The following is a 72,089-nucleotide window of genomic DNA, read 5'->3' as shown; positions in this document are numbered from 1 at the left end:
TTCATCATTTGTTATGCTTTGCAAGGTTGTTTTAACCCCTTGCTAGTATTTTATCAATGTCTACATCCCAATAACTTCATTTTGTTTTTATTATTGAGTATATGAAGATAAAAATAATAAGAGATCAATCATGTTTACCTTCCTCTATTTGAAGCAATGAATCATCTGTCTAGATCAAGAACACAACTAGCATCCATCTGGAGACACAGCAAAAGTTATAACTCTATGGTTCTTCAGTGCTGCTACCCTATTCCACCCAGCATTTTAGGCAACATGCATCTCAAGGCTAAAAGAACCAAATGTCAGGGCTGGTGTTGGAAGCAGCAGCTAAATGCTGCCTGATATGCCTGAATCCCATATCAACAATGCCTGGAATCCAGTGAGTTCCAGCTCCACTCCCCATTCCAGCTACCTGTTAATTTACACTCAGGGAGGCAACAGGTGATGGCTCAAGTAGTAGGGTCTCTATCATCAATGAGGGAGACCAGACTGAGCTCCTGGTTCCTGGGTTAAGCCTGGCCCCTTTCTGGCTGTTACTGGCATTTGACAAGTGAACCAGCAGATGGAAATCTTCATCTGTCTCTGTCTCTGTGCCTTTCAAAAAATAAAAATAAATTTTGTAAAAAAAAAAAGAGAATCAAATTTCAATTTTAAAAAGGTGGCAAATCATAGAAAGAATGGAATTCACAGCAATCAGAATTTCAGAGTTTTCAATACAGTAGACCGGATAGCTATAGTCACATTGATAAAGGATATAGCTGACCTAAAAACACTGGTTTTTGTATTCTAATCAGTCAAATTTATCTATCCATAAAGCATTTGTTTTGGAAAATAATTTAGCAGATTTGTCATACAATTTACAGATTGTCTTAGAAATTTGATTTACCCATTTTACCAATATCATAATGATATCTAGGACTATATTACACAATGACTCTCTCCTCCCTATTTTCCCTTTGTGGAACCATGAGACAGAACAGAATATGATCCTTTTTTTTTTTTTTTTTTGGTTATATGTCCACAGTAATGGAAGGAAGTTGCTGTAGTTTGAAGACGGAATGGTTTGTCTTCACACATTCATGCAGGAGTTTTATCCTCAAAGCCATATGTTAGTGATTTGAGGATGGAAACTTCATCCAGCTATGGTGTTTAGAGGTAGACCTTTGGAATGTGATTATAATTGGGTAAAGTCAGCAAAATATAATCCCCATGATTGGATCCTGGTGGTTTTGCAAGAAGGAGAAAGAGCAAAAACTGTCCTCTCCCTGTCATTTTTTAAAATACTTTTATTTATGTAATGTGAACAAATTTCATGAAGTACACATATACAGATTTAAGAGTATGATGATACTGTCAACCTTCCCTCCCTCCTCCTTCCTTCCTTTTTTCTTTAATTTTTACATGACATACTTTCAGTTTATTTAATAGTCACAAGCTTAACCCTCCACCAAATAAAGAATTCAGATAAAGTAGTAAGTGGAAAAACCACTGTTACTCAACAGCATAGACAACAGCTGTAAACAATCAAATCTCAAAATGTCAGCTTCACTGATACATCACATTTTTGTGCTCTGTGTATTAATTGCCACTGACCCAGTGACCCCATTACCTGTCCCTTGCCATGTGATGCCCTGTGTCGCCTCAGAATCTGCCAGGAAGAAGCGATCACCAGATGAGGGTCCTCAACATTGCACCGTCAGAATCATGAGCCAAAATAATTTGCCCTTCTTTATAAGAAGTCTGCCTCAGGTGGTTCATTACACTAATGCAAAACTTACTGATTCAGAAGTCTTCATGCAGGTATAACAGGAATCAACTACTGTAGAGTCAAGATCCCACATCTCAAGGCGACTGATTTAACATACAAAAAGAATTCTCAGGTGGCATGAGAAAGTTGTTTCCTAATGAACAACTTTGAACTTCATATCATTTCAAATCACAAGGTATTTAAGAAAAAAAAAGCATGAGTTTCTTCTGTGGTTTTCAGGACAAAAAAAAATCCTATATATATATATATTTTTTTTTGACAGGCATAGTGGACAGTGAGAGAGAGAGACAGAGAGAAAGGTCTTCCTTTGCCGTTGGTTCACCCTCCAATGGCCGCCACGGCTGGCGCGCTGCGGCTGGCACACCGCGCTGATCCGAAGGCAGGAGCCAGGTGCTTCTCCTGGTCTCCCATGGGGTGCAGGGCCCAAGCACTTGGGCCATCCTCCACTGCACTCCCTGGCCACAGCAGAGAGCTGGCCTGGAAGAGGGGCAACCAGGACAGAATCCGGCGCCCCAACCGGGACTAGAACCCGGTGTGCCAGCACCAGTAGGTGGAGGATTAGCCTATTGAGCCACGGCACAGGCCAAAAAATCCAATTTTGATTTTTGCTCTTCTCATTTCTCCTTTAAGATACCAGCTGACATTTTATCAGAAATATCAGCCTCTGGGAGGTCAAAGATGCAAATTTGTCAAATTCCATGAGTGCATGAAAAGTCATGTTTATCTCTGCAGTGGTCCAGAGAATATATAAGCAAAGTATGAGATAATGATAAGTTCAGTACTTCTTAGAGTTGGATCAATTATCATTTAATTGGTCAAAAGAAGTGTTACCATTTATGTTAAGCAAAAAAAGAGTACTATAGAATCAGCCCCTAATATGACATACCATACTTTATTTCCAGGTATACCTTTCATCTCTCAGTTCAGCACCATCCAATGCTTTATCTATTTAGATGACAGTTACTTGGGTTAAAGCCAAATATATTCAACTACATTTCATGAACTATTTCTAAGCCCTAGGATATTGTATGCATCGACACAAATAAGTCCATTGCTCTTAAAGGATTATATTCAAGATAAAGGAAGAAAATCATATAACTAAGTAAATAAACAAGAGCTATAAGAACATAAATCAGGACAAAATAATATGAAGACACAGTTTGAGAGTGGCTGCCTCAGAGTGATCACAGACAGTTTCTCTGCCATGAGTTAACCCTGTGAATATCTGAGAAAAGACAGTCCAGACATAAGGCACAAGTGCAAAAAGTATTGAAATAAGAGCAAATTTACCTGCGGAAGTAACACAAAAGAGGGCCAGAGAAGCTGAAGTTCAGCAAGGTAAGTAAAAAATGAATTTGAAAATGGAATGAGCAGCCAGATCATGTAAAATAAGCAAGTAGTTTTGTAAAAAATATTTGTATATTTATAAGCCGGCACCGCAGCTCACTAGGCTAATCCTCCGCCTTGCGGCGCCGGGACACCGGTTCTAGTACCGGTTGGGGCGCCAGATTCTGTCCTGGTTGCCCCTCTTCCAGGCCAGCTCTCTGCTGTGGCCAGGGAGTGCAGTGGAGGATGGCCCAAGTGCTTGGGCCCTGCACCCCATGGGAGACCAGGAGAAGCACCTGGCTCCTGCCTTCGGATCAGCGCGGTGTGCCAGCCGCAGCGCGCCAGCCGTGGCGGCCATTGGAGGGTGAACCAACGGCAAAGGAAGACCTATCTCTCTGTCTCTCTCTCTCACTGTCCACTCTGCCTGTCAAAAAATTTTTTTAAAAAAATTTGTACATTTATTATTTGAAAGGCAGAGCAAAGATAGAGAGAAAAAGAGAGAGAGACATCTTCCACCCACTTGTTCACTCCCCAATTAGCTGCAATAGCCAGATTTGGGCCAGGCCAAAACCAGGTGCTAGGAACTCCATCCTGACTTCCCCCCAAGGGTGTCCAGAGCCCAAGTACTTGGACCATCTTCCACTGTCTTCCCATGCACATTAGCATGAAGCTGGATTGGAAACTGAGTACCCAGGAGTGGAATCAGTCTTCTGATTTTGGATGCCAGCATCACAAGTGGATGCTAAACCCTAAACAAGCCAATTTTTATTTGATTCTAAGGGTCAGGGAAAAAAGTTGCAGGGTGATCTGATTTAGGTGTATCATTATCTCTGTTTGCAGTGTAGACTAGGGATCTGGTACTAGAGCAAAAACAGGAAGATTAAGAACTACAATATTCTTCAAGGCAAAAAAAAAAAAAGAATGGTCACTTTGAGTATGTAGTAATAAAAGAGGAAAGATAGTGAAATGTTCAAGATATACTTTGAAAATATAGTCCATAGAACTCACTAACAGATTAAGTGTTGGAGGGACAGAGAATCGGAATTTAAAGATGAGGATCTTGGCTCTATCTCACTTCAGTAAAAGGTGAAAGGTATGACATTTACCAAAATGTAGAAAAAATGAGGGATAGAGTTGGAAATAAGTTAACTGCAGGTACATTAACTTTGAGATGAGTTTGAAATATCCAAAGCAGATGTCTTAGGAATAAGGCATGGTGGATTTTCAGGTCTGGCCCTTACATCACTGTTTCAAGGCGCCATACAGTACCTTCTTGGGCAAATCAGTCCCTGTCCTAACTTGAAAATGTTTGTCACAAACTCAACAACCCCTCACATTTTCCTCTCTTTTATTTTCTCACTCCATACTGGAAACCTTCCCATCTTTATTCCCTAAGAGTGAGAATGCCCAGTACACTGGAATCTACTTCAGCATGGATTTGGAACTTAAAATTATGTTTTATTTGGGCCTAAGCACATATACCCTACCAAAAAGTATCCACTCCTACTCTGTTATATCAGTAGTGGCTGCTGGTGACTTACTTTGCATCAGACCACTTTCTCTTATGCACAAACTTTGACAGCTACTTCCAAATCACACCGATACCCACTCCATCTCTAGTTTTGCTGCGTGATTTTACTCAAGTATTTGATTCCACTTCAAAGTCATCACTACAAAGGAAAGCAGTAAATAAATACTCCTTGATTGTTTCTAAGTCATGGAGTAATTTATGAAACAAATTTATTGGCTGCAGTGATAAAGTGTAATTTCTAAAGTCCTCCGGAATATTCATAAAAGAGAACATTAAAGAGGGAAAAGAGCCCATACTAATTAAAACTGAAATACATAAAAGCTATCATCTGTAACATTTTGGTTTCATTTCTCTGATAAAAATATTGAGCAAAATAAGTTCTCTTTAATGATATTTCTGAGTTTTATACCACTCTGAATATTTTTAATGTAAAACATGCAAATTTCTACCTATGCACAGGAAGTAGGATACAAGAGGCAATAACTTTCTATATGTGTCTTTTTTTTTTTTTTTTTTTGACAGGCAGAGTTAGTGAGAGAGAGAAAGACAGAGAGAAAGGTCTTCATTCCATTGGTTCACTCCCCAAATGGCCGCTCCTGCCAGAGCCACGCCAATCTGAAGCCAGGAGCCAGGTGCTTCCTGCTGGTCTCCCATATGGGCGCAGGGGCCCAAGCACCTGGGCCATGCTATACTGCCTTCCCAGGCCACAGCAGAGAGCTGGACTGGAAGAGGAGCAACCGGGACTAGAACCCAGCACTCATATGGGATGCCAGTGCCACAGGTGGAGGATTAACCAAGTGAGCCACGGCACCAGCCCCTATATGTGTCTTAATTATTGTTTCCTATCTTATATATCTAATAAGCAGATCCACAAATGCCTTTGCTGGTTATTATTTGTAATGGTTATTATTCCTAAGAGTGCAGGATGCTCAGTTATTTAAACAAATATATCATGTATTCATTATTTTTCTTTAATGGTGATTATGAAGTAGGTAGAATTTTTAAGCAAAATATTGATTTCATATGTGTTAACTGATTCAATCTAAGAAATACATAATAAACCTACAGTAACAAAATAATTTATAATTAACCTAACCACTTGATTCTGATAAGAATCTGAACAGTATCAGGCTGGCGCCGCGGCTCACTAGGCTAATCCTCTGCCTTGCGGCGCCGGCACACCGGGTTCTAGTCCCGGTCCGGTCGGGGCGCTGGATTCTGTCCCGGTTGCCCCTCTTCCAGGCCAGCTCTCTGCTGTGGCCAGGGAGTGCAGTGGAGGATGGCCCAAGTGCTTGGGCCCTGCATCCCATGGGAGACCAGGATAAGTACCTGGCTCCTGCCATCGGATCAGCGTGGTGCGCGGGCCGCGGCGGCCATTGGAGGGTGAACCAACGGCAAAGGAAGACCTTTCTCTCTGTCTCTCTCTCTCACTGTCCACTCTGCCTGTCAAAAAAAAAAAAAAAAAAGAATCTAAACAGTATCAATATTAAAGTATTGAGATATTCACATAATCATGCAAATTTTATTTCAATGCCAAATAAGAAACAAATGGTTGTTTGGATACTTTATTTTTTAACCAAATGTTTGGCTCTCTGTTAAAATATTACCACTTTGAAACTCTCCAAAGAACAAGAATGTTATCTTAGCATAAAGTATGTATGCAAAAAAGAATGAAAGCTATGTTTTAAGAGTAACTAAGTGCAGCAAATTTATTTAAATATTTCAGTTTCATCTGTCATTTTTGCTTTTCATTTGCCACCACTTTTAATTTTGCTTTATTTATTTGAGAAGCAGAGAAAGAGAGAGAGAATTATAAAGAGACAAACAGACCAAGAAAGAGCTCCCATCTACTGATTCACTCCCTCAAATGCCCACACTGGTAGGGTAGGCCAAACTAAAGCTGAAAGCTAGAAATTCAGTCCAGGTCTTCCAAGTGAATGGCAGAGATCCAGCTACTCAAGACAGCAAGACTGACTCCCATGGTTTGCATTAGAAAGAAACTGGAGGCAGGAGCCAGAGCTCGTGCTCAGACACTCTGAGCTGGGATGTGGGCATGCTAACCAAAATCCCAACTATCTAGACTAAAAATCAGCTCATCATCATTTCTGCAGCCTTTTTTTTTTTTTATGTGTTTTTTTTTTTTTTTTTTTTTTTTAACAGGCATAGTGGACAGTGAGAGAGAGAGACAGAGAGAAAGGTCTTCCTTTTGCTGTTGGTTCACCCTCCAATGGCCGAGCGGCTGGCGCACAGCGCTGATCCGATGGCAGGAGCCAGGTACTTATCCTGGTCTCCCATGGGATGCAGGGCCCAAGCACTTGGGCCATCCTCCACTGCACTCCCTGGCCACAGCAGAGAGCTGGCCTGGAAGAGGGGCAACCGGGACAGAATCCGGCGCCTCGACTGGGACTAGAACCTGGTGTGCCAGCGCCACAAGGCAGAGGATTAGCCTAGCGAGCCGCAGCGCCGGCTTCTGCAGCCTTTCTATTAAAGGATATATAGAGTACTGGCACCAAAACATGTTTTTCTTATAACACAATTCTGAAAAAAATATGTCAAGAAATACTGTCTCTAACAGAGTGATTTCATCCACACAAAAACATTCAAGAAACTCAAATAGTCTCCAAAAATCATGATGTATCAACCAGCTTTATAGTTAAAGTAGAAGAGTCTCACATATTGAATATTGAAGTAAAAAGTCTCAAAAAATATACTGAAAGCACAAGATTTTCTGATTTCTTAGAATATGCAGTTGAAATTGGGTTTGCCCAAGCTGTTTCATTCACAATATTTGTATTTTGAAGGGGCATTCAGTGCAGTGGTTAGGTTGCTTTTTGCTATGCCCACACTCCATATCAGAGCACCTGGTACATATCCAGGCCCCTCCAATCTAGCTTCCTGATAGTACACATCCTGGGAGGCAGTAGATGATGGCTCAATTAGTCAGGTCCTTTCCACCCATATGGAAGACCCTGGATTGAGTTCCAGGATCTTGACTTCAGCCTGTTCCAACCTGGGATGTTGTCAACATTTATGGAGTGAGTGAGTAGACAGAAGATTTCTTTCTCTTTTTCTTTCTCTCTCTCTCTCTGGGTTTGAAAAAAAAATGAAAATAAATTTTAAAAAAACTTTCAAGATCATGTCTGAAAAGAGAAATTTCAAATGTTTTATTTGTAATTCTTATAAATTTCAAGTTTCTGAAATATTACTTTTTGCATCTTTGTAAGCAATTACAAGTCCATACATTCTTTCTGTATATTTTTCTCCAATAATATCCCCCAAATCTACTTTTATGATGCTATTGTTTATGATACACTAAGATTTTTTTAATTATTAAATTGGGGATCATAGAAAGTAATCACACATGCATCAAATAAGTGGAATAATTATAATTAATGATCTCTGACTAGTCTATCAGTAAGCACTCACTCACAGAAACCCACAACATTCACAATAAATTCAAAAATACTTATTCCAGAGATTCTGAAATGGAAATGGAAAATATCTCATGTTGGCAATGCTAATTTTATTTGAATTAAATTCATTATGCCTGGGGTGGACCTTATGGTGCAGGAGGTTAAGCTACTGCTTGGGTTGCTTGATTCCCATATTCAAGTGCCTGAGAGCCAATCCCAGCTCTGTTTCTGACTTAGCTTTGTAGATTTAAAAGTAGTGAAATTGGCTCCCTTCAGAGTCTATTGCTAGTTTTGTAGTTTAAATTACTGCAGAAAAAAATAAAATACTCCTGATAAATATTTAGCAGGATTCTAGTTGGGATTAAGAAAAATTATGTAATTACATAGAGAGGAAATTATTTTTACATGAAAATTAGATTTTCACCAATCGAAGGAATTGTTAGTAAAGGCAAAGGATGTAATCAGGAGATAATTTAAATAGAAATTTCCCTACTTGACATCAACAGAATGTTCTAAAAAGATTGTGGTACCCACCTCCAGAATTTTGTGATTTTTATCTTCAATTGGGCAGCTTTTCCACCCTGATTTCACTAGGTAATGTGTTACGAATTAAAAAGAAGTCAAAATGCTGAGGTCCACATAAACCAAAGAAGTAAAAGGCATCAAAAATGTTCAAATATTTATCTTTGTTTTCTATTTCTTGCACTAGTTCTTTAATAATAAATTCTCCTGCCCTTTTCCGTGAGATATGCCAAGCCATTATATTCAAACAATGCTACATTTTAGTAATATGCTTCTTGGCACACTGCCAGATAGGAATGACAAGTTCTAATTTTTAGACAATCTAGACAATTTATTAGAGCTTAAGCAGGAATACAAAAATAAAACAGACAGCTCAAGCACACCTGAAATCCAGCATGTACATTTGTAGGTTTCTTATTAATTCCAAGAGATGTGTTTGATTAAACACATAAACAGACATAACACCACTGTCAATAGTTAGCTGAATACATTTCTGCTTTCAAAGTGAATTAGAAATGCACACTAAATTGAATTTAATCAAGTGCCTCTCAAGGACAAGGAAACATTTTTCTACCAAGGGCCATTTGGACATTCAGAACATCATTAACAGGCCATATATAAATGTCAACTTAAAAGTTAGCCTGCTATTTTTCTATACATATTCTTATTGTTTGCTTTGGATTTACTTTGTACTTCTACTAGGAGATTTTCTGCCTTCACATTCTTTCATTATGATGACTATTGTTCTGTTTCTGTGTGTCACAACCTTAGGAATCATTTATAAGGCTGGGTAAGTGATGACAAAATCTTTCAGTTTCTGTTTGTTTTGGAAGGTCTGTATTTCCCTTCATTGATAAATGAGAGCTTTGCTGGGTACAGTATTCTGGGTTGACTCTTTTAGGACTTGGGCTATGTCTCTCCATTCTCTCCTACCTTGTAGGGTATCTGATGAATCAGCCTTGAATCTAATTGGAGATCCTCTGAAGATAATCTGGTGTTTCTCTCATGCACATTTTTAGAATTTTTTATTCATGTTTTACTGTTGAAATTTGACTATGATGTATCATGGTGAAGATCTTTTCTGATCATGTCTGATTATGTCAAATAAATAAATAAAAATGTTTAAAAAAAGAAAATATGGTATATATAAACACTATGGAATACTACTCAGCCATAAAAAATAAAATCCTGTCTTTTGCAGCAAAATGGATGTAAATGGAAACCATTATGCTTCATGAAATAAGTCAATGTCAAAAAGACAAATACCGGCCGGCGCCGCGGCTCACTAGGCTAATCCTCCACCTAGCGGCGCCGGCACAGCGGGTTCTAGTCCCGGTTGGGGCACTGGATTCTGTCCCGGTTGCCCCTCTTCCAGGCCAGCTCTCTGCTGTGGCCAGGGAGTGCAGCGGAGGATGGCCCAGGTGCTTGGGCCCTGCACCCCATCGGAGACCAGGAAAAGCACCTGGCTCCTGGCTCCTGCCATCGGATCAGCGCGGTGCGCCGGCCGCAGCGCGCTGGCCGCGGCGGCCATTGGAGGGTGAACCAACGGCAAAGGAAGACCTTTCTCTCTGTCTCTCTCTCTCACTGTCCACTCTGCCTGTCAAAAAAAAAAAAATAAATAAAAAAAATAAAAAAAATTAAAAAAAAATTAAAAAAAAAAAAGACAAATACCATATGTTTTCTTTGATATGTGACAGTTAATATAGAATGCAAATAAAGTATAGGAAAGAAATGGTCACTTTGGGATATGATTGTCATTTTTAAGTTGTATATATACTCCAATGAACTGTGGTTTTCCTACTTTTTCTTGTTGGATGTTATGATTAGTGGTGAATTAAGCCTGTGAATATAGTATGGATGAAAAGCATGTCTTTGCAAAAACTGATGAAGAAGAAGAAGGGAGGGAGGAGGATCAGGGCCAGCAGGGGAGTGAGGGAAGTGTGGTTGCCTTCCTGGAACTGTAACTAAGGAATACATAAAATTTGTTCCTTTTATATTAACAAAAAACCTTTTTTTAAAGATTTATTTATTTATTTGAAAGTCAGAATTACACACAGAGAGAGGAGAGGCAGAGAGAGAGAGTGAGAGAGAGAGGTCTTCCATTCAATGGTTCCAAATGATCACAATGGCTGGAGCTGCGCTGATCCAAAGCCAGGAACCAGGAGCTTCTCCAGGGTCTCCCATGTGGGTGCAGGAGCCCAAGCACTTGGCCCTCTTCTACTGCTTTCCCAAGCCATAGCAGAGAGTTGGATCAGAAGTGGAGTGGCCAGGTCTCGAACCGGCACCCATATGAGATGCCAGCACTTCAGGCCAGGATGTTACCATAGCGCCAGCCCCAATAAAATTTTTTTTTAAAAAAAGTTAGCTTGCTATAGATTTGTTGAATTTTGAGTCCTGCCTGTGCCTTGGCAGGGCCAGATCACATGATTCCCCAGGGCTGGTATGGCTCACAGGCTGGACATTCTTCACCCCTGATAGATGCCACGTAACTGTCGATCATCTCTTCACTGGAGAAACTTCACCCACTGAAAACCATAAACTCCTGAATATAAATCTAATGGAAATGACACGATCACATTAAAAAGATTTGTGATTCTTTTCCTTCTTCTTCACTCTTATAAATTCATGTCCTGAGAAAGAAAAGAAAGGAGTCTTCTTTCATTCATATAATCGTGTAAATAAAATATGCACAAAATAGTAAAAGACAGATCATACTGACATACTAGGAGGTATGAAGAATACCACATACCAGAAGTACATAGATTTCCAACATTCAACAGAAAATTAGTAATTCTCAGAATGGACTCATGTTTCCCAATTAAATCTCCTCAATATATAAAAACAGCCATTTGGACAATCTAATTCTTGATTTTCAGAGCTCACTGAAAAACTTCACTTTTGTTACAGGTTTTCCACTTCAAATAATCCTGTTGAATATCAATAAATATTTTGTAAAATATTTCTTAATTTGCTAAAGATGTTATATTTATATTATTCTTCCACTAGGGGAAATAATGAGTAATTATAATCTGTTTATTGCCCAAAAGAATAGTTCCCAGAAATGAAATCGTGGTTAAGTTTTGCTGTGTACCATTTCAAACACAAATTGCCTGCTTCAGATTAAGACTTGGCTCCACATATAAGAAAATTTCCTGTTTTGAATTGTGTTAAGACACAACATATGGAAAAAATAGAGCACTTGTAAAACTTGGTAAAACAATTTAGAAAATGAGGTGGTATAAAATACTGTAACCACAACTTATAAGTTATGTTTCCTCTAATACTCACTAAGGATATAGTTAGAATCAGACATTCTGTAGCACACTTCTTTTACAACTTTACCAAAATGTCTGCACCAAAGCTGACCATATATCCTCACACTTTTCACCCTTGTTTTGAAATAGTCTAAGGAAAATATGCACATATGTTATTTTATTTGAGGTTGAAATACATATACTTATTCTAAGAGATGCCTAGTTGATGAAGCATTTCATTTTTCTGAAACTTAGTGGAACTATTTCCTAGTGAGCAATGAAGCCACTAACAAAATATTAGTAAATGGAGAATTACATTTGTTTTTTGTTTTTTTAGATTTATTTATTTATTTGAAAGTCAGAGTTACACAGAGTGAGTAGGAGAAGCAGAAAGAGAGATTTTCCATCTGCTGGTTCACTCCCCAATTGGCTGCAACTGCTGGAGCTTCACCAATCCGAACCCAGGAGCCAGGCCTGCTTTCCCAGGCCATAGCAGAGAGCTGGATTGGAAGTGGAAAGAGAACTTTAAAATATGGTGATACAAGCTACTTTCACTCAACATTATTATGGCAGGCTCTGTGTAAGCACATGTAAAGCACTACCTGATTTAACCCTTATGGTATCATTAAACAATTTTCCAAATAATACAATTGAAGGGGACAGTCTCTGATGCTAGTCATTCCAGGGATCTTCTTGTGTTTCTTTTGAACAACTCCTGGTTTAAAAAGAGATTCATATAAGAGTACATATTTTACATCTGCATTAAAATAATAATTTGATAAAATTTCTGTTATGTTAGATATTACCACCTTAGGTACATTTTTTTCAGAAATATTTTCTTGAAGATACCACTAAATGGGATTATGCAAATCAGTCATTGATTAGCTCTTAAAATATGTTTCAATCCATGCATTTTTTTAACACTTGAAATTCAATGTTTTCATTCTCCTTCTAACACATATCATTCTATTGGTTTACTTCCATGGTGTGATTTTATGAATACATTTATGTTTTATTTCTATTTTTATTTATTTTCATCTACTTAGAGAGAGAGATAGAAATGAGAGAGATTGAGAGAGAGCAAGCTTCCATCCACTGGTTCACTCCCCCAGATGCCTGCAACAACCAAGGTTGGTACTAGCCAAAGCCAGGAGCCTGGGATTCCATATGGTTCTCCCACTGGGCGGCTGCCTCCAAGGGTGCACATTAGCAGGAACATGATTGGAAGCAGAGGCAGAGGTGGAGCCAAGACTCATCTCAGGCACTGTCACACAGGATGTGGGCATGCCAAGCAGGCTCTTAATACCATAACACTCAAACTGCGGTTAATTTCTTTGACATTGTTATTTGGTAACAAGAATTATTAGTCTGTTTTATGGTGTTATAAGAAAATATTTGGTAATTTATAAACAACAGAAATTTATTTGACTCATAGTCTGGACGCTGGGAAGTCCAGGCCGAGGTGACGCAGCTGCCGGATAACATGGAGGAAGGCATCACACGGGAGAAAGCATCTGAGAGTGCAAAGGGTGGGGCCAAACTCACTCCTTATAAGGATGCCATCCCTAAGATAATGAGCTGGTGTAGGCCAGGTTATCCTAATTTGCATTCCAGGTCCTTACTCCAACAGAGACTAGAATTCAAAGTGGAGACATCTATATATATAAATGTATATGTACATTTATATGTATGTATAAAACAAGTATGAACTGGATTTATTTGACTGTAAGGGAATAAATGTACATTCATGGGTTATTGTGGGTCACTCCATGCAGAGAAACACTCATAATGAGTAGGCCAGAGGGTTGCCGATGAAAAGGGGGAAGAGTAAAAAAAGCAATGTTTCCAAATATGGTCCTTGCTTTAAAGAGACCTCTTTCCAGTCCTCAGCCTCAGTAGAGGGTGACACCTTTTCAGACACAGAAATGAAGTGGGGTCTTAGAATGCATCCTGATCCCAGAAGAAGCAAGTGCATCCTGGGAATGTGGGCATATCAAGCCAATAGTTAACAAGAAAAATATTACATTGCAGGGCTGCAAGCATTCCAGCTCACCTAGAACTTAACTAGCTGAGTAGTTACACCATATGGAATCCACTCCCATAATCAAGGCATTAATTCATGTGTGAAATCAAAAGCTCATGAAATAAATACCTTTTAAAGTGCTTATCTCTCAATACTGCTCCACTGTGAATGAAATTTCTAAGATGAAATTTGGGGGGACACATTCAAATCATAACAAAAACAATGAAATCTTCAAATCCTCATAAACAAATATAGATGTTCCTCAAAACGGGGCTATATCACAATGAGCACATCAATTGGAAATAGTACAAGTCAAAATTGCATTTCACACCTCTAACCTCTTAAACATCATAGCCTAACCTAGCCTGCCTTAAATGTACTCAGAACACTTTCACTAGCCTATACTTGGCCAAAGCCATTTATACATGAAGCCTAATTTCTAATAGCATATGAACTATATCATATAACTTATTAAATACAGTGCACTGTACAATGTTATTTGTTGAGCAGAAGCTGCAGCTCACTGCCACCATCCAGCAACACAAGAGAATATCATACCATATACCACCAGGCAAGAAAAGGTCAAAATTCAGAATCTGAAGTACGGTGCCTACTGAGTATGTATGATTTCATTCACTCATACATTGAATCTAAGAGAGCACTTGCATTAACATTTCTAAAGCTCAGTACATAAAATAAGTGCATATAAACTAAAAACATAAAATGTAACACATGCTGAATTTTAAACTCTAATACAAACCCAATCTCATATATGCATGATTGTAAGTATGTGTATGTAAAGCATGAAGCTTTGTTTGACTTAGGAGTATATAAGAAGAACAGATATCAAGTACTTGCTTTAATTTTATTATTAGAGGAGGCTTCAAAGAACTCTTAAAGAAGTAGAATTAAAGGATAATGCACAATTTCCATGAACACTTCAAGTCCCCTTCATTTACACAGATTGATTATACATCATAAAATACATACTACTGTAGTAACACTCAGGTATGTGTTTTAAAGAAAGAATATTTGAAAAAATAGCACCATTCACAGAATTTCTTCAAAGTGAGAAATCATAACAGTTATTGATTGAATTAGGATTGTAGCTCAGTTGTAAATGCAATAGCCAAATGAAAAAATAGTCTTCACAGATAACCCTGAACCTGTTTAACTTGTGAACAGAACTATAGGTATTGACTAAGTCTCCAAGAAACAGGGGTCAATATTGAGAGAAATTATGACTTTCAACATCAATATTGAAAAAGAAAATATTTTAAGTGAATGCAAAAGTTTGATAATATTGATAAAAATTATATATTCAGATATATTTTCTTTAGGTGGGCAGGCATTCTGATACAGTGAATTAAGCCAGTGCTGCTTAGGACATCTGCATCCTGTATGAAGAGTGCCTGCTATCTGTATGCTTCAACTTTCTATCCAGCTTCCCATTAATGCACTTGGGAGAAAGCAGAAGATGGCCAATGACTTGGGAGACTCAAATGGAGTTCCAGGCCCTGGCTTTGGCCTAGCCAAGCTCCAGCTATTGCAGGCATTTGGGGAGTAAGCCTCTCTCTCAGTATCCTCCAAATAAATAAATAAACTTCATAAAAAGGAAAACTGAAATTTGTGATGCCATTGTTATTGCACTAGGTGCATTATGGAGATATTTTTATTAAAATTGTGAGTAAGGCCGGCTCCGTGGCTCACTAGGCTAATCCTCCGCCTGCAGCGCTGGCACTCCAGGTTCTAGTCCTGATTGGGGCCCCAGATTCTGTCCCGGTTGCTCCTCTTCCAGTCCAGCTTTCTGCTGTGGCCCAGGAAGGCAGTGGAGGATGGCCCAAGTGCGTGGGCCCTGCACCCGCATGGGAGACCAGGAGAAGCACCAAGTTCCTGGCCTTGAATCAGCGCAGTGCACCAGCCACAGTGAGCCAGCCGCAGCAGCCATTGGGGAGTGAACCAGTGGAAAAGGAAGACCTTTCTCTCTGTCTCTCTCTCTCATTGTCCACTCTGCCTGTACAAAAAAAATAAATAAATAATAATAAAGTGAGTAAAACTTAAAACTTTTGCAAAATATTTCATGGATATACATGAGTCATTCTTGCAAAACAAATCAGATATCAGGCTATATAATAATAAGTCTCTTAAAATTGGGGATTCACAGATAAGATGCACATACTCCTATTTAATTTCAATTTACATGTATACTCGTAATTTCAGATACATATGTCTTACAAGATACATATTCATCTATTTTAATATACATATATATGTAAGATATATGTATATATATGAAACTAAATGAATCTTGCAACAAATGTGTGCACAAATCTTATAATTTTTCATATATATTAATATACCTTCATTTAGACATGAAAAATACAAACATCTTTATATCAGCAAGGAGACTCTCCACCAACCAGATTTTTTTATTACTTCTTAGATTTCAATGGGTAGACCTTAAGAGAATTATAAAATCATAGCACAAAAATTTATGTATGCTACATAAGGTATTTTTAATGAGTGAATCTATTGCTTTCCTAAAGGTTATGACAAATTATTCAAGTAGAAGAAACTTACATCTGAGTTTTGATAGTGCACACATACTATGGTTGTAGCTAGTTTATAATCCACATTTTTCACATGACTATCTTAAAGTTATTTAACATCTATGAATCTCAATTTTCTAATCTATAAAATAAATATAATAGCATGACCTGCTCAGAGGTACATTTATCATGAAGTTAATGATGTTCAGAGCTCTCACAGTATGGGCAGGTTACCAGGTGTTTTATAAAATTTACAAACTTGTACATTCTTGTGGATAAAGATACTCCCCCAAACTGTGTAATTTGGTACCCATCAAGATTGGACTCGTGTCTTGTTCACCTGAGTGATCATGCTGATGATTAAACTAGATAATTCATGTAAATCTTTAGCACTATGTGTATAACACACAAAAAAACTTAATTAGTGCTTATTATCCTTAATGTATCACAGACAACTTTCTTGTGTTTATTTTACCTATTGCTACATACAATTGATTTTGAGTGAGTAGAGTTTATGGACTAACTTAATATATTAAGTCGTCCCAGGAGATTTAGAAAAGGAAAGAGTATGAAAGAGATTGACTTAAGTATAAGAATTACAAGTATTCATACATGTTTAAGAAGGAATTATCTTTTAGGATTTAATCGAGATCATGTTTGCCTTGTGCTGAAGAAAATTCAAGACATTTATTCAGAGAAAAATGTGATACCATGTAGAGAAAATCGCCTCAGTGAAACCTCACACACTTGTCAGTTGGCTATTAAAAGAAAAAATGAGTAAATGGTTGAGCTCACCAGAATTACCCAAGTCTTATCACATCTGTGCAGAATCATCTAAGTATTCAAAGATTTAGACATGTACACAAAAACAGCCACGCAAATATCTGAGTCACGGTTTTGCAGTTTGGAACACGTACTTATTGTATATTCATGATGTAAACCATACTTATATACCTATTTTACAATTCATAATATAAATTATATCATACTTTTAAATCACATACCTATAAATAGCAAATATGAACTATTTCTCTAAAGTTGATTAATCACACAAAGAATCACAGTGAATATTATTGACTTATGATTAACTCTGCCATTTGGCTTTTCTGCTGTTTTCATCAAATGGAGATTTATATAATATATATGTGTGTATGAGCTAGTTATGAATAAAATTCACCACCAAAATATGACTTGCATTTCAAATAATAATAATTTGAATATAATCTTCATTGAATCAATGAGTTAAAATAGGAATTTATTTTATGCTTCAAGACAGAACTAGTTTAAAATTAATATGATAGACTTGAATCTAATAAGAACCTAAATCTTAAAACATTAAGCCCTCAAGAATGTTAATTTATATACATATATCAAATTGCTTTTTGAACAGTTTCAATGTTATAAGTATGCACGCATAATGTAATTTAATGTTTACAGATTTATTTTCAACTACTTGAAAAGCTGAGCGGGAGAGAGAGAGAGACAGAGACAGAGTTCTTCTCTTCACTGACTTACTCCCCAAATGCCCAAAAAAGTTAGGATTCGAAGCCAGAAACTCAAAACTTCCTCAGTCCTCCACATGGGTGTCAGGGGACTAAGCATTTGAGTCATCATCTGCTGCTGTCCAGGGTACATAGCAGGAACTGGATAGGAAGTGAAGTGGCTGGGTTTCCAACCAGTACACCTACATGGGATTCAAGCATTGCAAGGGATGGTTTAACCTGCTGCAACACAATACCTGCTCCATTTATAATGTACAGTCCTGTTCTGAGAATAATGTTTGTCTTGCCTTTCCTGAGTCAATCGAGAAATGTTTAATGAATTAGCAGAGTAAGAAGGTCAAATTATTTGTTTCTGTTCTGCTCAACAGGAATAGAAAAGTCAGTAAATTCTTTCCAGATAGTTGAGTTGAATGGCCAAAATCACAATGCCATTTCCTGCTTCATGCTGTTTCCATTTGGTAAGACAGCATTGGTCACCATGTTCTTAGTATTGCTTTTCAGGGATGTCATTCGCACTGCGGAAGAGCTGAGTAGGTAGCTGGTTGATCTTTCTGGAAAGGACTTCCTCCCACAACAGAGCTGGCTATTGAAATGCTTCCTGAAGCTTTCACTGAGTAGATAAAGAGCAAATGGATTGACACAAGAATTGCAAAAACTTAGAACCCTGGCAACCAAGGTGACAATCATGTGTCCTAGAGATGGGTCAATCTCCTTATAGTTGAAAGATCTATACATGTAGAGGATATGATTTGGGAACCAACAGAAGGCAAAGCATCCCACAAAGACCAGCACAATCTTAGCCAGGCGTTTCCGTGTTTCCATCTGCAATATAAGGAAATAGTCCCATTGGTTAAAATGAAAATGGACCCAGCCACATTTAAACTTATAATGTCACAAAAGGAGTAAAAGTCATAGCATAAACAATGTATCTGAAATATGTGAATTATTTATTTTCTTTCTCAAAGTGATGATGTTAATAGTTTGAAAAACCCATTTTGATCACGATGCTATTTTCATTTAACAATATATTATAGCTTATACAATATTAGAAGAGAAATTATTAATAAATGGCTATGTATTCGTGTGAAAACTGTAATCTTCAAAAATGAACTTATTTTGAGCTCTTTTCCTTTTGCTTAGTCTCTTTGTGTTGATATTAAAAATAACTCATTTCTATTTGTATTAAATACATTAAATTAATAGGGTGGAAGAAATGCAAGCTTAGCTACTTTTCAAAACACAAGGTAGTTTACACTTTATTATTTTTGGCTTTATTTGAGAGGCAGAACAAGAGAGACAGAGAAAAAACATCTCTCATTTACTGGTTCATTCCCCAAATGCCCACAACAGCTGAGTCTGGACTGGGGCTGAGGCCTAGAATTTGGAACGCCATCCAGATCTCCCATATGCGTGGCAGAACACAAATACTTGAATCATCACTGCTGCCTCCAAGGATCCACAATGATAGGAAGCTGGAATCAGGAGCTGGAACCAGGAATCAAACCCAGGCACTCTCATGTGAGAGATATTTTAAATAAGGAAAATAGATTCATTGAAACAGACTGACATTTTTAATTCCTACTTCATAAAAAAAGAATTTGAGATTTAAACTCTTGATTCAAGTGAAAGCACCTGATATAAGTGCAAAATCAAACAAACATTATTATCTTAGGTCACCTTTACAAATAAAAATGCATTTTCTTGTTTAATAAAATGTGACACTGTGTTTACTTTTTTATAAGGTTTTCATAAATGTGATAAATAGAAAAAATTCAAATACTGGATATAGCATTTTAATCTAAAAATAATTTCCTAACATCCATAGTCCAAGGTTTAATTCATGCTTATCTAACTTGCTTAAATATTTAAATAGAGAAATGGAAACATTAAGTCATAATTCACCAAAAAACACTAATGGTAGGCATCATGATATTTTCTGATCTAATACTCTTGTCCATCAATTAGAATTTCCAGAAACCAATGAAAAGTTTAGGATTGGAACAAAGCTGATGTCGATGAGTAACAGAGATTGGTGATGAGGAAGCAAAAGAAGGTGCAAATAAAGAGGAGTACAATTCAAGACACAAATGAGAGAGCACTTCAGAAAGTTCATGAAAAACTAGAATTAAAAGGGTTTAATTTTGGTGCATTTTCCATGACCTTCGTGAAGTACTGTCACATGGTACTACAGATATTTTCCAATGCCGTCGGCTATGCATCCTGGAAGTTCTAAGGAGGTCAAATGTGAACTGCTTATTTCTAAGCAGTGTCCTCTCTAAACAGTGGAGCATGGATGCAAGAATGTCACAGCTATCTGCACATGGAGACTCTAGTGCATAGGCAGGCTGTTGACATTGAGATTACCTCTTGGCAAATATTAAGATCCACTGGCCCAGTAGGGAGGAGACTCACCAAGACAAAGAGAACCAAGGCCATTTTTTCAAAAAGTGGGGTAGAGTTTGTGTGCGCGAGAGAAACTCAACCTTAGATATCAAAAGCCAAAACTTGCATTCCCAAAATTGAGATACAAATTGAATCAAAGGACCCCAAATAAAGAACAGTTTATGTACAGCAAAAAGCACAGTGAGCCCAGGGCATGGATATTTTGTTTCAGGGGCATCAGATATTTAAATAATAAATCTACTAATTTACCTATCAATACTTTCAATAGCTGATTAATTTTTAAGTATTTAAAGCAGATGTTGATCTTCGATGTCCATGGGCATTCAAAAGGTTACTTTCCATGCAGGAAACATTTACCCACTTCTACTGTTGCTAAAGTATACAGGACCCCCACCAATTACCCCATCTATGTCTCAGAAAATATTAATAGTCTGAGATTCCATTTGTTTGCCATCAAATTGAGAACAGGCACCCATGACCTCCCTGTACCTACAGAACATTTTAGAAGTTCTGCTCTAGGTGTACACAAACGTATAACCAGAAACTTCCCACAAGAACATTATTTCTGTATGTTTGTGGATTAACACAATGAGTTTTCACCTGAAATCATTACTGCATATTTTTAGGGAACAAAAAAGATATACAGCGTATGCTGTATTTTTATGCTGGTAAAATTTGAGAATCCCTAATCCCAAATGTCCCAGATCCCAAAATGTCCCAAAATCCAAAATCATTTTGAATTTTCAGATTTTCAGAATAAGGTAAAGTCTGTGCAAATATTCTCAAATCTGAAAAACTAATAAGTTTAAAACTCTTCTGGTCCCAAGCACTTTGAATAATGATATTAAATTTATAAGTAATCTCTGGATCATACTCATTCTCTTTCTGCTGTTCTCACTTTTTCCTGACCCTCTCACTCTGGCATCCAACCCAAGTCTCATTCCCAGGTTCCAGGGTCAGTGTCACACAGCCCTTTCCTGATAGATCCTTCTTTACAAATTATTTAGTGGCCTAATGACAGAAATGTATACTGACTAGGTTAAATTGTTTTGGCTTACTATGTTCTTTGCATAAACTTTTGCACAAAAAGAGAGGCCTTCAAAGGCATTAATTTCTAATGATGAGATTCCTGGTCTTGTCACAAACCCAGTTGGGGCTTTGAGGGGCTATGGCATAACCATATACTAGAGATCCCCCCAAAACACTTCTAGTTAAGGCTAGTGTAGTGCAGGTGCAACTCTTCTAATGAAATCCAGTATTGAGAGCCCATGAAACAGAACATTGACCGATACACCCACAGCACACATACCTACTAACCTTACCTGCTTTTTGGTATGTTCATTGTATTCTCCAGGAAGATTATGTGCACTTTTAATTAAGGTCTTTGCAATGTGATAATAATAAACACTAATAATAGTAAGTGGTATGAGAAAATAGACCAAGAAAATGAGCACTGAATGAATCTTTGGATGTAATTCGTCTGTCTGAGGGTAGGGTATACACGCTGTGAAACTGCTGTTATCCAAGCTACTGATGCGCACCACTTCTGAAAACACAGCTTCAGGTACTGCCAACAACACAGAGACCACCCAGATGCCCACGACTTTCACACAGGTCCACAGCAGCGCCCCTGATGTCTGCATATCCATAGGGTTTACAATGGCTCTGTACCTGGGAAAGCAAATATGTCTCAAGTTACTCTGTGAAAAGGAGGGAAGGGTTGGGGAGTAGACATCTTACTTGATGACAGAAGTATTAATACCCCGTTAGTCCCTGGTTGTCTTAAGGTCCCCATGTCTGTGTACAAGCAAGTAATTTCACTGCATAGAACACAGGAAGATAGAAGCAAATAATTTAAAATGACATCTCCCAAATTGTGATCATTTGCTTAATTCTTTCACAAGTACTTTCAAAGTTACGCATACTATCATCCTTCACTGAATATCATTAATTATCTAATATTTTAAGTGTTTTATTTTCAAAAAGTTATTATTACTGTAATTTTTATAAATGCACAATAATCTTCTATAGCTTTTGCTATAGAGACCTGCCACTGTTTTTCCTAAGGACATGAATAAGTTAGAGAAAAATAGAGACTGAAAATTTTTGTCTATAAATATGAAGACTGAAAGAATAGCAAGTCAAACAATATCCTATTCTCTCTCTCTTTCTCTCTCTCTCTTTCCCTTCCTCCCCTTTTTCTCTCTCCCCTTCTCATCTTGTTGCTGGTGACATTTCCAGCCCCTCCAGGGGAAGGAGAGTTCACAAAGTGGAACACCACATGTGAAACATGAAACGCATAGAAATTAAGGAAGAATAACAGCAAAAAGCCTAAATGCCAACTTAAAAAAATAACACATATCATGACATTTATCCATGTCCTACATGGTGATACTCAATAGGTAGGTATTTCCTTCCCTGTATACTTTGTAATTACATGTAATGAAGAGATTGAAAATACTATTAATTCATAACTAAAATGAACTATTTTATGTTATTTAATCAGATTAATGTGTCTTTTAATCAGAAAACAGAGGTTACTGTAAATAAATGTAAAAGTCCCTATTTCAATTCATGTTCCACTCCTGAACCAAAACAAATCTCATATCATTACCTCCATACTTCTAAGGAATATAATTCTATCACTGTTCCACTGTTTCTCAAATTAACTATATTGCCTGACATCCTTTCATGGTAATTGAAAATATTTCTCTCTTAGATATCTTCTACTCTTCCATTCTAAATGTCCTGATTTAGTAATCAATATAGTTTTTATATAGTTAAATACATAATTACTGTGACTAGAATAGTGAGTAGTGTTTTATGATGATGCTTTATGGTGATGCACTTTTTGTACACATCTCTGATTTCCCTAGAGTTAACTCTTGTTCATTTTTTATTTTACATAATTTCCATGTATCTGACTTTAACTTTTTAAAAGTTCTTATACTACTTTCCTGCATGGTATTTTCTACTTCTTTAATTTTAATGTGTATTTTTTACTTTTTTTAAGATTTATTTTATTTATTTGAAAGACAGAGTTACAGAGAGAGGTAGAAACAGAGAGAGAATTCTTCCATCCACTGGTTCAGCCCCAGATGGCCGCAACGGCCAGAGCTGTGCCGATCCAAAGCCAGGAGCAGGAGCTTCATCTGGGTCTCCCAATTGGTGCAGGGGCCCAAGGACTTTGGCCATCTTCTACTGCTTTCCAGGCCTTAGTAGAGAGCTGGATTGGAAGAAGAGCAGCCAGGACACAAACTGGCACTCATATGGGATGCCGGCACTTCAGGCCAGGGCTTTAACCTGCTGCACCACAGCACCAGCCCCAATGTGTCTTTTTTCTTAGTATTTTTCATATCTATGAAGCATATCTCCACCTCTTTCTTCGTTTACCTTCTAATATGTTCTGTGCTTTAGTGTCCATCTCTTTCTGAATGCTTAATTTCTGCTACCATATTTTCTTTTTCTTAAAATTCTTTGTTTTTAAAGCTTTCATCTTTCATAGTATACCATTCCTATTATATGTTTATAGTCTTGTCGTATTACTTATGAAATTAATACAGAAAAAAATGAATCATCTCTTGCTGACATGGTTCAGGGTTTTATTTGTGTAGCGCCTTTGGCCTTGTTTGTCTTCCCAAAAGTTAATATTGATTGACAATTCATATTTAATAGCAAAGTACCAAAAACTACTAAATTATTTTTATGTAGATAAGAGTGTAGAGAAGTGATTACTACAAATAGATTGTGCTCTTTTTAGTTTATCAAGAAACTCAAAAGCTAGTCACTTCTCTACCCCGTATCTGAACGCATACTATTGGAGAGGCTCTGTCTCAGCAGATTGGGGCTGCTGTAATAAAACGCCACAGTCCAGGTGACTCACAAACAACACAAGCTTAGTGATCACAGTTCTGGAGACTTGGCAGTCCAAGATCAAGGTGCTGGCAGAGTCAGTGTTCGGTGAGCGACTCCTTACTGGCACAAAGACAATGCCTTGTCACTACTTCCTCATAGTGCTTCCACTATGGGTCTCTCAGTCTCTTTTATAAGGACTTTTATCTCATCTATAGGACCCCTCTCTCATGACCTAATCAACTTCAAAGGCTCCACCTCTTAAAACCGTCACCTTCGGGGTTAGGGTTCCAACTTATGAATTCTGAGGATGTATAAGCATCCAGGATGTATCAGGCACTATGATCATAAAGGATGTTCAGAAACTTGAAATAGAAATTAAAGCCATAAAACTCTCATTACAATAAGATTTCTAGCCCAGAAAGAGCCTTCCTGATTTAGGGAAAGCAACACAGTGGGAGTGCAGGGCAGGATAGGGCAGGTTTTTTGTTTGTTTGTTTTTTGTTTTTTTTTTTTGTTTTTTTTTTTTTTTTTACAGGCAGAGTTAGACAGTGAGAGAGAGAGAGACAGAGAGAAAGGTCTTCCTTCCATTGGTTCACCCCCCAAATGGCCATTACGGCCAGCGCACTGCGCCAATCCGAATCCAGGAGCCAGGTGCTTCCCCCTGGTCTCCCATGGGGTGCAGGGCCCAAGCACTTGGGCCATCCTCCACTGCACTCCCGGGCCACAGCAGAGAGCTGGACTCGATGAGGAGCAACCGGGACAGAATCCGGCACCCCAACCGGGACTAGAACCTGGAGTACCGGCGCTGCCGGCCAGGGCAGGTCTTTTCAACAGGGATCATCCTAAAGCACCTCCTGTGAGAAAGAGAGGACAGACCCCAGGATAGCTCCTAAATCATATACACTTAACAAAAGTTCAGCATTGTAAAATCTACAAAACCAGAAATCATGGGTGAAAAATAAGAGATTACCAAAGTGTTGTTATCATTACTAAAGCATAGCTTTCATTTGTCAAAGAATATGTTACGAACTAACTAACCAATGATGGACAAAAAGCAAAAAAGCACCAGAGGACAAATCTTTCTAGTTATACTACTGTAGTTTATTTTTTTTTATTTTTCTTATAAGCATTTATTTCTTTCTTCAAGCAGGGAATAGGCCTACAACAAAGGGTCTAAGTGTGACCTATATGACAACAGGAAAGTTCTGCTCATTGTTGTATGTCTCATGGATAACACCACGCCTGATCCATAGTAGCTTCTCAATAAATGGTTGTTGAACTATTAATGCAAAGATGGCCTGAAAAACAAGGCGATCACTTATTAAGAGCAATTGCGGAGGAATGGGGTTGGAGTTATTAGACACTGCTCTGAAGTAGAAATGGTGCAGAGAAATGAAGACAGAGTCTACCCTAGTGCTGCCCAGAATGTGTCAATCTTCAAAATCACCCAGAAAATTTGTGAAAAAGAAAGATCGCTAGTATTTTTCTCCCCACACTTATTCATGTAGGGTCTTTAAGACAGGAAGTATGAGATTCTGCATTTCACTGATTTTCAGGTGACTCCAAGCATAAGCCAGGTGTTGAAACCCCCTTTCAAGAGGACCAAGTGTAACCACTAGCATCTTCCCCACAGGGTTCCTGCAAGGTTGTCCATGCAATGGCTGCCTGTTCAGCAGCAGCTTGGAGAGCATCTGGAAGCCAACAGAAGTCAGATATTTGAAAAATCAGATGCATGTCCTTCACAATATTTCCCATCACATTAACAACATTATTCTTATTTTGTAAATAAGAAAAACACTGCCTTACAAAAGTGTTTTTTTCTGTTTTGTTTTGTTTTGTTTTTTTTCTCCAAATAAGATATTTGGACATAGTGCAAGATCAGCACCCAGGTGTCATAAATACTCCACCTGGTGTACTGCCTCCTTACAGTGTATTCTACAGGTCTCAGGTTAAGACAGACAAATTATCAACAACTATAAAACAACACATGAATTCTAACAGTAATACGAATATTGTCAGAATTCTATAGTGTCTCCCTAATTCAATATAAAATGATCCTTCCTCCTGAAGAGACAGACAAAAGAAATAAGCAACAGAAGTTTGAGGTCAATGAATAAGTGATATTTAATTTATTGCATTGAAGTATAATGACTTTTAGTTAACAATAAATCATGAAATTTCAAATTAAAGTCAATAAAATCAAATGTAGGTATTATAATGGTTATGTAGAAATAGCAACTGAGCACTTGTTTTGAAAAGCTGATTTTTCTTTTTGAACTGGCAGCTAGAAAGCTTCTAGAAAAACCTATGACTCACTTTTGGCAACAGTGTCAGTCATCTTTTATTTTTCAACTTCCTACCCTTAGTTTCCTCTTTTTGTTTCTGTTGGATGTTGTCTGTATCTTTATTTTTAAGCTGCTTTAAATCCTTGGGAACAAACTGAAGAAAAGCAAGAATAGTCCATGGCCCAAGTGAAAGAGTCAAACTACATTTCCTTATCATTATTACTAAAATATTCATTCTATACTCACAAAACACATCCTATACGAAGGAAACAGCAACAACCAAAAGGCCAGGGAATATATGAGATTTAGCATTTTTCTCTGATCTTGACTGAGGGTTCCCCATGACAAAGGATTGATAAAACTGGTGTGAAATAAACTCAAGACCTAGGTCTTGCTACTAATGTTGCATTCTAAAGCTGAAAGCACAATGATTGGAATCTTACTATTATTATAGCTGATCTTTAGGTTTTCCCCTAATAATAAGGTAGATTTTTTTTAACTTTCTAATTAAAATGGATGCCATAAATAGGGGCAGCTAAAGTAAAAAAGTCAAGTTTTAATTTTGATTTGCAAAGAAAACTTCTTTAAATCATTGAATAAGTGTGATATAAATGAAACGAGGTGCTTAATTTACATGACACCCAATTTTTCAGGGATGTGGTTTTAGAGATATATTACATGAACTACACACTGAAATTTTCAACTCAAAATGATTATGGCTCTCAGCTCCTCACAGAATTATTTTCTTATCTTCAAAAATGCTTAACTCCAATCCAACAATAATGTAAGATAAAATTGGGAATAACAGGAAATTCATGTCCACAGTCCTTTTTCATTAATCATTTAATATATAAATTAAAGAGGAGAGTGAACATCAGTTTAATTATCTTTGTCAAATTGTTTAGCTAAATAGTTTAAGTCAGGCTCCCATTCCCCAGGGAATTGGATCACAGCTTTGTGTAATGATGTCTAATTATACATATGGCCCCACTCCCTCTCAGACATTACCTCCTGCATAGATATCGGGGAATGATAGTATATGAATCCCAAGTTAGGAAGCCTAGATATTCCTCCCAGCTCTTCCAGGAAGTCTTACATTCCCTGGACTTCAATATTCACACCTAGAAAATGACAAGGTTAAACTCTTTGATCTGCAAGATAGAAAATAGAAAACTTCACACACTTAAGATATGTGGGAAGCAGATCTGATATGAAGGATGGATTTTTCCAGCATTGTTTTAAGATACTAAAAGTTAGCACCTATATGTGAAAAATATGTATTTCCTAACTTGAAGTATAAAACAAGAATGTGACATGTGAACTATGTGAACTGTCTGAAGATCATTTATAATTATAATTTTTTGCTTCAAATAAGTAATATAATTCAGTTAATAAATGTAAATGATGTCTCCTAATATTTGAGAGAAAAAGAAAATTAAGCATTTGGCTAACATAAGCAAACATTATTACCTATCAGATTATTATCCTACTGAATAAGGAAAATGCATGTCTAAGATTTAGGAACACATATAATTACTAGATAGTTGCATTTTTGCATGTTTATTCTATAGCTTTTCTATGAAATACATAATAAAGGTCCCAAAGTGGCTGCAGACAAGAAGGTCCAGGAAATGCTATTTTAAACCTACTTTCAAACTAACGCAATTTTAAGTATTCTTAAAGTAATAGTTATATTATTTCTTTTTCAATTTTTATTTAAGGTATACAAATTTCATGTATTGCATGTATATAGATTCAGGACATTGTGATACTTCCACCTTACCCTCCCTCCCACCTTCCTCCTCCCTCTCCGATTCCCATTCTTTTTTTCTACAAAGATCTATTTTCAGTTAACTTTATACTCATAAGATTAACCCTACATTAAGAGTTAAACAAACAGTATGAAGGGGAAAAAAGAAAAAAAAAAAAAAAAAACACTGCTCCTCCACAGTCCAGAAAAGCAAGGGCTGTTAAAAATCATCTCACAGCGTCAGTTTCCCTCCTGTAGGTTACTTTTTAGGTACTCTATTGGTTACCAAACTTCACAGCTCAGTCCACCCTTACTCCTTTGACTCTACATCCTGGATACTCTGTTCCTCTCCATCCCCAGCCTCTCCCCAGCCACACCCTAACCTCCCCTCTCCACCACTTTTCTAGGCCACCTCATACTACCTGCGCTCTCACCTGTCCGCGCTGAGGGCAGTGAGAGTGAACACAGAGACGCCCACGGAGGTGAGCTGGATGGCCGGGATCAGCCTGCAGCCCACTTGGCCGAACATCCACTCGTCAAAGAAGTAGCGCGAGGCGTCCACCGGGACGCAGGTGAGCAGCAGCAGCAAGTCACCAGCCGCCAGGTTGGAGATGAAGATGTTGGGGACGCTCCTCATGGCGCTGTTGCTGATGAAGATCTTCACCAGGAGGATGTTGCCGAGCAAACCCACCGTGATGATGCACAGGTAGAGCGACGGGATCACGCCGCGGATCACCAGCTCGGCGGTGGACCCGTCGGGGGCAGGCAGGAAATCCCTTTCCCACACCTCGGGAAACAGACTGCTCTGATTCGCGCCGGTGCTCTGGGAATGGCTAGGAAGGGACGTGGCGGGCATGGTCTCTGCTCCGGAAGAGTGCACCAGAGTTGTCATGCACTCTGGTGCCCTGCAAAGTGCAAAGCTCACGACTTGGCGTTAAGCGATTACCCCCTGGCCCCTGCAGGTTTAGGACCGCGGGGCAATTGTTGCAGCGCCACGTCCCGAGCAGGACAGGACCCCGGAAGACATCGGTGTTCACTTTCAGAATCTCCACTCTCCAAGGGATACCTTGGCTCCTGCTAGCTCTGAATTTAAAAACGGCAAGGAGGGCGGAGGAGCGGCAAGGCAGCTGCGTCTCAGTTTCTTCTTCGGTAGTTTGTTCTAGCTTGCAGCTAGCAGAGACCAGTCCCTTGGAAAACGAGAATCTGTTCCTCTGGGGTTCGCAGAAGCACCTGCCCTGCCCAGGACTGGGCAGGCAGGAGCGGAAGTGACCCGGGAGCTGTCCAACCAGCCGCCGCTGAATCGCTGGGGGCGACGTAGAACCGTGGGCACTTTGCTCGCCCCGCAGCTCCTACTGTATTATGTGGACCTGGAGGGGCGCTGATTCCTCGCTCTCCCACCCTGTGTCCCTACAGCCACCCATCTTTGCCCGCCTCTAAGCGGGAGGAGCCCCAGGCAAGAAGTTTGGGAGGATTTGGGCGTTGCTCAAATCCCTGATGTTTAAAGGCTTAATTTAGGAATGAAAGTGATGACAAAGGGTGAATGAAATGAATGGAATTCCCTCTCCGTGCTTCTTCCTTTCACTCTGCCAAATGTGAAACAGTTTTCTACAGTTGGCAATATTACTTTTAGTTATAGGTTATTAACCGTAGTGCCCAGTCTAGCAGCTATTCAGAACAGTCCTCTAACCATCCTCTCTCAGCCTGTTACTGTCTTAGATTATTTTGCTTTCCCAGAGCATGGATTGAATGGAATCATTCAGTAAACTTCTGTATCTAGCTTCTTTCATTCACCATTACATCTCTGAGATCCACCCCCCCCCAATAATTTTTTGTGTAGGATTTTTACTGCTGTGTGGTATTCAATTTTATAAATATCTCATTTATTTTTCCATTCTAGTGTTGACAGACATTTGGATACTTTAAAATTTCAGCCTATTTAAATAATGTTTCCATGGATATTCTTGTACATGCCTTCCGGTACACATCTGAATAAATTTCAGGTATGGATTTGCTAGGTCACAGTGTGTGAATACACTCAGCTTTAGTAAAAACTGACAGTTTTTCAAGGTGAATTGGAAATTTTTCTCTTCTTTTAGAAACTGACTTGAGAATCTCTATTAAGACTGAACAAATGTATGCCTATGATGGAGCAATGTAACACCTAGGTATATACTAAATAAATATCTAATATACTATTTTAAGTCATTTATTTATTTATTCAGTTAGCTAGTTAGAAAGAAGACCAACAGAGAGAGATCTTCCACCCACTAGTTCATCTCCAAATGCCCACAACAGGTAGAGTTGGACCAGGATAAACCCAGGTGCTTGGAACCCAATCTGATCTCTCACACAGGTATCAAGGACTCAATAGCTTGAGCCATCTCCTGCTGCCTCCTAGGGTATGCATTAGCAGGAAGCTAGACTAGGATACAAAGCCAGAACTGGAACCCAAGCACTCCAATGTAAGCAAGCATTGCAGGTGACATCTTAATTGGTGCACCAACATCCCACCCTTGATATACTATTTTTTTTTTTTTGGACAGGCAGAGTGGACAGTGAGAGAGAGAGACAGAGAGAAAGGTCTTCCTTTTGCCGTTGGTTCACCCTCCAATGGCCGCTGCAGCTGGCGCACCGCGCTGATCCGATGGCAGGAGCCAGGTGCTTCTCCTGGTCTCCCATGGGGTTCAGGGCCCAAGCACTTGGGCCATCCTCCACTGCCTTCCCGGGCCACAGCAGAGAGCTGGCCTGGAAGAGGGGCAACCAGGAAAGAATCCGGCTCCCCGACCGGGACTAGAACCCGGCGTGCCGGCGCCGCTAGGTGGAGGATTAGCCTATTGAGCCGCGGCACCGACCTGATATACTATTTTAAACAGGATGGTTCCAACAATAAAATAACTGCTTAAACTCACCATTTGAGCCTTACATCAATTATCCATAATGGTTGCCCAGCTCTGGAGTTAGCTAAATAATATTATTTTTCATTAAAAAAAGCATTTGGCTAGTTTTTGTTTATTAAAGGATAAATTTGTTCAAGAATAAGGAAATTAACCAAGGATTACCTACAATAATCTAGTCATAAACTGATAAAATGTGTACCTGTACAAAGTCATTTATAAATTAAGCCATATTTTCAGATATTTTCCACCAAGAAAAGTGTTTCATTATTATTGTTGAATTAGACAAGGCAGACATCGGCTTTGTAATCAATTTTATGTTCACTAATACACTTAAAAGTTCATATGACCTTTCTTATATTTCACTGCTTGAAATAATGCACAAACCATAGGGTTTGTGATAGCTAATATATAGAGAAAAAACACCCTTAATATATGAGTGAAAATGATATCTTGGGAATTGATTATTGTTTATAGCCCTTGTCTATATTCCTACTGAACGAAGGCCTTTGTACCTATTACTTGAACTCTATTTAGTGGAGTATTAAGCCTGTTATTACTAAGTAAATTTAAAATGTTATTGCAAAAAGCAATTTTTAAAAAAATAAAATAAACAGAGTAATAGTGCACTGTGAGAAATTTTAAGTGGTTCATTATGATTATAACTGAGCCCTTAAAAGGACAAGACAGAAAGAAATAAGAAAAAAATATTTTTGAAGAAATAATAGCCCCAGAGCCTGCACTGTGGCATCCTAGGTTAAGCCACTGCCTGTGGCCCCGGCATCCCTTATGGGTGCCAGTTCAAGTCCCAGCCACTCCACTTCTGATCTAGCTCCCTGCTAATGGCCTAGAAAAGCAGTGGAAGATGGCCCAACTGCTTGGGCTCCTGCACCTACGTGGGAGACCCAGGAGAAGCTCCTCACTCCTGGCTTCAGATTGGCTCAGCTCCAGCCATTACGGCCATTTGGGGAGGAGTGAACCAGCGGATGAAAGACTTCACTCTCTGAATCTCCCTCTCTCTATCTGTAACTCTTCTTCTCAAATAAATAAATAAATCTTTAAAAGAAAAAAAAAGAAAGAATAGCCCCAAATTTTCCATATTTAATTAAAGCTAAAATTCCTCCTAACCAAGAAGTTTGATAAACCACAAGCAGAAGAAACATAAATTCTACCAAGATGAGAAACAAAGCTTTCCCATTTAGACCAGAACCAAGGAAAGGATATCCTCTCTCCTCAATCCTTTTCAGCACTCTACTAGAAGTGCTAGCCAATGAAATGGACAAGGGAAAGAAATGAGAGGTAAATTGGCTAAGCAGACATAAAATTGTCTTTGTTCACAGATTTGCATGATTGTTTAATGTCAAAAATCCGTAACAACAGACCAAAACCCTCTTTCCACTAGGAAAAAATTATGCAAGGTTACAAGATACAAAGTTAATATACACAACTCAATTGTTTTACTATATAAGAAATGTCTTCAAAAAGGTCATGGAAGTGAAATTAAGCAGGGATATTAAAAATTTCTGCACCAAAATAATATTTTTTAAATCTACATTCCCACGACCTTTCAGAGAACCTTCATCTACCCTTGATGTTTGACTGGAATTTTAAATTAAAAATACTAAAACATTACAAATATTTAGAAAATGAAATATTTTGGTATAAATTAATAAAATCTGCACAAGATCTATATAAGAAAAACTGCAACACTCTAATGAGTGAAAGCAAAGAACTAAATAAATGGAGAAAGCCAGTGCCGCAGCTCAATAGGCTAATCCTCCACCTGCGGCGCCAGCACACCAGGTTCTAGTCCCAGTCGGGGCGCCGGATTCTGTCCCGGTTGCCCCTCTTCCAGTCCAACCCTCTGCTATGGCTGGGGAGAGCAGTGGAGGATGGCCCAAGTGCTTGGACCCTGCACCCGCATGGGAGACCAGGAGAGGCACCTGACTCCTGGCTTCAGATCAGCGCAATGCGCCGGCCGCAGCGTGCCAGCCGCAGTGGCCATTGGAGGGTGAACCAATGGCAAAAGGAAGACCTTTCTCTCTGTCTCTCTCTCCCTCACTGTCCACTCTGCCTGTCAAATAAATAAATAAATAGATAAACGGAGACAATATCTCCTATTCACAGATAAGAAGACTAAATGTTGTCAATAGTATTTTTTCATGCCATTTTTATAGATTCTAGGAAGTATCAATCAAAATCCCTGCAAGGTAATTCGTGGGTATCAAAAAACTGATTCCAAGTTTACGTGGAGAAGTACAAGATCCAGAACAGCCAACACAACATTAAAGAAGAAAGTTGGAGGACAGGTCCTGCCTGACGTGAAGCACATTGTAAACCTACAGTAATCAAGAAAATGTGGTATTGTCGAAAGTATAGACAAGTAGATGACTGGAGACTGGAACAGAATAAAGTACCCAGATGTAGACCCATATTAACACAATCAACTGATCTATGACAAAATAACAAAGACAATGTAATAGTTTTTGCAACAAATGGTGGTGCAACGGTTGGATATCCAAATGCAAATAATAATAATAATAATAATAAACTAGAGACTGACCCTACACCCTATACCCTACATACACACAGTAACTCCAAATGAATCATAGACCCAAATGTATATTTAAAAAAAAAGCCACTGAACTCCTAGAAGTTCACAAAGGAGAAAAAAAAATTAAATCCAAGTAATTCTTAGATGTAACACCAAAGACACAATCAATGAAAAAATTACTAATAAGTAGTACTTAAATGCTTAATCAAAATTTAAAATTTTTGTACTGCAAAAGTCACTGTCGAGAAAATGAAAATAAATATCACAGCGATCTGTGATCTAAATCATGACCAATATTACAAGGAACTATTGCAATTCAAAATATACAAGATATACCAATAATTATTAAAATTAAAATTTAAAAATAAGAAAATGAACAATCCAATAAAAAAAAGTGGACCTAAGACTTTAATAGGCACTGCAACAAAAATTCATACAGATGCAAATGACGAGTGAAAGATGTTCCATATCATATCTTCCTAGGAAATTGCATGTTAAAACAACATGTAGGCCGGCGCCGTGGATCAATAGGCTAATCCTCTGCCTTGCGGTGCTGGCACACCGGGTTCTAGTCCCAGCTGGGGCGCCGGATTCTGTCCCGGTTGCCCCTCTTCCAGGCTAGCTCTCTGCTATGGCCAGGGAGTGCAGTGGAGGATGGCCCAAGTGCTTGGGCCCTGCACCCCATGGGAGACCAGGGAGAAGCACCTGGCTCCTGCCTTCAGATCAGCGCGGTGTGCCGGCCGCAGCACGCCGGCCGCAGCGGCCATTGGAGGGTGAACCAATGGCAAAAGGAAGACCTTTCTCTCTGTCTCTCTCTCTCACTGTCCACTCTGCCTGTCAAAAAAAAAAAAAAAAAAAAAAAAAAAAAAAAAAAAACACGTAATACCCCTATATATTTACAAGATGGCTAAAATACAAACCATTGAAAATATCAAATTCTAAGGAGGCTGTAGAAGAACAGAGATCCTCATTTATTGATGGTGGGAATATCAAATTTGGAAGATAGTTTGGCAATTTCTTACAGAACTAATCATTCCCTCGTCACATAATCTAGCAATCATAAACCTTGGTATATCCAAAAGACTTGGAAATCTGTATCTATCCCAAAACCTGCATAAGGATGTTTGTAGCAGCTTCGTTCATAAATGGCTAAAACTTGGAAGCAACCAAGATGCCCTTCAGTAGGAAAATGGATAAATTATGATATATCAGACAATAGAAAATTATTCGGTACTAAAAGGAAATAAGGTGATGAGCATTGAAAAGACGCAACAGAAATTTAAATGTGTTACTAAATGAAACAAGTCAATGTGAAAAGGTTAAACACCATACGATTCTAACTATATGACAATATGGAAAAGGTAAAACGGTGGAGAAAGAAAATATCTGGGGACAGAAAAATATTAGTGGCCACCAGCAATGAGGGGCAGAGAAAGCGTAGCGCGGAGGATTTTAATTCAGTAAAACTACCCTTGGTGATACCATAAAGATAGATAAATGTCATTATACATGTGTCAATATGCATAAAATGTTCACCAAGAGTGAATCCTAACATACACTATGAGTTGTGGGTGATTAATTGTGCTGTATCAACAAGCATGCCTCAGTGGTAACAATGTACTACTCAGGTTGGAATGGTGATAATGAGGAAAGCTGTTAATGTATGGAGACAAGAAATCACTGCACAGTCTTTATTTTTCTGTGTCAAAATAGCTTCTCACTATCTTAGTCTCTTTGGACTATTTCAACAAAATATAAAGTGGGTAGCTTGTAAAGAACAGAAATTTATTTCTCATAGTTCTGTAAACTGGGAAGTAGATGACCATGTTACTAGCAGAATCACTGTCTGGTGAAGTCCTGTTCCTTGTTGTTGTTGCCTTCTCACTTCTTCCTCACATGGTAGAAGAGGTCAAATATCTTTAAGAGAATACCTTTAAGAGAATACCAATCCCTCTGCTATCAGAACCTAATCACACTCTAAAGACCCTACTTCTTAGTACTATCACATTAGGGATTAGATCTCAACATACAAATTCTGCCAGAACATATACAAGCCATAACACTTACTTTTTTTTTTTTTTTTTCAAAGAACATAACGTGGAGGTTGTTTGAAACAGATCTACACAGATCACAAGAGGACAAAAGTACTGATTACCACGGTATCTACAACCTTGTACCAGGTCATCAGCTACACATAAATAAAGTCTTATTAAAGGGTTACAACTGGCCAGCACAGTGGCTCACTTGGCTAATCCTCCGCCTATGGCGCCAGCACACTGAGTTCTAGTCCCAGTTGGGTCGCCGGATTCTGTCCCGGTTGCTCCTCTTCCAGTCCAGCTCTCTGCTGTGGCCTGGGAGGGCAGTGGAGGATGGGCCAAGTGCTTGGGCCCTGCACCCACATGGGAGACCCAGAGGAAGTACGCAGCTCCTGGCTTTGGATCAGTGCAGCACGGCCATAGTGGCCTTTAGGGGAGTGACCCAACAGGAGGAAGACCTTTCTCTCTGTCTCTCTCTGTCTTTAACTCTCTGCCTCTCTCTCACTGTCTAACTCTGCCTGGCCCAAAAAAAAAAAAAAAAGAATTACAACTACCACATGACTTTGTCATGAGAAATAAAAGTGTTTCCTAATTTGCGCCAGGTATTTAGCAATATATATAGTAGATAAAACAAAATTCTATTACCAGATCAAGTGCACATATAAGTTAACTATAACAAAGCATAGCAAAATTACAACAAACAGAATTTACATTTAATGAAAAATGACATTCAGAGAACAGAAGCTTCTGGCAAGAATATGAGGCTCCATTGTTAAGCTATCTGAGGAGAAAGGCAAATGATAACAAGCTTCTAAGTCTAATAAAGGAATCTTTAAAAAGGGCAGGCTTTTGGTGCAGAGGTTAGGACACCACTTGGGACAACTATAACCCTTATCAGAGAATATCAGTTTGAGTACTGGCTCTGCTTCCACTTCCAGCTTCCTGCTAATGCACACCCTAGGAGGCAGCAAAATGGTAGCTAAAGTAGTTGTGTCCCTACCACCCATGTGGGAGACCCAATTGAGTTCTTGGCGCCTGGCTTCAGTGTATCCCAGCCCTGGGAGTTGGCAGACATTCAGTAAATGAACCAGTGAATGGAAAATCCCTGTCTGTCTCCCCGAGAAGAGAAGAAAAGAGAAGAGAAGAGAAGAGAAGAGAAGAGAAGAGAAGAGAAGAATAAGTAAATAAATTTTCAAAAGAAGGCATAACAAAATAGTTTTTCCATATGGAATAAGTGTCAAGAAAACATGAGCCAACAAAACAACTCTAAACCAAGCAGGACTTTAGATATACTATTATAAAAAGAAGCAGAAGTAGCCCTGGATGAGAACACAACTTCTGAACAGTGGTATTAAGAGCACCACAGACAGCAATTCTGTGAAAAACCATAACTGGTAAAAATTATAGTTACATAGGCCGACGCCGCGGCTCGCTGGGCTAAATCCTCCGCCTTGCGGCACCGGCACACCAGGTTCTAGTCCCAGTCGGGGCGCCGGATGCTGTCCCAGTTGCCCCTCTTCCAGGCCAGCTCTCTGCTGTGGCCAGGGAGTGCAGTGGAGGATGGCCCAAGTGCTTGAGCCCTGCACCCCATGGGAGACCAGGATAAGTACCTGGCTCCTGCCTTTGGATCAGTGCAGTGCGCCGGCTGCAGCACGCTGGCCGCAGCAGCCATTGGAGGGTGAACCAACGGCAAAGGAAGACCTTTCTCTCTGTCTCTCTCTCTCTCACTGTCCACTCTGCCTGTCAAAAAAAAATATATGGTTACATAAGCATGCAACATTGTAGAAATTGCCCAAAGTGCATACAGCAAGTGAAGAATCTTTACTCAACAGTATTTACTAAACCCCAGTAAAACCAGTGAAAGTCTGGGATATTTGCATCTCAACCTTCTCTCTCTATCATCCATGTCTCTTGTTCAGCATAACATAAATTCCTCTCCATCTGTGCAGCCAAGAACACAGAAATCCTTCTTCCCCTCTCTAAGTCAAGTGCTTCAATATCCCCCAGGAGGGACAGGTCACCTCCAATTCTCTTCCTCCCCAGATCCATGCTCTACTCTAGGTAAAAGCCGCTGAGCGGTCTGGGACTATCTTATTAACACATGGTAGCAGCACTAGTCATTCAGAAGTTCTACCCCAGGTGCAGTAGGCCACAATCACTGAGCCCTGATCACTCTCACCCTATCTCCCTTGTAGGGAAGAGATTCTAGGACAGATAAACAAAGGAGATCAAAGGCCACTACCCTTGCACATGGTTCTGCTCCCAAGGTTGCAGTGTCACTCAGGGTAAGAGGTTTTTGCCCAGGAGAGCAGAGGAACAGGCCATAAAAGAACAAAGTTCCAAAGCTCTCTCCAAAGGAACTTGTGATACAATGTGGGAAAATACAAGTAGAAGGACACTCTTGAAAACAATAAAGATTATAGGGGCAAGAAATTACAAGGAGGCTTGTAGCTCCATAAGATCAATAATCTAAATTGTAAACCAGCTACAAGTTTATCAGAGAAAGCTAGAGAGACAGCTAAGAGCACTCCTGGGGTTGGAACAAATGTTAAAAACTGGCCTCAAAGACTACTATTGTAAAAGGTCCTGGATGTAATTGGATCTTACTGTGGAGTAATTAATGCCCCCAAGGCATTATTAAAAACAATATAGCAACCAGCCAGCAACAGCTGACTAACAGCTGGATGTAATACCTACAGAGACAGACAGATTAATAAAGAGATCAACAAAACAATCAAAAAAGAATACTGCTAAAATCCCTTCATCCCAGCATGACTGCACATACTCCAGGCTTTGTCCTGTGAGGCGTCATGTCAGAGACTGCACAATGTGGGGAAAAAAGACACAGCTGAAATAGCCCAACTTAGTTACTAAGCAAATAACCACAAATTTGGAAGAGTAATGAGGCTTAATATACAGAATTGCTACAACATATTATCTAAGGCATTCAAACATATTATAGATATACATACATACACACACACACACACACACACATATATATATATACATATGTAAAGTAATAGAAAAGTGTGATCCATATGCAGGAAAAGTACAGACAACAAAAATTTGTCTTTACAAGGATCCAAATCTCAAACTGAGCAAAGATTTCAAAGTAACTACTTTCAATCTGGTCAGATATCTAAAGGCCAACATAAAGTGAATGAAGGCATGGTAACAACGTCTCATCAAAGAGAGAATTCAAAAAGAGTTAAAAGACACTTGTTAAACTTCTTACTGGGTGAACTTTTATGTCTTTTTACTATAATGTAACTTTAAAATATGTTATCTTAAAAACCAAAAAAAAAAAAAAAAGAATAGGAAAAGAAAGGAGGGAGTGAGATGGGAGGGAGGGAGGGAATATCATACATTCTTAGAATAGTATCTACAAATCACAATGAATCTGTTAAAAATGAAAATAAAACATTTTAAAAGAGATAAAGATTATTTTTAAAAGAACAAAATGAAAATTCTCGAGTTGAAAATTATTATAATTGAAATGAAATGTTCTCTGGAGTGTTCAACAGTAGATTTGAACCAGCAGGCCAGTCAGTGAAGTTGAAGACAGGATAATAGATAAATGCGATCTGAAGAGCAGGGCGGTAACTTAAAAAAATTAGCAGAAACTCAGAGAAATACAGAGCATCATTAAATATAAAAATATGCATAATCAGAGTACCAGAACAGAAGACAAACTATAAGGAGATTAGAAATACACCAGGAAGTAACAGTAAATTTATTGGAAAACACTAATCTATATATATATTGAAGAATCTCAATGAATTTCAAATAGTACAAACACAAAGAAATCTACATCCAGACACATTAAAGTGACAATATCCAAAGACAAAGCCAAAAATGAAATATGGAAAGCATCAAAAGAAAAACGACTTGCGAATATATAGGAACACCAGTAAGGTTAACGATTGACTTCTCATCAAAAATGGTGGAGGCATATTACTTCCAATGGGATGATATATTCAGAACACTGAATAATGAGAAAAACAAACTCAAACAATCTTTTTTGTGCTACCTTTTCTCTATTTTATTTTTTCTTCTTTTAAGCAAAGACCTCAGTGTAGTGGGAATATAGACAAATGACCATAAACAATAATTGAATGGAAAAATGACCACACCCATACACAGTAAATTTTGAAGTAATCACAGATCACTAAAACTATAGTAGTATAACATCCTTAACCACTGGTTTCACAAAAGTATAAAGCAAAGTTCTCAAAACTATGTTTACAGCAATACTGGTAAACACAGATATTTCTTACGTTATTCTTTTTTCTTTTTGGTTTTTTTTTTTTTTTTTTTTTTTTTTGCATTTTAGTGCCAAATAAAAGGGAGAGCATGCATAATATGTCTTTCTGGGTCCAGCTTATGTCACTCAACATGATATCCTCCAGATGCATTGTGGGGAGCAACTCGGACTAGACTGTTACTGGAATTAAGACTTATTCTATGCATCTGCTCTCCCACAATATGGCGCTGGGGAGGAGTAAGCTTCTACACAGCTGCCTCCAGTTCAACTAATAAACTGTAGGACCTGCTCCTGATTGGAGGAGAGCAGCGTACTCGGCGTGTGGGTAGCAGAGTTGGGATTGGTGGAAGAGGACTATAAAGGAGGAGAGAGACAACATGCACCGGGAACATCTATCTGAAGGAACACCTGTGCAGCCCCCGAGAGAGCCGGCCGGTGGTGTGCCGCTCTCCCGCGGAAGTGGGGAATGTGGCAGGGGGAACCACCCTTCCACGGAGGTGGAAGGGTCGGTAGCCAACCTGGGAAGAACCAGCAGCAAACCCGGGAAGGGCCGAGCAGACAAAAGAACAGCGCAGGGTCCTGTGTCGTTCCTCCATGAAGAGGGGGAGCGACAATGCATTAATTTTGTTGTAAAAGGTAGAATTTCATTCTTTTTTATAGCTGAATAATATTCCATCATGTGTGTGTGTGTGTGTGTGTGTGTGTACCACATTTTCTTTATCCATTCATCTGATGGTGGACACCTTGGTTGGTTCCAAATTTCGGCTATTGTAAGCAGTGTTGCTATGAACATGGTGGTGCAAATATCTCATTGATACATTCCGTTCAAATCTTTTGGGTAAATGCCCAGTACGGGGTTATTGGATTGTATGGCAAGTCTATTTCAAGTTTTTTTTTAATAAATTTCCATGCTGTTTTCCATAATGCCTGCACTAATTTGCATTCCCACCAACAGTGTATAAGTGTCCCATTCGTCCAGATCCTGGCCAGCAGCTGTTACTCTCTGTGTTTTGTATTTTAGTCATTCTGACAGGAGTGAGGTGATATTTCATTGTGATTTTGATTTGCATTTCCCTGATAGCTACTAACGTTGAGCATGTTTTAATATACTAATGGGCCATTTGTATTTATTTTTTTGAGAACTGTCTATTGAAGTCTTTTGCCCATTTCTAAGCTGAATTGGTAACTTTTTGTTGTTGAGTTTTTTAAGTTGCTGATATATTTAGGATATTAATCCTTTGTCAGATAGGTGGTCTGCAAATATTTTTCCCATTTTGTTGGATGTCTCTTCACATTATTGATCTTTTCCTTTGCTGTGCAAAAGCTTCTGAGCTTGATACAATTCCATTTATTTAAATCCAGCAAAACCATCCTTCAAAAAGTTAAGAAAAACTATTTTTGGATAAATAAAAAGAATTTTTTGTTGAGTGACTTTACAAGAAATACTAAAGGAGGGGCCAGCACTGTGGCATAGTGGGTAAAGCCTCAGCCTGCAACACTGGCATCTGATATGGACCCTGGTTCGTGTCCCAGCTACTCCACTTCCCATCCAGCTCCTTGCTAATGGCCTGGGAAAAGCAGGGGAAGATGGCCCAAGTGCTTGAAGCCCTGCTACTCAATATGGTAGACCTGGAAGAAGCTTCTGGGTCATGACTTTAGCCTGGCCCAACCCCAGCCATTATGGCCATCTGGGGAGTGAACCAGTGAATAGAAGATATTTCTCTCCATCTCTCTCTCTCTGTGTAACTCTGACTTTCAAATAAATAAATAGTATTTTCTTTTAATTTTTTTACAGGCAGAGTGGACAGTGAGAGAGAGAGACAGAGAGAAAGGTCTTCCTTTTGCCATTGGTTCAACCTCCAATGGCTGCTGCAGCCGGCGCGCTGTGGCCAGCACACCGTGCTGATCCAAAGGCAGGAGCCAGGTACTTATCCTGGTCTCCCATGGGATGCAGGGCCCAAGGACTTGGGCCATCCTCCACTGCACTCCCTGGCCACAGCAGAGAGCTGGCCTGGAAGAGGGGCCACCGGGACAGAATCCGGCGCCCCGACCGGGACTAGAACCCGGTGTGCCGGCGCCGCAAGGCGGAGGATTAGCCTAGTGAGCCGCGGTGCCGGCCCAATAAATAGTATTTTAAAAATAGAAACACTAAAGCAATTTCTTCAAGCAGAAAGCAAATGACACTAATTCAAATCTACATGTAAAAAGCACAAGAGCACTGGAAAATATAATTACATAATTGTAAAAGAGAGTATGATTGTAAACAGTAAGATTAATATAGCAAACTATATAAAGATCTGCTTGCTCTCCCTTCTTTTCCCAGCTTCTTTATAACAATTATGCATGTAATATGTATAATATTAGCATGAAAATAGAAGAGAGGATATTCCTGTATAGGACTAACATTTTTATATCTTGTTGTAAATGTTATTATAAACCTGAAGTGGATTCTAATACGTTAAAATGTATATGGAAACCACTAAAAACACAAAAGGTGTAAAAATTATGCATAAGGAATTAAACATACTGAACTAGAAAATATCTACTTAATGCAAAAGAAAGCAGTAAAAAAGGAACATAAGTACAAAACAATAAATGGGACATACATAAAAAAGAAAATATTACATATAATTCCAACTCTATCAATAATGATATAAAATATTGATGGAGGAAAAATCAAATCAAAAATCACAGACTGTCAGCCTGGATGAAAAATTAGGCTCCAACCCTATGGAAGACATACTTTAGATTCCAAGACACAAATAAGTTGAAAGCAAAAGGGCAGGAAAAGGAATACGCAAACAACAACTGTAAGAGAGCCAGAGGGCTACACAAATGTCAGACAAAATAAACTAAAACAAAAAGTTTACAAGAGATAGAGAGGGATGTTTTATAATGACAAAAGTGTTGATCCATTAAGAATACTTAATAATTTTAGCCAGATAGGTACCAGCAACCAAGTCTCAAAACTGCCTGAAGCAAATATTGACAGAAATAAAGGGAGAAATAGATAACTCAAATATTCAAATATTTGACTTTCAATAATGGCTAGAATAATTAGGCAGAAGAGTAATAAGGAAAAAGGAACTTAAAGGGGCTGGCGCTGTGGCACAGCAGGTTAAAGCCCTGGCTTGAAGCGCCGGCATCCCATATGGGTGCCGGTTCTAGTCCCAGCTGCTTCTCTTCTGATCCAACTCTCTGCTATGGCCTGGGAAAGCAGTAGAAGATGGTCCAAGTCCTTGGGCCCCTGCACCAATTGGGAGACCCAGAAGAAGCTCCTGGCTCCTGGCTTCAGATCAGTGCAGCTCCAGCCGTTGCGGCCATCTGGGGAATGAACCATCAGATGGAAGACCTCTCTCTCTGTCTCTAACTCTCTCTGTAACTCTTTCAAATAAATAAAACAAATCTTAAAAAAAAAAAAAAGAACTTAAAAATATAAACCAAAGACACATCACTAGCATCTATAGAACAATTCACCCAACAATAGAACACAGATTTTCAAGTGAACATGGAAACTTCCCACAGGATAGACTATATGCCAGGCCCTAAAACAACCCTTAATAAATTTGAAATAATTGAAAGCAAACAAAGTATGTTCTCTGATAACAAATGAACCAAGTAGAAACAAGCAACTCAAAGAAATTCTGGAAATTCACAAATATATAAAAACTAAAGTCCAAAAAAGAAATAGCAAGATATATTAAAAAAATATTTTGTGGGGTTAGTGTTGAGGCATAGAGTTAGCTGATGCCTGCAATGGCTGTCATCCTATATGAGCCCTGGTTTGAGTCCTGGCTTCTCCACTTCTGATTATCTCCCTGCTATTGGGCCTGGGAAATCAGTGGAAGATGGCCCACATCCTTGAGTCCTTGCAACCACAAGAGAGACCCGACAAGAGTCTGGCCCAGCCCTGCCATTGTACTCATTTGGGGAATGAATTAGCAGATGGACGATCTCTTTCTCTCTGTGTCCCTCTCTTTCTCTCTGCAACTCTGTCTTTCAAATAAATAAATAAAAATAAATATTTTTAAAAAAGAAAAATACTTTGTGATTACAATAAAAATGCAATATACTATATGTTTTTGAAGCTAAAGACCTCCTTTTAGATGATTACATTGGTATAAAATGAAATGCACAAAATTGATGAAATGTTAAAAACAGGCAAATGTGTAGAGACAGAAAGTTGATTAGTCATGGCCTGTGACCATAAGAACTACAGGAAAGTGGAAAACAATGGGGGCAATGCTAATGCTGTGAGGTTTCTTCTGGAAGTGATTTAATATTTTAAAATCTGTTGTGATGATCACACAAATATGAATTATCTAAAAAATATTTTTGGGGGGCCGGCACTGTGGCTTAGCTGGTTAAACCACCTGCAGTGCCGATATCCAATATGGGCACCCGTTTGAGTCCTGGCTGCTCCACTTCCGATCCAGCTCTCTGCTATGGCCTAGGAAAGTAGTACAAGATGGCCCAAGTCCTTGGGCTCCTGCATCTTTGTAGGAAGACCCGAAGGAATCTGTCGCTACCCGTCTTCATGGGGGAACGACACAGAATCCTGCCTAGGCTTCATATCCGAGTCACGGCACCATTATGTCGCTCCCCCTCTTCGTGGAGGAACGACACAGGACCCTGCGCTGTTCTTTCTGTCTGCTCGGCCCTCCCCGGGTTTGCTGCTGGTTCTTCCCGGGTTGGCTACTATCCCTTCCACCTCCGTGGAAGGGCAGTTCCCCCTGGCCACATTCCCCACTTCCGCAGGGGAGCGGCACACCGCCGGCCAGCTTTCTCGGGGGCTGCACGGGTTCCCTTAGATGTTCCCCATAGATGTTCCCGGTGCATGCCGTCTCTCTCCTCCTTTATAGTCCTCCTCTGCCAATCCCAACTCGGCTGCCCACACACCGAGTACGCTGCTCTCCAATCAGGAGCAAGTCCTACAGTTTATTGGTTGAACTGGAGGCAGCTGGGTAGAAGCTGTTTTCTCCTCTCCCAGCGCCATATTGTAGGAGAGCAGATGCAAAGAATAAGTCTTAATTCCAGTAACTTAGTCTAGTCCGGATTGCTCCCCACAGATCCCCCTTTCTTTTTATTTTTTGGCGTTGATACGTGCCTGTCTTCGGTGTCCCGCGGCACACACTCTGCTCTACTTGCTAGAGTTGCCACAGGCTCTTACAAGTCCTATCCATCAGGCAAACCGAATCCGGGTCCTCTCTTCGCCATGTTGTGAGGAGGTTTTTAGGCGCTGATGCGTGCCTGTGTTCGGTGCCCTGCAGCGCATGCTTTGCTCTGCCTGCAGGGGCTTACAAGCTCTATCAGGCAAACCGAATCCAAGCCTTCTCATTGCCTTATTGTGGGGGAGACTTATTAGTGTTGGTTCGTGCCTATCTTTGGTGACCTGCAGCTCATACTCTGGTCGAGCTGCTTGCTGGCGCTTACCGCCTTAAATCAGGCAGACCGAATCCAAGCTTAATATTGTTGTATTGTGGGGAAGCCTTACTGATGTTAATTCGTGCCTGTCTTCGGTGACCTGCGGCGCATAAGCTGCTAGCTGCCCGCAGGTGCTCATCGCCTCACTTGATTAGGCAGACCGAATCCAAGCTCTCACATTGCAGTGTTGTAGGGAGGCCTTTTTATTTCTCTATTTCTCTATCTCCGGGCATTCCTATTTCTCCCATTTTACTTCTATCTTCCAGCATTCCTATTTTTCTCACTTTACTTCTAAACTTCTGTTTCTCTTATCCCTGCGGCTTTCTGGCACCTCGCCCCGCTGGCGGGTTCCCGGCTCTGCGCCGCTTCAGCCCTCGCGCCTCTCTCATCTGCGCAGCTTCCCGGCTTTGCGCGGCTCGGCTTCGCGCGCTCCGCGGTCTCCACGCTTAACCCTTTCGCGTCTGAACCACGGCCTACACCAGCCCCGTTCCCTATTTATTCACGCCCCGTGCTCTCTCTGCACGCGGCGGCTTCCGCGAATGTTTCCGCCACCACCGGCATTCAGTCCAAGTTCCCCGGACTAACCTGGCGAATTTCAACCTGGCGGCCCACGTCTCTGCCTCTGGTTCCAGATCTTCGCCTCTTGCTCCCCGGGGTGACTTGAAGAATTCCAAGGTGGCTTATGTCTCCGCCTCGGCCTGCACTCGCGGCTTCAATTTCCCTAACATTTTTCTCTACCCGGTATGTTTCCCTAAGTTTTCTTCCAACAATACTCCTCCCTCATTTCTCCTGGCCTCTCCCCACAGTCCGTATCCGAGTCCAAGCCTCCTCCAGGTTTCACTTTCGCTTTCAATCTCCTAGCTTCCCCGCCATAGTCCGCATCCGAGTCTATGAAAGCTTTCACTTTCACTTTCAATTCTAACTTCTTTCCCACAGTCCATATCCAAGTCTATGCCTAGGCTTTCAATAGCTTCTTCCGGCACCTTTCTCGTCCGGCTTTCCCCTAGGCTCTTTGCTAGTCTCTCTCTCCGGCATTTTCCACTTCTTCCCGTTTCTTCCCTCTTAGGTTTCCTATCCGTCCTAAGTTTCCTATCCGAGTCACGGCACCATTATGTCGCTACCCGTCTTCATGGGGGAACGACACAGAATCCTGCCTAGGCTTCATATCCGAGTCACGGCACCATTATGTCGCTCCCCCTCTTCGTGGAGGAACGACACAGGACCCTGCGCTGTTCTTTCTGTCTGCTCGGCCCTCCCCGGGTTTGCTGCTGGTTCTTCCCGGGTTGGCTACTATCCCTTCCACCTCCGTGGAAGGGCAGTTCCCCCTGGCCACATTCCCCACTTCCGCAGGGGAGCGGCACACCGCCGGCCGGCTTTCTCGGGGGCTGCACGGGTTCCCTTAGATGTTCCCCATAGATGTTCCCGGTGCATGCCATCTCTCTCCTCCTTTATAGTCCTCCTCTGCCAATCCCAACTTGGCTGCCCACACACCGAGTACGCTGCTCTCCAATCAGGAGCAAGTCCTACAGTTTATTGGTTGAACTGGAGGCAGCTGGGTAGAAGCTGTTTTCTCCTCTCCCAGCGCCATATTGTAGGAGAGCAGATGCAAAGAATAAGTCTTAATTCCAGTAACTTAGTCTAGTCCGGATTGCTCCCCACAGAATCTCCTGGCTTCTGGCTTCAGATCGGTGCAGTTTTGTCAGTTGTGGTCAATTGGGGAGTGAACCAGCACTTGGAAGACCTCTCTCTCTCTCTCTCTCTCTCTCTCTGCCTCTCCTTCTCTCTCTGCATAACTTTGCCTTTGAAATAAAAAAATAAATCTTTAAAAAATATTTTTTTATCTGAAGTCCACAGTTACAGATTGGGGGGGGGGGGGACAGAGAGTGAGAAAAAGAGACAGAGAGAGATCTTCCACCCACTGGATCACTTTCCAAGTGGCTACAACAACTAGGGCTAGGCCAGACAAAGCCAGGAACCAGAAGCTTCTTCCAGGTCTCCCGCCTGGGTGTAGGGTCCCAACACTTGGGCCATCTTCCACTGGTCTTCCAGGCACATTAGCCAGGATATGGTTTAGAAGTGGAGCAGTAAGGATTCAAACTGGAACCCATATGGGATGTCACCATGGCAGGTGGCAGTTTTACCTGCTACACCACAATGCCAACCCCTAAAAAATCTTTTAATTGTACACTTTACATGGCTAAATGGCATGGTGTTAAGAAGGTTTTAAGGAGAAGAAGAAAGGAGAAGGCAAGAGAAAACCTGTCCAGGCTTATGTTTATTGTCAAATCCATTTACAGAAAAATCAATTGAACCCCACCTAAATAATGAAAATTTTTAAACTGCGAATGTAATTTACATTATCTCTTTAATAAACTGGCCCCGCACATAGATCAAAATAAAATATATTTAACTGAGGAACTTATGGAGACTAGAAATATATTCCTCAAATATATTCCTCAAATAATCCCATTGAGAAGTTGATTGGTTATCTTAGAAGATTCCTCATTTGGACAAATATTATATGTTCTCCCTGAATGGTAACAACTAACTGTGCAACTGAAAGGAAACCTGTTGAAGTGAAATGGACACTATGGGAAACGATGACTTGATCAGCCCTTGTCCTGACTGTTGAGAAGCAACTTACTGTTTTATTCCTTTTAGTGTTTTGTTGTTGTTGTTGTTCTACTTAATACCATTGGTTGAACTCTATATTAATACACAATTATTCTTAGGTGTTTAAATTTAACTGAAAAGTGATCCCTGTTAAATATAAGAGTGGGAATAAGAGAGGGAGGAGATGTACAGTTCAGCACATGCTCAATCGGACTTACCCCTAATGGTAGAGTTAGAAATGTGCCAGGGGATTCCAATTCAATCCCTTCAAGGTGGCATGTACCAATGCCATCTCACTAGTCAAAGTGATCAGTTTCAGTTCATAATTGATCATAATGATAGGACTAAGAGTCAAAGGGATCACATAAACAAGACTAGTGTCTGCTAATACTAACTGATAGAATTAAAAAGGGAGAGAATGATCCAACATGGGAAGCGGGATACACAGCAGACTCATAGAATGGCAGATGTCCTAAACAGCACTCTGGCCTCAGAAGCAGCCCTTAAGGCATTCGGATCTGGCTAAAAAGCCCATGAGAGTATTTCAGGCATGGAAAGCCAAGACACTGTGGCAAAAACAAACAAACAAACAAAAACCTAAATGAAGGATCTCTGTGGGTGAGAGCCCAGTGGAAAGAACGGGGCCATCAAAGAAGGAGGTACCTTTCTCTGAAAGGAGGAGAGAACTTCCACTTTATTTAAATAAGATCAGAGTTGGTGAACTCAAGAGGCTTCCAAAGCCTTGGCATCTTATGACAAGAGCCTCGGGTGATTACTGACCGACATCATAAATAAGAGTGTCAATTGTTAAATCAACAACAGGAGTCGCTGTACGCTTACTCCCCAGGTAGGATCTCTATCCTTAATGTGTTGTACTATGTGAATTAACGATATAACTAGTATTCAAACAGTACTTTATACTTTGTGTTTCTTTGTGGGTGCAAACTGTTGAAATCTTTACTTAGTATATACTAAATTGATCTTCTGTATATAAAGATAATTGAAAATGTATCTTGATGAAGAATGAGATGGGAGAGGGAGTGGGAGATAGGATGGTTGCAGGTGGAAGGGTGGTCATGGAGGGAAAAAAGCTGCTATAATCCAAAAGTTGTACTTTGGAAATTTATATTTATTAAATAAAAGTTTAAAAAAAGAAAATTCCTCATTTGGAAACCATTTCAATTCAACACTGAAAAATGATAAAGAAAATGTGTGCCAATGCTCACAAAACACTTGTATGTTTAACTAACTAAAGCATGGCCTTTTGTTTCTTTTCACAGCACCCAAAGAACCTGGTATGTGAGAAGAGGAAGGGGCAATGAATATAAATGTCATAATTTCTGATTTGTTGATCGAAAGCAAACAAAATGCTTTTCCTTGTCAAAAAAAAAAAAAACAGTTGCTTTGGTTACCTAATCATGTGATTTCTATGAGTTTTCCAATTATTGTTACTGGTAAAAAAAAAAAAAGTCAAACAGACCACTACTTATGTACTAGTTGCTTAACCTTTGTCATACAGAATGTCTCTGAAATCATTTTATCCATGTACTGGTTTCAAATACAATTTTAAAAAAATAAGTGAAGTACATCATTTTATGGAAATTACAGCAAATAATTGGGATGAGATTGGTTTTTATTGGAAGAAAATTTAAAAGTAAAGAACTTAAGATTCCAGAAACAACAGTGCTGATTTAATCATTGTAGAAACATGGCTTTGGAGTAAACATCTTTGATTCCCATTTAAAAATGCAGATTTTTCTTTCTTGGTCAGGTGGTTCTCAAATAATTTGTTCAGGGGTTGCCACGGCACTTCCTAACACACAGGCCAATGTTATCTTTGTAGTTTCATTCTTAAGATAAGCACATACTTCAGTTGTTCCTAATTAAATAGCATTTGCTTATCCTTAAAGTTCAGTACATCTGATTTTCATCCTGCCTATTCAGTACAGTAAAAAAAAATATAATTTTCTAATTTGGAACACTTCAGGAAACTGCTAAATAGCATTCTATAAATTTCTCAAGGGAAAAAGGCTTATAATTTTTTTTAAAAAATTGTGTTTCTCAATTTTCAAAATTTTGTTGTTCACAATAATTATATATATTTATGGGCTATACTGTGACGTTTCAAAACACATACACAATGTGCTGATCAAATCAGGGAAATCATATTTTCATCTTCTTTGATATTACTTTATGATTGCAGCCTTGGAGTGGCTTTCTTTTTTACTCAGAATGTACATGATTGTCTATTGTGACCTATAGTAACCCACTACACTGTGTAGCACTAGGAATTTATTCCTTCAATCTAACTCTGACTCCATAACTGTTATCCAACCCTGTCATTCATCCCAGCCTCTAATCACTATTCTGTGTTCAGATTGAAGTTGTTTGGCTTCCAAATATGTAGGATTACAATTTCTTAGCAGTTAGTAACTCCAAAGTACCTTATTTCTGTACTTCATGTTACCAGAACAACTAATGCAATGCAGGTTTTCTCCTGTTGCAGCATATGACTTAATGGCACTGTATGTAAGCAAAGAGTAGGCTTACTTGTCAGCAAAAATAAAAATGCTGTTTCTTGCTTTCCAAATATTATGAAGTAGACACAAAAGAAAAAGCATTATCTTCAAATTCTGTATAAGGCAAGGATTTAATAAGTCTCTACAATAATCTGATGTGGCTTCAGCACTCCCCACGTGATCAGGACTACTATCTTTACCCTCAACATTCACGTTACTAAACTATAATAAATCTCTGGTAATAAAAGGATTAGACAATTCAATATTGCATGTCTCATTGGCGCCACCTACTGAGCAATGTTTACATTTTGTAAATCCATGTACAGGTAAACCACAAAGGGAACCAAAATCAAAATAACAAAGGGTGACAACAGAATGATTATGTCTCCAGCAATTCATTTCACCCATACTACTGAAGTATAAGTGCAGTAACCCAAGCAGTGTCAAGTCAGAAAAAATTCATTTTAGGCTTCCTTTACAAAAATCCAACACTTATTTTTATTTTATATATATATATGTACATACATGTATATATATATATATATATATATATACGTATATATGTATATATATATACCTTACTCATCAGATAGGTTTATTTTTAGCTACATAAAATAATTCAAGTGGAAAACCTTTTCAAATCATAAAATATTAAAAATGAAAAAACTTTTATACAATTTAACCCAAATATGATGGCATTTTGAATTTCATTTAATTATTTTCAAAAAATTTTTTTAAATGCCTCATAACTGGACCTGTGAACCCACCTACTTTTAGGTTCACTTGAGCCTAACCAGTGGAAAATCTGAAATATGCAACTTCACTGGAAAGAAATACTATGTCAGATGGTTGACAACTGCTTTCTTATTCTCTTGTCATTTCCATAAAAATGGAGGGGTTATTTTTATAGCCTAAAGTCACTTGTATTGTTCAGTTTTGAAAAGGGATTGAATCATACATACCAAGTGTGGCCAAGGAAGACTCCATTAATGAAAGTATCCTTGATTACTCAAGCTTGTGCTGGTATTGAATGACTGAAAGATTCATGAAGCACAAGAAGTTAGTGTGGTTAAGCATCAAATTCATTGACATTTGACTGTTGGTAAGATTTATAAAATAGAACTCTTCTATATAAAATGTTCCTCTCACAAACTTTAGCCCTTTCATGACTTCTCTGTAGAGATGACCTGAAATAATAACCAATATAAAATATTACCAATAAAATCAAAAGAAGTAATTCCATCTACCTGATTAAATACATTCATTACACTCATCTTTTCTATGCGATGCAAGCAAAACACCAGTTTTGAGGATTTGAACAGCGCATGCTATGCTTCCTTTTCCACAGTGTGTGTAACAAGCAACCTTACCACATCTGGAAGCACCTCCATCTCTGTAAATATCTACATGATAATCATAAATATAAAAGATAAACTCCTGGAGTGTTACATTTTCATAGGGAAATTTTGTTATTCTGTAAATATGTTCCTAGCTAAAACATATTCCACTCTCTGTATGTAAATAAATTGTCTAAAAAAACTGTTCTTTGGTCCAATTCTCCCTACATTCGCATCTTCGTGGCTATCCCTCCTGATCCCCGAGAGGTTTCTCAGCATGAAGAGCTCAATTATGAAATAGGAAAAGCTCCACTCAAAGCTGATACATGCAGTTGCAAAGAGTTCTGGAGAGGTTAAAAGACTGATATGAATTTGGCCCACTGAATATAACCTGCAGTGATATTGCCAGAGAAGACAAGAATTTGAATGAGCTTAGGTTGAAAAAATAAATTACCTTGTCGCCTTGAAGGCAATCTCCATGGGTCAAGGCTAAAGCTTTTTTCCTTGGTATTTTGTGGAGAAGCATCTTTTTTTTTTTTTTTATATGACTAGGTGGTTTTTATATTTTTGTGATTAGTAATCTACTATTTCTTTGTAAATTGTTTTTTCAGAACAAGGAAATTGTTCTTATTAATTAATAGGAGCAATGAGTCATGCTAAAAAGTCTCTTTTTCTAAATCCATTACAAATTTAAATCCAAATCAGGTATTAACAAGACTAATATCTGTCTCATGTTTCTTTCCCCTCTCAGGTTCATTCATCTCTATGTGTCTAGCAGATGTCAACAGTAGAAGAAAAGAACATCATAGTTCAAAAAGTGTAGTTCTTATTTTATCTATTTAAGAGATAGATACTTGATCATGATCAGCAGTAAAAATTTTGATAAAGAATTTATTTCTAGAAATATATTTAATTTATGCACCAAATATTTGAATTCAAGGAGAAAAATAGACCACCATTGAGAGTAAGAATGATTAAATCATACATAATTATTGATATGGCCACTACATAATTACTGATATAACCAGTACAATTTGATGATTAGGGTTCATGTGTCGAATATCAAGCCAGGTAATTTGCATCCATTATTTGTTGTATATTCATAGCAGACTAGGATCTTCATATTATTTCCATTTTATGAGTGACAAAACGAAATCTAGAACAATTATTTTCAAGGTCATCCAGTTAGACTGTGACAGAAAATATTCAAAATTCAGCAAATCCCCATTCAACAAGCCATGCATAGAAAAAAGGAGCTATAGCTAAAAAGATTATGTGAAATACGTCAAGCACACACAGATAAATATCTCATATTCTCACTTTCACAAAGGATTTTCAAGAAGTTCATTAAAAATGCATATTGTGAGAAAACTGCATGGGTTTCAAAAAAATTTTTTTATTATTTTTCTATATTTTAAACACAGAATGACAGAGAGAGAGACAGAGAAAAAGAAAAAGAGGTGAGAGAGAGAGCGGGCTACTGTTAGGGATCACTTTTCAGTTAATTTTAAGCACCTAAGAATAATTGTGTGTTAATTAAAAAGTTCAACCACAACTTCTTAATCTGTGGGGTGTTTCAAATGAGGAGACAGGACACGGGAGCATCCATTTTAAGAGCACACCACTGGATAGCTATGCACTCCCACTTTTTTTAAAAAAGATTTTTATTTGTTTGAAAGAGTTACACAGAGGCAGAGAGAGAGGTCTACCATCTGATGGTTCACTCCCCATATGGCTGCAATGGCCAGAGATGTGCCGATCCAAAGCCAGGTGCCAGGAGCTTTTTCCAGGTCTCTCACGTGGGTGCAGGGGCCCAAGGACTTGGACCATTTTCTACTGCTTTCCCAGGCCATAGCAGAGAGCTGGATCCCAAGAGGAGCAGCCAGGACACAAACCGGCACCCATATGGGATGCCGGCGCTTCAGGCCAGGGCATTAACTGGCTGCACCACAGCGCCGGCCCCTGCACTCCCACTTTTATTTAGAGGCTACCAGCAAGTCTATAAGCCAGCAGGCTCAAAGGCAAAGTTATACATCAACTTAAGGATTTGGGAAAAGGAATTCAGTCTGGTGGCCTAAAATAAGGATTAGAGCTGTGTTGTAAATCTTCAGAGACAGGCCCAGTTAGATGCTCATGCAAATTTACAAATTCCTGAAAATACTCCAGGTACCAATTCATGTCCATTAGCCCCCTGCTGCTCTCACTGCCACATTCCTTTGGGGGCCGGCCAGTGTGTCTATCCCCAGGCCTCTAATTTTGGGGAGTGTGCCCCCCCTGAGAGGCACTTAGGCAGCATTCTCTACACTAATCTGACAAAAAGATACATCTACCCAAACACACATATCCACTCTTACACAAAATACCCTTGTAGCCTACAGTTACTATAGGAAGCTGTAAACAGAATACTTAGATCTGAAGGGATCTGTACAGTGAAAATCTTGATCAGATGGATTAAGGCCTTCAAGGAGTTCGATTTTCAGAGTTTTTTAGGACTTTCCAAAAATAAGGCCGGCACCATGGCTCACTAGGCTAATCCTCACCTGCGGTGCTTGCATCCTGGATTCTGTCTGGGTTGCTCCTCTTCCAGTCCAGCTCTCTGCTGTGGCCCGGGAGTGCAATGGAGGATGGCCCAAGTGCTTGGGCCCTGCACCCGCATGGGAGACCAGGAGAAGCACCTGGCTCCTGGCTTCGGATCAGCTCGGTGCGCCGGCCGCAGCGTGCTGGCCACAGCGGCCATTGGAGGGTGAACCAACAGTAAAGGAAAACCTTTCTCTCTGTCTCTCTCTCTCTCTCTCTCTCACTGTCCATTCTGCCTGTCAAAAAAAAAAATTACTAGGACCATCCATCCACTGGTTTTGAAAACCTGCAAAATTGTTGATGGTACTGAGTTATAAATGTTAGGAAATAAGAATGCTTTTCATCAAGACATCCTTGTATTACTTAATTTTTGATAAGTCATTTTTAGCCAAGTGTTGTTAGGAGTCATTCATCTTTAGTGCTTACTAATTCTATATTTAATTAATAATTCAGTGTTGTATATGCTTCCTAACAAGTATACTGGCATAAAATCATCTTTCAGTTTATTATTACTATAAGTTATATCCAAGCTTAGCCAAATAAGACCTAATTATTACCATTGTTATTAACATGATATTTTTTTAAAGATTTATTTATTTATTTATATAAGAGGCAGAATTACAGAGAGGCAGAGGCAGAGAGAGAGAGGGGTCTTCCATCTGCTTGTTCACTCCGAGGTGGCTGCAATGGCTGGAGCTCTGCTGATCCGAAGCCAGGAGCCAGGAGTTATTTCTGCGTCTCCCACTCGGGTGCAGGAGCGCAAGGACTTGAGCCATCTTCTACTGCTTTCCCAGGACACAGCAGAGAGATGGATCATTATTGGAGCTGCCAGGACTCGAACCAGTGCCCATTTGGGATGCTAGCACTGAAGGTGGTGGTTTTATCCACTATGTCACAGTGCCAGCTTCTAACAAGCTAATTTTTAACTAATTAACATCTAACATCATAAAGATTAATATCATTGGAAACCTGCCATTTCACTGAAATTAAGAAATTCTATGTACATTTCATAGATTAAAAGCTGATGTTGGAGGGGGGCTGGAGTTGTGGCGTAGTCAGTTAAGTCTCACCCTGCAGCACTTGCATCATATGTGGGCACTGGCTCAAGTCCTTGGCTGCTCTGATTCTGATCTAACTCCCAGCTAACTACCTGAGAAATCAGTGGAAGATGGCCCAAGTGCTTGGGTCTCTGTATTCACCCATGAAGCCCCTGTCTCTTGGCTTCAACTTGACCTAGCTTTGGCTGCTGTGGCCATTTGGGGAGTGAACCAGCAGATGGAAGACTTTTCTATCTGCCTCTCCCTCTCTCTATCTGTAACTCTGCCTCTCAAATAAATAAATATTAAAGTTAAAACCTGATATTAGAAACTTGCAGTATGTGAAATCATGTATTAAAATTTATACCAATCCTGATAACATATAAATTCTGTGATCAACTTCCATTTATTTGTGTGTGCAATATGGTTTGCAATGATGAGGTGATTGAAGGTCTTCAAGTTACAAAACATTTCACTATACCCCTAACATGTAAATCTGAAAAAATAATTCCTTCTGAAACTACCAAAGAATATGTCATGGTTTTAGTTTATATGACTCATAAAACTCAAATAATTATAGGCAGTAGCATACTAATATAACCATCGCACATCTGGTTTCATATTTTACCAGCTCTAGTACATCTGCATACCAAGATATGTATTAACATTCTAAGGATAAATTAGCACTTCCAAATACTTAATAAGGAGAAATTCATAGGAAAATTGACATTAAATTCCTCTTTCCAAAGGGAGCAAAGGTGTTTTATAAATTAGTAGTTCATAACAGGGAAGGACATTAATCAGTTTTCAAAAGCTAAATCTGTCTCAAGCTTATTATTATTCAAAGCAGTGAATTTTCTCTGGTAACATGTCACAGAGGGAATAAGGAACGGAAGTTCTAATGATAGCCCAGCAATTTAGTATTAGGTTTTAATTCAGTAATCTGGAATTTATGCACATAAGACTGATTATATGCACTAAAGTTCAATTTTACAAGCATTTCATAAGTTAAAAGAATGGTATGTGTTTCAGTAATACAAAATATGATTTCATGTATACTGAAATTAAGAAGCAGATACAATACACTGCTCTGTTAAATATAAAGCAATTAATTTTCTTCACAATGAGGCACACAACAAAAACATTGACAATGTTTCATTATGTTCAGTATTGAAAACTGACAACACGTTGATAAAATGGAATTTCTTATTGATGAAAATTGGGATGAAGTCAGGAATAAGCACTGATAAAGGAGTACTAGTAAGCATGGGTGTTCTGACTTTGATTCTCTAGCAAATAACTTCACAAAAATTCATTGACTGTCAGGTATTGAAGTTCCTACAGATATTTGGTTTACAAGAAAAGAAGAAAGGGAAACTGAACATAGACAAGTTTAGAAACTGAGTATTTATCAGAAATATAACTGTAATCTCCCTATCAATGACTCTAAATGATCTATTTATTGCGTATAAAATTCTCTAACTCCTTTGGTATTAAAATGATTTGATATAACATGAAAACCTGAGCATGGTGAATGGCATATGCTAATATTAGTTTTATTACTCTTGCAGTCATCACTAAGTTATTTTCATGAATATTAATCATGTACCTATAGCCAACTCTGATGCTCTAAGTTCCTTATTTGGTAATGTGATATCTTCAGATAAGAGCTCTCCAAAGCAGGTTTATATGATGCACATTGTCTCATAATGGAGCAACCTATTAATTGAAGAATTATCCCTATGTTCTCTCCGGTTTAGCAAGGAATTGCTCATATATTATAATTTGATTATTGTTTATAGACCTCAATGAACCATGGTCTTTTTACTTTTTGCTTGTTGTACTCTTTGTTTAGTTGAGCATTAAGCTTTTGACTTTAATGTAAATTAAAAACATTATCTCAAAAATTTAAAAAGGAAAGAAGGAAGGAAGGATGAGGGTAAAAGAGAGAGAGATGAGGAGGGAGAGAGAGAAGTATTGTAATCTTAGAATTGTACTTATGAACTACATATAATCTGTTCTTTTGTACTGATATCACATTACCATGAATATTGATGAGAATTGTGTTGTAGGAATTATCATACACTTTCTGTGACCCTGGGAATATAATGTATTAATACATTTTTTTAAAGAGTGGTAGAAAGCATTTTAGAAGCTTTGGGGAAGTTGATATGAGTTTCAGAAATTGGAAATAATTTATCTGCTAGCACAACTAAAGGGTTAGCACCTTGGCTGCCTGGAGCTACCATTTCTTAATTTCTGAAGGAACTGTGCTGGTTGGTCTAATTATCGCCTCCTTTTCTATGCGTTCTACATATCTTTTTTTTTTTTTTTCTTTCTCAGTAGGCATGAAATGTGCTCAGAAAAATATGTAGTATAAGGGTTTTCAGATAAAAAAATTTCAAAACAGGTAAGCTAATAGATTGTGGATAAGAAGCACAGGGGGCCGGTGCCACGGCTCTATAGGCTAATCCTCTGCCTGTGGCTCTGGCATCCCAGATTCTAGTCCTGGTTGGGGCCCCAGATTCTGTCCCGGTTGCTCCTCTTCCAGTCCAGCTCTCTGCTATGGCCCGGGAGTGCAGTGGAGGATGGCCCAAGTCCTTGGGCACTGCACCCGCATGGGAGACCAGGAGAAGCACCTGGCTCCTGGATTCGGATCAGCATGGTGCGCCGGCCGCAGTGCACTGGCCGCAGTGGCCAATGGGGGATGAACCAACAGAAAAGAAGGCCTTTCTCTCTGTCTCTCTCTCTCACTGTCCACTCTGCCTGTCAAAAAAAAAAAAAAAAACACAGGGAAGGGAGGATATGGAAACCATCCTTAGAAATTTACAATGACTACTGATCTTGATACTTCTAATAGGGATGTCTAATCAAATCTCAGGGAGACCCAACACTTAATTGTCTGCCTTGGGAATATTCATTTGTGTAGGCCTTATGTCCATCTGCTGAGAAGTAGATTATTTGGGTTGTAAGCCCAAGTTTATCTAAACTATAAGCTAGCCTAAACTCACCTAAACAATTCTTAAACCAAGCCTCAAATGTATTCCACTGGTTCTTGAAACTGAATAATGCTGCAGGACAAATTCTAAATTTTTTTGAAAAGAAAAAATTCAACAATCAACAAAATGAAATATAAAATATCAGACACACTAAAAGCAGGAAAACATTATTCATAATGAGAATATGTTTATAATACACAAAACCATAAAACCAAAGAACAGTGAAATTACTTAAATAGTATCCAGGTCTTTCTTCTTGAAGAAATGGAAGCACACTCCAGAAGAGTAAATCATTGGCCCAAAATAACATCATTGATTATTGGCCCTTTTAACTAAGCTATGCCCAATTCCATTCCAGAAAACATAAATTATTCATGGAGAAAGACAAACCCAATTTTGGCAGGTCAGATATTTCAGTGAGATGTGAATTGGTAAGGGCTGTGATTTATGAATCTAGGCAGCTATCCAGATTGCCTTATCTCAGCTGCCATTCTGGGAAGCATACTACTGTGAATACCTAAATTGACCTCTATTCCACCCATTCAACACTCATTGGGTATCTCATGAGGAGGACAGTAAATTACTGTGACAAGTGCTAACTACCAAGAATTGAAGAATGCTAGAGAGGAAATTTACATAGAGATCATTTCCCCCTATTTGTCAGATGCAAAATCAGCCAAGATAGTTTGTGATCATTTTCTGAAGGATTAAATATAAACCATGCCTTATTTTTTTTTTTTTTTTTTTTTTTGACAGGCAGAGTGGACAGTGAGAGAGAGAGACAGAGAGAAAGGTCTTCCTTTGCCGTTGGTTCACCCTCCAATGGCCGCCGCGGCCGGCGCGCTGCGGCCGGCGCACCGCGCTGATCCGATGGCAGGAGCCAGGAGCCAGGTGCTTTTCCTGGTCTCCCATGGGGTGCAGGGCCCAAGCACCTGGGCCATCCTCCACTGCACTCCCTGGCCACAGCAGAGGGCTGGCCTGGAAGAGGGGCAACCGGGACAGAATCCGGCGCCCCGACCGGGACTAGAACCCGGTGTGCCGGCGCCGCTAGGCGGAGGATTAGCCTAGTGAGCCGCGGCGCCGGCCCAACCATGCCTTATTTTAAGCAAATCCTCAGCAGCATATATCTCTATCATATACACATATAAATATATGCATACATACATGGCATAAGCACACGTGCTCCATGTAAGCCACTTGAAGGCAAGAGTTGCACTGTGCTCACAAATTCATAACATTGCAAAGCTACCGGTCCTGTAGGCATTTGTTATATGGATGGATAAAAAAATGGGTGAATGAGCACAAAAAGAGAAAAAGGTATCGTTCTGTAAGACATGCAGCTTATTTTCAATTTTCAGCCATATTTAAAATAGTTATATATATTTAACGTGTACAACATAATGTTTTTATATTCTTATACATGGTGAAATAATCCCACAAACTAACTTACCCATCACTTCTTATAGTTATGTGTGTGCGTGTGTGTGTATTAAGAAAACTTAAGATCAACCATTTTAGCAAATTTCAAGTATACAACATAATGTTGTTGACTACACTTTCATTGCTGTACGTTAGATCTCCCCAAGTATATTCATCTTGCATAATAAAAATTTTGTAGCCTCTTGGCTAGCATCTTCCCATTGCCCCCTCCTGGGAACTACCATTCCACTCTGATTCCATGAGTCTGAAGATTTTAGATTCCATAGTTAAGTGAGATCATGCAGTATTTGGTCTGTGTCTGTTTGATTTTACTTGGCATGATGGTCTCAATTCCATCCATGTTGTTGCACATGGCTAGTTTCATTCTTTCATAACATTGAATGTTATTCCAGTGTATGTGTGTGTGTGTGTGCGTGCACGCGCATGCATGCGCATTGCATATGCATTTGTACATTCAGAAGTGCTATGGTTTAAATGTTTTTCCCCCTAAAGCTTCAAGTACTGGGAGCTTGGGCCCCAAAGGTGATATAGGGATTGATGGAACCTTTCAGAGTCAGGGTCTGGTGAGAGTTCCTTGGATTCATTGGGTGCTCTCTACACAGAAGGGAATGCTGGTCTCTTGGGATGAGTTCTCACTAGAAGTTGTTAATAAAAAAGCTCGAGTCTCTCCCCTGAGTCTTTCTCTGGCTTCTCGTCAAGACGTAATTGCTTCATTGTGCATGTGCTCTTACCGTTGCTTCCCACCTTGAGATGATCCAGCTGAGGGAACTACATTAGAGACAGCACTATGCTGTTTGGACTTTTATTTTCCAAAATGGTGGGCTAAATGAACCTCTTTTCTTCATAAAGAAGCTTGCCTCAGATAATTCATTACAATATAGTAATGAAAAATTGACTAATACCATATATACACACATATATAATCTTCATATAGATAGACATTTGGGTTATTTCAACACTTGGCTAATGTTGAATAATGCTGCTATGAATATGGCAATGCAGATATTGGTTTAATTCCCTTTGGGTACATACTCAAAAGTAAAATTGTCGAATCATTAAGGAAGTTCTATTTTTAGTTTTGGGGGTAAACTTCAAACTGTTTTCTCTAACAGCTGTAGCAGTTCACATCCAACAACAGTGTACAGGTGTTTATTTTTCTCTATATCCTTGCCAACATTTATCCTTTTGGGGGAAAGTAGTAGCCATTTTAAAAGATATAAGATGGTATCTCACAATTTCCATTTCTTCAATGATTAATGATGTTGAGCACATTTTGATAAACATGCTGGGCTTTTGGTATGACTAATGATCATCTCAAATATACAAAAAGTTTCTAAAATTTTTAGAAGCATGATTTTTAGATTTCAGAGAAGACTGATCTAAAGACAGTAATTGGGAGCAGCGCTGTGGCGCAGTGGGTTAACGCCCTGGCTTGAAGCGCTGGCATCCCATATGGGCACTGGTTCAAGACCCAGCTGCTCCACTTCTGATCCAGCTCTCTGCTGTGACCTGGGAGGGCAGTAGAGGGTGGCCCAGGTCCTTGGGCCTCTGCACTCATGTGGGAGACCCAGAGAGGCTCCTGACTAGTGGCATTGGATCGGTCCAGCTCTGGCCATTGTGGCCAATTGGTGAGTGGGCCATCCGATGGAGGACCTCTCTTTCTCTCTGCCACTCCTCTCTCTGTGTAGCTCTGATTTTCAAATAAATAAATAAAAATCTTTTAAAAAATAAAGACAGCAATCAATATATATGTAAAAAGGGAGAGAGGTATTTAAAATAATTGTGTGACCATTTTTCAAACTACATGTGTTAAATCTAATGTATAGAAAACAAAAAAATTAAATTAAATATCCACAAAAGAAGCACAAATTTAGGTTAAAGGGCCAGATACTGATGAAGTTATATATATATTTGTGTGTGTGTGTGTGTGTGTGTGTATATATATATATATAATTCTTCTGGTTCCCCAACTTTCTTCTTTCAGGAAGCATTCTGAGGAAGGTATTCAGCTTCAAGCACAACACTTTCTTTTTAATAAAATGGTGAAAACACTTTCAACCAGGAACCCGGAGTATAGGTCATTGATACAATGGACCAGGAAACTACTTCCTTTAAGGAGCAGAGAACAATAAACTTGAGAGCAGCTTTTAGAGAATAATATTGTGCCTTAACTAATGGATATTCCAAGTATTCAGGGTAGGAATAACTAGTTTTTTCCTTAAAGTTTTCAGAATTGTTGTGGACTAGTGAGAGCTGTCTATCTCCTTTTGTTGTGGGAGTGATTGTTATCCTCTCCCTGCATCACCAGTGTACACTGATGTTGTTCAGAAGATTGCTGCTCCTTTTGTTCATTCGGACTCTGGGTCAAGAGCAGTCATGGCTGACCACATGCAGATATAATACAAATCACAACACCTTAAACTTAGATCTTAATGTTATAATTAAATTAGAGTTTTTACATCTGGGGATGATGGTGAAGACAAGTGGGAAAGGTGTGAATATTGTGATCAGAGGGCACATAGTGGTAGAATATATAATTGTCCACAAATCTTTCCTCTTATTGCATGCACACCTCTGCAAAGTGGCTTTGCATATCCATCAAGAAGGAGAACTTATTTCTCAAATGTGATGTGGTATTGATTGTAATGTGCTTTACTTAATGTAATATTAGTAAACATGTAACAAGCCTAAGCAATGCATTGAGAGTTGTCCCCTGGTTACTTTTGAAACCTGCAGCTTTTAAAACATGCAACTGATAGCATCTAAAGGTGCCCAGGTTATCTCCCTAACAAATAATCCACCAATTGACATACATATGAGACTATAGTATAGCTGCTATCTTATCTGGTGAGTTCCCCTTATCTTTGGGAAGGTATCACTGAGCATACATCCTTTATTTCCTGGCACCGTCCCCTCATGAGCAAGTTGCCCACAGAGATCAACAGCTCCTTCTGTTCGCCTCTTGCCTTAAGACTTCAAGAGGTAGCAAAGTACTCCATGCAAGAAAAGCAGCCATGATACAGCACTGACCAGAGCAGCAGCAATATATTTGTCTAAGTATCACACTTTCCAAAGGAAAACATCATAGCATAGTTGATTGTCACTTGGAACACCCACGTCCCATATCTGATTGTCTGTGACCAAGTCCTGCCTCTGATTCTGATAGAGCTTCCTTCTAATATGCACCCTGAAAGACAGAGATGATGGCTCAAGTACTTGGTTCCTTGCCACACACATATGATACCTGGATGGAATTCCTGGCTCTTCCTGGCTATTGCAGGAATTGGGGGAGTGAACCAGCAGATTTCTCTCTCACACACACACACACTTTTGTTCTCACTCTCTTGTTCTTTCAAATAAATAAAAATAAATAAATAAAATTATTAAAATCATTTCCTACTTTTTGAAAGTCACCCTTTCCCAAAGATAGAGGTCATGGCCCATTGTCAATCTAATTTTTATGTGATATTTTGGCCTCCCATATGCATCATTCCCTTGTGTCTTTAGTAAACTTGGCAAAACCAATAAGGGGTAGACCAGAATTATTTTATTCCCCCCCACACAATGAGCCAGCAATGATGGTGAAGCCATCATTTTTTCTGCCAGTGCTTCAACTATATTAACACACTCTTAGAATAAGCAAATATTATTGTTATTTGATGCTCCAGAAAGTCATCAAGCAAAATGCCTTGGGCATCCAAAAGGCTGTTGCCATGACCTTTGGTATTGACCAGTCCACTTTTTTTTTTTCTGTACTACCACCACCTCCCAGTAGCCATGGCTGCCATCCCTAAAGACAAGAGATCACACTAGGAAAGGCATGTTTCATCTCCTGTGTCAATTCTTGAAGAAATGCTTCAAGATTTTTATCTAACTTGTTTAAAATTTCCACTGAAAGCTCTGCTCTTTGTCTACATCTGGTCTGGGTACAATAGTCTGGGCACCCGTTGAGCAGAAAGTTTGTTCCTTTTTAATTTTTCAATTAAAATTGAAAGTCAGCTGAACTAATGGAGATGTCTATGATGTTGGCTATTATTTACCTTATTAATCATCAGTCCTCTTCAATTAGGTCATGAACAAAATTAACTTTTTTCCTCTCAAGTTGATATGGATAGTCTGCTTCTGCAAGCTTCAACTTCAGCATAGACTCATCCCTTCATAGAGCAAATTACAATGTTCACCATCACTAGCCATCAGGGCAGTGCAAATCAAAACCATAATGAGGTATCACCTTGCCCCTGTCAGAATGGCTATTATCCAAAAGGCAGAGATTAACAAATGTTGACAAGGATATGGAGAAAGAGAAATTTTTTACACTGCTGGTGAGAATGTAAATTATTGCAGCCACTATAGAAAACAGCATGGGAATTTCTTAAAAGCTAGAAATAGACTTGTCCTGTGATCCAGCCATCCTACTACTGGGGTATACACGAAAAAGACGTGAATACAGGCCGGCGCCGCAGCTCACTTGGCTAATCCTCCTCCTGCGGCACCAGCACACTAGGTTCTAGTCCCGGTTGGGGACTCTCTCTCTCTCTCATTGTCTAACTCTGCCTGTGAAAAAGAAAAAAAAAATTTAAAAAAGGTGTGAATACATTGTATGAAAGAGATACCAGCACCAACATGTTTATAGTAGCACTGGAATATTATTCAGCTGTGGAAAAGAATGAAATTCTATCATTTGCATCAAAATTGTTGTCACTGGAGGACATCATGTTGAGTGAAACAAGCTGGACCCAGGAAGACATGTATCACATATCACATGTATTTGTTATATGTGGGAAATAAAAGTTTTAAAAAAGTAAAAACAAAAAAGAAATGCCTATGTGTATCGGTGTTGCTGTAAATCTAGTTTCATCACACTTTGTTTTATATCTTTGTCAAATGAATTGTTAAGAATGTTATATACACTACAGTTTTAATTATCTGTGATTATTTTTATACTGACTGTAAATGAGTGAAATTGGCATCTTTTCATTGGATTATTATTAATAGCTCTTGCTATATTCCTGCTGAACTATGGTCTTTTTACTTTTTTCTTGTCAAACTCTTTATTTGTGGGCATTAAGCCTTTGACTATAATGTAAATTATAAATATCTTAGCTCAAAAATAGGGAAAAAAATCAAGTTATCCATTTGTGTATTATTGGATCCTTTGGGGCACCTGTGTATTATTGGTTCCATAAACTTTTCATAAAGTATAAATGATTCACATTTCTTCCACTCAACATGCACCCTAAATTTGATATTCATTCCTCAATTTTAGCATAATTCATATTGGTCTGATAAAGGCGGTTTTCAAACTGACACATGATCCTTCTTAGTGCCTTAAACTAGATCCTATTCACCATGTTAAAAACATTTGATTTGGGCCAGCGCTGTGGCTCATTAGGCTAATCCTCCACCCGCTGCGCCAGCACCCCAGGTTCTAGTCCCACTTGGGGCGCCGGATTCTGTCCCAGTTGCTCCTCTTCCAGTCCAGCTCTCTACTGTGGCCCAGGAAGGCAGTGGAGGATGGCCCAAGTGCTTGGGCCCTGCACCTGCATGGGAGACCAGGAGAAGCACCTGGCTCCTGGCTTCAGATCAGCGCAGTGCAGATGGCTGTGGTGGCCATTTGCGGGGTGAACCAATGGAAGGAAGACCTTTCTCTCTGTCTCTCTCACCGTCTAACTCTGCCTGTCAAAAATATATATATATATATTTGGTTTGGGGCCAGCACTGTGGCGTAACAGGTAAAGCCACCTCCTGCAGTGTTAGTGTCCCATATGGGTAGTTCCAGTCCCAGCTGCTCCACTTCTAATCCTGGTGGTGCACCTGGGAAAGCAGCGGAATACTGCCCAAGTGCTTGGGCCCCTGCACCCACATGGGAGACCTGGCTCCTAGCTTTGGCCTAGCCCAGCTCTAGCCATTGCAGCCATTTGGGGAGTGAACCAACAGATAGAAGTTCTCTCTCTCTCCTCTCTCTGTAACTCTTCCTTTCAAATGAAAAAAAAAAAAAGTTTGTTCGAGTTTACTTTGGTGCAAATTTTTAACATCCAGCAGAGGTTTTTCATAATATCCATTTTTTATACATTTTTAAAGATTCCTCTTACCAGTTAGAAGTGGTTATTTGTCTTCTTTGGTGCCTGGTGATCCTCAGTGCCCCCAACATTGTCTAGCAGATGATGTGTTTACTAGAGGACAAAATAAAGCATGGTTTGTGCTCATGATTTGTGCTAGATCCTGCTCTTACCTTGTTTAGCAGTCCCTTGTGTTTTTCCTTAGAGCAGAGACATGCTTGCAGAGCTTTCCATGTTGACAGCAATCATTCAGCAAAAGAGACAACCATAGCAACACATCAGTGATATTTAATGATGGAATAGCTATCACAGCCTGTGGATTACAGTTTCTTACACTTCTCACAAATTAGTTGTATTCCATGAGGGTAAGCAAGAAGGAAGTAGGTATATTTCCCATGTGTTTATCTTTTAAGACATACATAATTGAAAAAAAATCACTACATTTTCAGAGAAAACCTTAACCTAGAGTTCACTGATTAACCTATGGGTGGTTCTCAGGTAATTGCAGGGGAATTCAGCACTCAGTCTTTGTGGGGTTGGCCTCTTGCTTTGTTGGCACTCCTGGCTGGCTGACTGGCTGGCTATGCTGACAGTGCAAGTGAAGGGATTATTAGATTGACCACATGCCCTCTGCTTTTGTTTCTTTGTATTTGTTTTGTTTTAGGATAGAGATAGGAAAGTTGACTGGGGCCCCAGAGATCTATGAAAAAAAAAAAAAAAAGGAAAGAAAGAAAGAAAAGAAGGAGGAGGGGAGAGAAATTTGCAGTGATAGAATTTTCTGCCATAAGAGTCATGAGAGAATACAGGAGTTTCATCTGGCAGAAGGAAACTGGCAATGTGGGTCAAGAGTAAACCTGTAGGGATGCCAAGGTAACATCTCCTGAGACATGTCTCTAAATTACATCAAAAACTTCTATGAAGGATGTGTAAGTATATAACAAACAAAACAAATCCATCTTATGAGTCTTGTCTGTATTTCAAACTGATTTGCATGATTGTTGATGAGTATCTCTATAAACAGAAAAATTCAGGAAGTACTTTTAGCTGTTGGTGTTTTAAAGTAGTTTATGCTCTCAATTCCATAACTAACAAGTAGAATAAAAGCTATCATGATAATTAATAAGCATTATCTGCTTGTTCTGACAGTATGTATACTGAGTTTAATACTGAATTTTTAGATCTAGTTTTCTTTTAAAAGGATTGGACATTCTAAGATTCTAATAACTTGATTTCCAAGAAATGACAGGGGTAGGGATATTAATTGAATTCATGATTGTTTAAATATTTCCATAATTACACATTTGATGGACAATATGTCACTATTCATCTGTTGCATTTCATAATCTAAAGTGAAATTTGAGTGAAAAGGTTTGTATTTGACTTGATGATCTCTAAGGGCCTATCTTGATTCAAACCGTCTTGAATCTTAAATTATAAAAATGTGATAATGAAGAGAGACTTAAAATGTGCTCTTCAATGTTTCTTTTCCTAAAGTTTTTTTTTCCTCCTAAAACCATAACAGGTTAAACCTCCGACTGTGATTGGCCAATTCCACACCCTTTTCTTTGGATCTGTCCGAATGTTCTTTCTTGGGGTGCTAGGCTTTGCAGTTTATGGGAATGAGGCTTTGCACTTCAGTTGTGATCCAGACAAAAGAGAAGTAAACCTCTTCTGTTACAATCAGTTCAGGCCAATCACTCCACAAGTAAGTTTTCCTGTGGGGTCATGAACATTGACTCAGCAAGCAATACAGTTTTTGGTTTTGTTTTGTTTTGTTTTGTTTTGTTTTTGCAATACAGTTTTTAGCTTTCTAATGTAAAATATGTCATAATTAGATGAGGAATACTCTAACAGGTACTATTTTTATAATTATGCTACTTTTTCTCTAACTAGTTGCATGTTACAAATAAATTAATTTGAGGTGGTCAGGACTTTCAACTATAGCATTCTACTATCTGTTGATGTTGTTACCATTATACTCCATATATTTCTAGATACGTTATATTTATACATTAATGTTATATAATATTATATTATATATATTATGTTATGCAATATTATACATTATTGTTACATTATACTCCATATTTCTAGATAGAAAGTACATAACCACTAAAACAAATCATTTCACTATTATCAGTAATAGTATAGGCAATGACAGTAAAACGACTATATTTTCAAAACTGCCATACGTTTAAAATTTTAAACATCTTACTAAATAAATGAGATATGTTTAACTTTATTACCTTCACTGTATTACTTTACTGCTTATAACATTTTTACAAAACCAAAATTTTCAAATTAACCTCTATTGAGTCAGTGAATTGTTTTTAGTGTACTCTTGGTTCCACATTGATTAATTAATTTGACTAAGATATTTCTGGCATCTTTAGGTATTCTGGGCATTGCAACTAGTGATTGTCCTGGTTCCTGGAGCCATTTTCCATCTTTATGCTGCATGTAAAAGCATCAATCAAGAATGCATTCTTCAAAAGCCCATCTATACTGTGATATATATTCTCTCAGTTTTATTAAGAATTAGCTTAGAGGTAATAGCATTTTGGCTTCAGATTCACCTCTTTGGTTTCCAAGTAAAACCTCTTTTCCTGTGTGATGCTGGATCTCTTGGGGGGAAATTGACTATTATAAGATGCATGGTTCCAGAACACTTTGAAAAGACCATTTTTCTCATTGCTATGTATACATTTACTGTAATTACAATTATATTATGTATTGCTGAAGTTTTTGAGATCATATTTAGAAGATTATGCTTTCTAATTAGGCAATGACCAAGGGTTTGTTTAACTGTTATCATGCCACATTTACTTATAATTCATTTTATTTAGTTTGTTTTATTCATTGAGTATCCCAATTTAAAACACAACTATCTGTTCTTTAAACTTACTTTAGTTGTATGAAATTTATGTCAACTATAAAACATTAATACTAAGTTCTAAGATAGTGTTCCTTGAAAAAAAACACTTAATTTTAATTTTGTCACTTATTTTATTGGAATAAATACATAAAGGCAATGTTAACTCATTTTTAAGCAGTGCTTTCAGAGAGACCTTTCACATAGAGCATATTCATTGATCACAGTGTTTTGTGGTTAGAGAAAATTTTATTATATTAATTAATTGATTAATTATATTATTAAAGTTGATATTCAGGAAGATTAATTTATGTGCCTGAAGTCATACAACCAGACTAGGCTCCAGAGCTTCCTATTCCCTTTCCACTGAGCCATGCAGTGTTCACTTTGAAGATGAAACCATTTTCTCATTCATGTAAATTGTGACTGATTTAAGTAAAAAGTTAGAAATTAGTTACTAAAGAGTAATTACTAAAGAGTAATTTTGGTCACTAACTTGAAGAAATGGAAAAATTGTATTTTAGTATTATAATCCTGTTTTCTTGAAATTTTTAGTATCAAGTGGAATGGAAATATAACCAGAGAATAAATTGTAAATGCTATGGATTATATTGTGCATGGGTTCCTTGTTTATTGTTGGTAAAAGAGAAAAAGGAAAAACCTCTATGTCCTTAGATATACTGTAACAATAGCTTCTATATTCAATGTTATTGAAATGGAAAATTATGCTGATATTAAGTTATATATCTTCAATAGCTAAGAAGTTATTTCAAAGACAGTTTCATATTAATTCAATGTGTTTCTTTTTATCTGCATGCCTTACCAACAATCATCTTATCATCTTCATTTTGTATCATTTAAAATCTTTATGTGTTACTGCATTATACTGGTGCCTGCCTAAGAAAAGGATAGTCCGCCGCGGCCTAATAGGCTAATCCTCCGCCTGCAGCACTGGCACACCGGGTTCTAGTCCTGGTCGGGGTGCCGGATTCTGTTCCAGTTGCTCCTCTTCCAGGCCAGCTCTCTGCTATGGCCTGGGAGTGCAGTGGAGGATGGCCCAAGTGCTTGGGCCCTGCACCCGCATGGGAGACCAGGAGAAGCACCTGGCTCCTGGCTTTGGATCAGTGCGGTGTGCCAGCTGCAGCGCGCCGGCTGCAGCGGCCATTGGAGGGTGAACCAATGGAAAAAGAAGACCTTTCTCTCTCTCTCTCTCTCTCACTGTCCACTCTGCCTGTCAAAAAAAAAAAAAATTAAAAAGAAAAGAAAAGGATAGTCAAATACTGAGGTTTTCAATTTTTTTTATCTTTCATTCTTCAGTCTATTTTTGATATTATGAATTTGTGGATTTAGAATTTTTAAATCATTGCATTTTCTCCACATAAAAGTGCAGGAAAGAATCCAATTTGTATCCATTCAACAAGTGCCTCTGAGGATATATTATTTAGCATGTACTGCATTGACAGTCCAAATATAAGGATAACCAAGATGTAGTTATTTTTATCAGACCACATCATAGTGGGTGGATATGGTGTGCCAAGATAGTAGGAACTGATGCAAATAGCCTTCCCTGAAGGGGAAAAAAAAAAAACTATTTAGTTACCATCTTGTATTTAGAATCACTTATGGTTCGTGTTAATAAACACCATTAATCTATTTCATTTAAATAAACATTATTATACTTAAATTGTCTGCAGATAATAGACTCCTTTATTGCCTGAATCCAAGGGAGATTTCTCCCACCCTTCTTCCCACAAACACACATATCATTACGGGAGATACTTTCCTCCCTGCATCTTTTCAAGGCTTAGTAATTTTTGGTTGAATGTCAGATATCGTGGGTTTTACCTCGATGGAAGCTGGGGTTTTTCCTAATCATAAATATTCTTAATATTTATTTTGGGACACAATTAAGTTATTTGGAAAAAGATGGTCCTGTCTGTTTGTTTTCAAGCTTTGCTAGATAGAACCAGTGTAGTTTTTACCAAAGGGCTAAATTTGCTTCATTACTAAGACAAATCCTTTCTGAGTGATTTATCAGGTGTCCCTTTGCTGATTTGGAAATCCTGTCCTTCCAGTATTCTCAAAGTCTTGAATTTCATCCTCATACTGGTTGGCTCATAGTTGCTAGATGAATGGATGTATGTACAAGAAGGAAGTCTTCTCTGCATCCAAGGGAAAAAAATGGAGAGGGGTAAAGACATTATCTTGGCCTGCTTCTCAGGATTTTTTACAGGGAAGATATTTTTTCTAAACACCCCCTAACGTCATTGCCATTCATAGATGAACACTCTGATATACTCTTATTCATTCTTGAGAGTCGGCCATTGTTAAAGTATGCCCCTTTATTAAGAAATTTTCCACTCTGGCTACTATTCTCAGTGTCCTCTGTGAATCATGAGTTCAGTTCATTTTAATCCTTTCCTGATGTTCTTTTCCAAGAAACATCTTTAAAGGCGTTGCACTGATCAGAATTCAGGTGAAGATGCATTGGAAATCTCTGGAGTTCTCTTGCTTTGCTGCTCTCCCCTGGGTTTCAGTCTGCCCTTTGAAACCCAGCCTCCCCGACATCCCTGGACTCCTCCACAGGTAAGGCGGAAGGATAGGATATCAAAGCCCCAAAAGAACACTGCTTACCTCCACTTCCAATGGCACTGCCATGGTCTGAATTCCCTGCCCCCACCAATTCATGTTGGCAACTTAATTCCCAGCGCAACCATATTGAGAAGTGTGACTTTTAAGAGATGATTACATCATGAGGGGTCTGTCCCCAGAAAGGAGTAATGTTGTTATTGAAGGAGTGAATTTGTTACTGCAAGATTGGGTTTATTGTAATAGGCAGTTCAATTTTCTGTCTCTCTCTCTCTCTCCCTCTCTCTCTCTCTCTGATGATGCCACTGTGTGGTGCCTTCCATTGTGTTATGATACTACAAGAAGGCTCTCACTAGATGTCTTCCCTTTTTTCTTAGGCTTCCAAGAATTCAGAATTGTAAAAATAATAAATTCTTGTCTTTATAAACACCTAGTCAGTGGTGTTCTGTTATAGCAACACAGAAAGGACTAACACAAGTACATATTTTTATAGTCAAAGATGTATATAAAGTGAAAGTACTAGATTAAATTATTTGCTGATCTATTATACTACAGTTATATTTTGTTAGTAACTGTATCAGGGTTGGTAACACACAGCCATATGATCGTAGACAATAAATGCTATATAAAATTGTTTCATATATAAAAACCTAATTTATCTGACAAAAATACAAATATAATAAAAACTGAG

General features: G+C 38.8%; 2 protein-coding genes across 2 annotated transcripts; one reads left to right on the top strand and one right to left on the bottom strand.

Moving 5' to 3' along the window:
* Positions 1-15,901: 15,901 nt before the first annotated feature.
* Positions 15,902-30,711, bottom strand: NMBR (neuromedin B receptor). Its single transcript, XM_002714848.5, has 3 exons — positions 28,616-30,711; positions 21,614-21,962; positions 15,902-18,710 (listed from the first exon to the last, which is right to left on the bottom strand). The coding sequence occupies exons 1-3, from the start codon at positions 29,071-29,073 to the stop codon at positions 18,309-18,311; spliced, it is 1,209 nt and encodes a 402-aa protein (XP_002714894.3). The 5' UTR covers positions 29,074-30,711; the 3' UTR covers positions 15,902-18,308.
* A 36,751-nt stretch (positions 30,712-67,462) lies between these two features.
* Positions 67,463-68,726, top strand: GJE1 (gap junction protein epsilon 1). The gene is made up of 2 exons (XM_070073493.1): positions 67,463-67,642; positions 68,331-68,726. Exons 1-2 carry the CDS (start codon positions 67,517-67,519, stop codon positions 68,724-68,726), a joined length of 522 nt encoding a protein of 173 aa, XP_069929594.1. The 5' UTR covers positions 67,463-67,516.
* The last annotated feature ends 3,363 nt before the right edge of the window (positions 68,727-72,089 follow it).

This window comes from Oryctolagus cuniculus, chromosome 5 (assembly GCF_964237555.1).
Source record: "Oryctolagus cuniculus chromosome 5, mOryCun1.1, whole genome shotgun sequence".
Taxonomy (NCBI): Eukaryota; Metazoa; Chordata; class Mammalia; order Lagomorpha; family Leporidae; genus Oryctolagus; species Oryctolagus cuniculus.
This window is presented reverse-complemented; position numbering and strand designations above follow the sequence as displayed.

Coding starts and splice junctions, on each gene's coding strand:
- NMBR (XM_002714848.5), bottom strand. CDS start 29,073: ATGACAACTCTGGTGCACTCTTCCGGAGCAGAGACCATGCCCGCCACG. Junction 21,963..28,615: donor ACTGCCCTCAGCGCGGACAG/GTGAGAGCGCAG, acceptor TTGCTTTCCCAG/GTACAGAGCCATTGTAAACC. Junction 18,711..21,613: donor ATGAACATACCAAAAAGCAG/GTAAGGTTAGTA, acceptor CTTATATTGCAG/ATGGAAACACGGAAACGCCT.
- GJE1 (XM_070073493.1), top strand. CDS start 67,517: ATGTTCTTTCTTGGGGTGCTAGGCTTTGCAGTTTATGGGAATGAGGCT. Junction 67,643..68,330: donor TCAGGCCAATCACTCCACAA/GTAAGTTTTCCT, acceptor TGGCATCTTTAG/GTATTCTGGGCATTGCAACT.